At 36.6% G+C, this 72089-nt stretch overlaps 1 non-coding gene across 1 annotated transcript; it reads right to left on the minus strand.

Annotated features, from left to right (window-relative positions):
- Positions 1-36681: 36681 nt before the first annotated feature.
- On the minus strand, positions 36682-36788 carry LOC133766095 (U6 spliceosomal RNA). Its single transcript, XR_009866652.1, has one exon. It is a non-coding gene; the product is annotated as a U6 spliceosomal RNA (small nuclear RNA).
- Between the last annotated feature and the right edge of the window lie 35301 nt (positions 36789-72089).

A 72089-nucleotide genomic window follows, 5' to 3' on the forward strand; every position in this document is an offset into this window, starting at 1 on the left:
TAGGAGAGAAGTTGGCAGAACAATGTATTTTCATTTACAAAAATGTCTAGAGAACAAGCAGTTTTTTTGTTGTCTGATTTCTAACACCTCACACATTTTTTTCTCTATTTCTCTTTAATGGCTTAGTCTGGCAGGCTGAATTGGTACCTAATTGTCTTTCCAAGTGAATTTTCCTTTGTTATTTCCTTTATAATTTTCTTAAAATTTCATATTTGAAGATAGAGTTTCCATTTTCTCCACTTTTTTTTTTTTTATTTGAAAGGTAGAGTTAGACAGTGAGAGAGAGACAGAGACAGAGAGAGAAAGGTCTTCCTTCCGTTGGTTCACCCCACAAATGGCCACTATGGCCGGCATTATGCCAATCCAAAGCCAGGAACCAGGTGCTTTCTCCTGGTCTCCTACAAGGGTGCAGGGCCCAACCACTTGGGCCATCCTCCACTGCCTTCCCGGGCCACAGCAAAGAGCTGGACTGGAAGAGGAGCAGCCGGGACTAGAACTCGTGATGTGATGCAAGTGCCTCAGGTGGAGGATTAACGAAGTGAACCATGGCGCCGGTCCCCACTTTTTTTCCATATAATTCTTTGATATCTATAACCCCAGTCTGGGTAGCAGTTTGCTTGTACCTTTTGTTTTTCTCACTTAACATTCCCATTCTTGCTTGTCTACCCTGACCGTTCACATCATCCAATGTTTCTTCAACATTTCATTTCATCTGCTAAAAACACTTCATTCCAGATTTCCCTCGATTTGCTCATCTCTATTTCTGTAACTGAGCTATATGTTTCCTTTTGGGTTTATGTAGGGTTGTCGCAGCATCTTTTTTTTTTTTTTTTTCTCTCTGTCTTGGTAACATATTTATTTCATTTACTGTATCAGGTCATAAATTTAGGCCATTGATCCATTTAGAGTTGATTTTTGTTTAGTTTAAGGTAGGGTTCTTTTTTTTTTTTTTTTTTTTTTTTTTTTTTTTTTTTTGACAGGCAAAGTTAGACAGTGAGAGAGAGAGACAGAGAGCAAGGTCTTCCTTCCGTTGGTTCACCCCTCAAATGGCCACTACAGCCAGTGTACTGCGCTGATCTGAAGCCAGGAGCCAGGTGCTTCTTCCTGGTCTCCCATGCAGGTGCAGGGCCCAAGCACCTGGGCCATCCTTCACTGCCTTCCCGGGCCACAGCAGAGAGCTGGACTTAAAGCAACCAGGATAGAATTCAGCGCCCCAACTGGGACTAGAACCCAGGGTGCCAGCGCCACAGGCAGAGGATTAGCCTAGTGAGCCGCGGAGCCAGCCTAAGGTAGGGTTCTTGTTTCATGCTTCAGCACATGAAAATCCAGTTTTCTCAACACCATTTGTTGAAGATGCTGTCCTTTCTTCAGGGATCGCTTTTAGCGCTTTTGTCAAAAATTTGTTGTAGATGTTTGGATTGATTTCTGGAGTTTCTATTCTGTTCCATTAGTCCACAGTCTATTTTTGTGCCAGTACTGGGCTGTATTTATTATAATTGCCCGGTAGTATGTCTTGAAATCTGATATTGTAATGCTTTTGGCTTTGTTTTGATGTTTATGATTGCTTTAGATATTCTGGGGTCTCTTGTGTTTTTATATGAATTGTAAGATCATTTTTTCTATATCTGAGTATAATGGCCTTGGTATTTTAATTGGAATTGAATTGAATCTGTAAATTTCTCTGGGTAGTATGAACATTTAAGGATAATTCTTCCAATCCACAAACAAGGAAGATTCTTCCAGTTTTTGTGTATGCAAGTTTTCTTGTTTTGAACACTCTTGTATGCCTAAATTCAAATTTTTTTTTGCTCCAACAAATTTATCCTTCATTAACTTTCCCATGAACTTTTTGAAGTATCCGAGTGTGTTTAAATTAATAACATTTCTTTTTCTTACAAGTTCTTCTAAGGTTAAGTGAAAAGTAAATTAAAGATCCTTCATAATGTGGGATCTGATACTTTTTTCATTCTTATGCCTATGAATCTTAAGAATTTGGCATTTCTGGTATTACATTTCTCTTTACATTCTTATAAAATAATTTTGAAGTTTTTACAGACTTTAGAAGTAGTAAATGAATATTTCCAAATTTTTGTTTCTACTAACACTGCACATAATTTGACCCAAAGTATGTATACTTCTACAAATCTCATGGATACAAGTTTTGTTTCTATGTATAATTCTAATCATGGTATATTCGGCTATATTGTAACATCAAACACTAGTGTAGTATTTGGAGTTACCAAAAATATACATAAAAATACATTTTGAAAATATTGAAATTCTAACTCTTTAATGTTAAGGTAGCAGCTTAATATTTTTTCTCTAATTTTGTGATGCACATAGCTAATGGCTTCACACAGAACTACATTAAGATTGAAAAATTCTACTTTTCTTATGAATAGAAATTATTTTAAAGATTTTTAAATTTATTTTTGAAAGTCAGAATTATATATATATAGAGAGAGAGAGTCAGAGAGAGAGAAAGAGTTCGATCTGCTGGTTCACTTGCCAACTGCAAAGCCAGCACTTGGTCAGTCCAAAGCCAGGAGCCAGAAGCTTCATCCATATGTCCCACCAGGGCAGCAGAGGCCCAAACACCTGGGCTATCTTCCACTGCTTTCCCCAGGCAATTAGCAGTGCTAAATTGGAACAGAGCAGCTAGGACATGAACTGGTTTTCTTATAGAATGCCAGTGTCTCAGGCGGTGGCCTCACTGGCTTTGCCACAACACTGGCCCCTCGAAAAACTCTGTTAAACCTCATTCTTTCCTGCAATGCATTTTACAATTAAACTAGCTTATCAAAGCATTATTGCCTTATGATACAATGATAGAGTTAAAATCTGAAAGTACTTTTTCTTAACCACTCATTTGTGGAAAATCTAACTTCTTTTCAGATTTATAATAACCTTTTCAAATTCACAAAGGACAGGTGTTTATGCCTTCTAGGTTGGAAAGTTCATCTGTACCAGTTAATTAGCATTTTAAATTTTTGCCTAAAATAAAAAGCTGTCTATGTCGACAGGTATAGTGTTTGATGTAATTATCCTTTAAATATATATTTACATATAATAGTATAAAATATATATTTTCATATATGTGTATTCTAAATGACTGTGAGAAATAATGATATTTTAGACCAATAAAATGATTACAGTCTTTTTTTTTTAGTTTTTTTCAACTTCAATACACTTTACTGAAATTCTCTCTTCCTCTGTCATCATTAATTCATTAGTAAATGGAAAAAAGTAAAGTTTTTGTGTGGGTTCTCTAAAATATTGGAAAATGATCTAATTGTTTGTCAGGCTGTGCTACCATCAGAATGACTTAGCAAGTGCCGTGAATTCTGTCTTAGTGATGTAAAAAAATGTGATTTCTCTGATTCAAAACATTTCATATCTCTTAAAAGTCACATTATAAGAAAAATAGTCAAACCAGGCAAAGATGTGATATTTAGAATGTAAGTTACATAATAATAGTAGATGACTTAGTCTTTTTTTAAAAAAAACTACTTTAAATATGACAAATTTAAAACTAATTTGGAACTTTCTTATGCTTTGGAAACTTTCCCAATCACTTAAGGATTTGAGTAAAGCTAATGGGTTTGTAGAGTCAAAATCGAAATGGAGTGAGTGTGGCTAACAGCTAGTTGCAGATCTCTTGCTTCTGTACATATTAGCTTTGCTTGCTAAAGACTAAGGGTGCATCTTGTGAAACTATGTGGAACCAAAGTCCAAGAACTGAGAAAGGGCACAACCCGAGTGTTCTGCCTAAGTTGACAGAAATGTGCCCTGCACTGTTTATCTTACAACCACATCTGGGGTTTGTTATTGGTCCTGGATTTGTTATTGTTAGCTGTTATTTTACAATCATATTCTTGTTTGTCATTGTTCATTGCATACCAAGGGTTCAAAATTGTGAACCTTAGTGGACAGAATACTATAAAAAGCTGTGTAACTCGCTGTTGGGGGTCGCACTCTGGTAAGGAGTATCCATCCTGATCGGTTACCTTGCCTCTCATTTTCAATAAAATTCATGTGTGACTGTCAATGGTTTTTGTAATATTCTATTTTAGCTGATGAGTGGATGCAACAGGTTACAAACCAATTATAATATTTTTTTTTAATTTTTTAAAAATTTTTTGGCAGGCAGAGTGGACAGTGAGAGAAACAGAGAGAGAGAAAGGTCTTCCTTTTTGCCTTTGGTTCACCCTCCAATGGCCACCAGGGCTGACACTGCACCGATCCAAAGCCAGGAGCCAGGCGCTTCCTCCCGGTCTCCCATGCGTGCAGGGCCCAAGCACTTGGGCCATCCTCCACTGCACTCCCGGGCCACAGCAGAGAGCTGGCCTACAGACCAATTATAATTTGGGAAGACATAGATTTTGAATGAAATGCAGTAGGAAAAAATAGCAATTGTGTATATATCACTTCCCAAATGGGCAGTTTACAAAGATAAAGCAAAGAAAATGAAATAAGAGAGAGAAAGGAACACTTTATAAGACATAGTTTTTTCCTAAATGACACTCTACTGGCAAATAGAACTGAGAAACCTAATAATGGAAGATAAAACTTAATCTTAAAATAGACCAGGTGCTTTATAAAACATATATTTGTGTATAAAATACTAAAAATTGTTATTTATTTTGAATTGTCAAAATGTATTCAATAGTCCCATCTACATGTAAGTATTATTATCAGATAATTTCAGTGCTAACTCAAAGGGATGATATTGTATAATATTTTAGTTAACAGGTGAAAATTATGGCTTTGATATGGTGATTCAAAGAGGTGGTCTGGAAGAAGAAATGTTGATGGAAAAGTAGCAAATGAAATAGTGCTAAAATCTATTGTTAAATTTATAAATTTATATAAATTTAAATTTGGAAACATTAGTTAAGTAAGTAAGCCAACTACATTTTCCCTTTTTTCTAAATATTGCGGAATGTGTTATTTCAGTTAATTAACAATCCTAGGTTTCTAATTTTTATATTAATTTTAATCTGATATTTGTATGTCAATATTAAGGAGAGGAAAGCAGAAAAAATATGATTACTCCAGAGGAGTTCTGGCACTGAAATCCTTAATCAAGGAGTTATTTAAAAATATTTTTGTCTCAAATGGATTTGCAGTGCTCCATAATATTTCCTAAACTACAGAACAGAAGTTATTAATAGCATTGGTTTGTGCTCTTTTCCATTATAAAATTAAGCCACATTACCCAGAAAAGCCACAAATATCTACTTACTTAAGAAAGAGTTGAATAGTTAAGTATTTCAATTTGTGTATCTTGTGTTGCTTAGCAACAATATTTTAGAAAATTTTATATATTTTTATGTACCAAACTTGTAATTAAATGGAATTACTGACTCATTTTGAAAATAGTCAAATCTTGGGGCCGGCGCCTTGGCTCACATGGCTAATCCTCCACTTGTGGCACTGGCATCCCATATGGACACTGTGTTCCAGTCCCGGTTGCTCCTCTTTCAGTCCAGCTCTCTGCTGTGGCCGGGAGGGCAGTGGAGGATGGCCCAAGAGCTTGGGCCCCTGCACCTGCATGGGAGACCAGGAAGAAGCACCTGGCTCCTGGCTTTGGATCGGCATAATGCCGGCCATAGCGGCCATTTGGGGGGTGAACCAACAGAAGCAAGACATTTCTCTCTGTCTCTGTCTCTCTCTCACTGTCTATAACTCTACCTGTCAAATAAAAAAAAGAAAATAGTCAAATCTAGTAATGCAGAAAACAATGTGTTATAAATCATGCAGCATGTTAAAATGGAACTATGTTTCTTTGTTTTATTGTTACATATCAAAGAAGATCATATAGAAAACACATGCATCATATAAAAGATTCACAAGTGGTATTAATATCCATCATTAGTATATACAGCTATGGCTAAATATAGGTAAACTGGTTCAGGAAAATCTCAAGGGCTTTGTATAATTATTATATGCATACTGCTTATATCATTAAGCATAGTCCATAAGTTAACATGCTGCTGAAACGCAGTATTAAATGAGTTAGATGACAGTATACTGAACAAAATTTTTACAGTTGAGAAAAACAAGATGACATTCCTTTTCCATCTCGCTCTATGATTGGCCCGCTAACGAACAAAAGAATTTTCCAGTTAATATTTCATTTCATTTACCATGGAATAAGTACATAATGAGTCATCAATGTGCTTAGTTCTGAAACACCATTCATTTATGTACATATTTTTATATTCAAATTTACTATTCATATCACTTGTCAATTTGCATATATTAAATCATCATGAATAATTTACCATATTTTGAATACTTCATTGTCTTTTCTAAGATTTTCTAATATGTGCTTAAATTTTTGGTGCTCAAACATGTAAAGACTTGAAACCGCATTTGAATTAAAATATTATTTTATGGAATGCATATACATATACACATGCATATTATTTATATGTATTGGGATATATAGTGCTTAGTTATGAGCTATTTTGTCAATATTATAAGTGAATTTTAAAAATAGGAAGTAAAATGTTTCTTTCAAACATCATTGTTTTAATTGGTTTAAAATTAGCATAGATCTAACTCCACTTATATGGTATTCTAGTTGTTCAACATGTACACTTTAGTTATGAACCAAAAATATGATAATTCTTAGTTTTGGAAGTCTCTCTATTAACAATTATCTTTATTCATTCTTGGAAATAGAATTAAGTTAACCAATTTTGATAACTTTCTTTCATGAAATCTATGTTCAACTTTCTATTCTTATTTACAATTCAAAAATTGAACTTCCGACTCATTAATAAATTTCTGGGTGGGTAAATGGACAACTGTTATGTGCAAATGATACACAAAATGGCAAATAGGGGGCCGGCGCAGTGGCAAACTAGGTTAATCCACCACCTTTGTTGCCAGCATCCCATATGGGTGCCGGTTCTAGTCCCGGTTGCTCCTCTTCCAGTCTAGCTTTCTGCTGTGGCCTGGGATAGCAGTGGAAGATGACTCAAGTGCTCGTGTCCCTGCACCTGCATGGGAGATCAGGAAGAAGCATCGGGCTCCTGGCTTCAAATCGGTGCAGCTCTGGCCGTTGTGGCCATTTGGGGAATGAATCAATGGAGGAAGACCTTTCTCTGTCTCTCTCTTTCTCACTGTCTGTAACTCTACCTGTCAAATAAATAAATCAAATCTTTTAAAAAAGGCAAATATATTTTTAGGAAATGACAGTGAATTTAAAAATATCTGAAGGTCATATTGGAGTAGTTCTATTTCAATATCTAACAATACTCTGTTACTTCTTTTGTAGAAAAAAATATTGACAATTGTTAAAATACTAAGAATAACTCTATTTGGGACTGTTGTGATAAGTATCAAGAGGAGAGAGATTGAGCTCATTTATGAGTCCAGAAAATTATCTGTGGAAGTTTAGCCAATGGACAGAATGAGGGGTGTCCATGGGTGGAAAATCACTAAAAGGAAACAGCCAGAGCAGCAGAGTTTTGTTGCATCAACTTAATGAAATTCTTACTGAATGCACATCAGAGAAATCAGATATTATAGACAAGGAACTTTTAAATTTACTTAGCAGGATTCCTGCAACATTTGGACTAGGCAGACTAAAGACAGGTCCCAAGAATAAGGCTTTGTCAAGAAGAGTGCCCAGTGGAGACTGAAGATTGGCCAAGGGCAGAGTCTATGCCAGCTCAGTCATGTTCTGTACCTAAGCATCCCAATCATTGTTTTCTATGAAGGAATGAACTCTGAAGCATGTATGCTATGGAAGAGAAGAGATTATGAAACACTACTTATAGCAGATTGAAAATAAGTAAGAATCTGACCGTATGATGAAATCAAACAGAACTCTTGTGGTTATGAGTGATTTGTAAAAAGAATTCTTATATTCCATGTTATGTAATTTTAGGTATATGTTAAATTTACACTGCTTGTTTTTCAGAAAAGGAAAAGTGAAGTACATGGTAAAGCAACTTAATGTAGTTCTTATAAGAAATCGGTCTTATGTACTAGGTTACATGATCCTATGCTCTAGTTTGAATCTTTTTGAATGCTTTTGACTTAATTGATGATATTCAGTCTAGAGTACATATACTACTGTGTATGCATTATCCTTTCTATATGGATGCAGGCATCAGACATTGATATAAACACAGACATTTAGATCTTCATGAATGAGATAAAATTTCTGACTACAGAGTCTTTCTGAAACCTGACCCATATCAATTGAGAGTATTCCAAATAATTTTTAAACTGATTCATTAAACAATTAAACTGATTTCACTACAACAAATATAGAAAATGTTATCTGAAGCATGTTTATCTATTTTATCACATCCTTAGAAATTAGAGAGGACATTTGCCTCTTTTGATTGAACATGAGTCTTTGGCTTAGCAAAAAAAAAAAAAATAGTGAATCAGTGAAATGAATATCTCTAGCAGGGATAGAATATATTTTAAATTATTTAAGTCATATTTTATTGCAAGTAACATTTGCCTGTGTTTCTCCACCTATCACATCTATATTAAGGGCACAATAAATGGGATCAGGAAGGCTAGCTAGGACATTTATGCTTTTTCACAGAGCACTACAGAGTGGCCACCTTTATTTCAATTATAGGAAGTAGTTCACAGAAGACTTTAAAATAGAGAAAAATACCCTTGCATAAGCACATGAGGGCAAATACGACTCTGGGCTCAGATTCATGACCAAATTGAGGTTTTAAAAGTAAAGGATTAAGAAAAAAATGGTAATAGGTACGCAAAATCCATGTCAATATACCTTTATTTCTATAACTAAGGAGGCATTGCCAATCATGATAACATCAAAAATGGATCTCATGCTTTAGAAAAACACTCCAAAATGTATTCAGCCAACTGTGCATATTGATATACCTTGAAATATTTGAATAAAACTTTTAGCAATAGTAGAGGTAGATGGAAAATCTAAAACTTTAGAAAAATTAAGTAAAAATAAAAATCAATGAATATTCAAATAAAAATATTGATAGCAAATTTTTCACTCCTATATTAAATTTCAGGAAACATTAGCACATACATCAATAATTATTTGAGTATTATAAACCATAATTGGTAATACAGTTAAACAAGAGCTGGTGAAACATGATTCTTCACATAAATAATAAAATATGTAAAAATACAATGTCCATAGGAATCATCACACCCAGAAACATAACAGTCTGCATCTGAAATTCCAGGCATCCAAATTAAAGCTGGAAGATCATAGAGGTCCTTGAAAATAATTCACTGGGATAATTAAGCAATGAAGCCAGATAGTATGATGTCAGTTTTTGGTGCCACTCTATAACAACTTTTTAATCTTATTCATGTCACTATTGGCTTCATTTGAACTGGCTTAACTCTAAGTCAGAGACATTCCTGTGCCAATTCCTTCATTACTCATCCCTGTGAGAAACATTTTTAGAAGACTGCTCATATTTTATCCCTTTTTTTAAAAAAAAGAATGTTTATTTATTTGAAAGTCAGTGACAGAAAGAGAGGGAAGGAAGGAGGCAAAGAGAAAGGGAGAGAGATCTTCTGAAAGATATCTTCCTTCTCTTGATTCACTATCTAAATAGCTGCAAAGCCCAAGGCTGCACCAGGCTGAAGCCAAGAGCCTAGAACCTTATCTGGGTCTCCCACGTGGGTGAAAGAGACACAAGCATTTGAGACATTTATTTGCTGTCATCTCAGGAACATTAACAGGAAGTTGAATTCCAGCTGGCACTCTGATTCCACATGCGGGAGTTCCCAGCAGTGGTTTAACCCTGTCTGTCCTATCCTTCATTTTTGGACATAAACATTTTGGCGGTCATGTCTCTCTTTATTTTATTCCTATTTTACCTCAAGGACTCTCAAAGCAACCAGTTTCTTTCCCATGCCACATAATCCATGAGCACTTACCTTACCAGCCGCATCCAGACAGCTAGGATCAATGGGGCAGCTTCATAAATAATCCTTCTGTGACTCCTTCTATTACTTAGAGGACATTTCCCACTCAGTAGTCAGAATAATCTTAATCATAAATCAAAAAGCATTGTATATTTGCTCACAGCTTTTTAATTCATATTGTTCTTTGAGTCAATCCTAAAGCTGTCACTGCCTGTGGAGGCCACAGTTGTGGAATGCCCTGCGATTCTGACCCCACCCCCACACATACATACAGACACACACTTGTTATGTCACCACAGCTCATGATTCTTGAGTAATTCTATCCTCAACAGTCTCCTGATCTCTGAAAACATCGTGCTTCTCTGATCTGGTAAATCTTGCTGCAGAGGAGCCAAATGCTGAAGACACAAGCAGAACCTTGTGCCTCACTCACCTCTGGACTTGCTCAACTGACTCCTTTTCAGAGGGAGTCTCTCCAACCATCTGTTTGCCAATCATTCTTAAGCTGCATTTAACTTTCCTTTTGAACTTATTAGCATCTTAAATACTGCTTTTTATTTCTATTTTTGAATGCTACTTTTCTTCCCCTAGAAAAAGAATGTAAGCTCATTTAAGCATGATTTTTAAAAATTTTCCTTTTTTTTTTTTTCCTGTGTCTCACTCTAACACAAAGGCACCATTTCTGGTCTAAATGATTAATAAACATTTCTTGAATATTTTTACACAAATCAACCTTTCAGTTGCCATTGGCTGATTTGTTTTGCTCCAAAATCAATGACAGTGAAGAGAGCTGAGAAAAAAATGATGGTGCTCTCGTGAAATCCAGTGATCTGAACCAGCAAGGCATCATCCTCTCCCTAAGGACAGGATGGGCAGTGAGAGGGCTTAGAGTGCCAGAGCCCCAGAGTGGAGCTATTTCATGGTAGAAAGATGTTTCAGTACGAGGGGGACCAGGCAGAAATGTTATTTCTGACAGTGCCATGAGATGCAAATAAACAGTGGGAAAAAAATAAATTGTTCACCATCTAGTCTGTACCAGTCCTCTTGTTTTTGCCTCCTTTAACCTGAACCTACTAATAGACCAGATGACACAGAAGCAAAGTACAAACTTCTATAGACTGTGAAAAAAAAAGTGGGGCAGGTGTTTGACCAATAGCTAAGATACCTGAGTCTCACATAGGAGTCCCTAAGTTTGATCCTTCACTCCCAGTTCCAGCCTCCCATTGATGCAGGTAGCAGTGATGATGCAAATAGTTAGCTCCCTGTCACTCACACGAGCAAACTCTATTGCTCTCCCTGATCCTGGCTTCCAGTTGGTCCAGCCCAATGTTGCTTATTGCATTCATATGGGGAGTGAATCAGTGGATCAGTTTCTCTCTATCTCTATCTCTATCTCTCTCTCTCTCAAATAAACATTGTTAGAATTAGAACAGTTGAGGAAATCAATCTGAGAGGAAAGTTATTTTATAGATATCAGAAAAATCACATCATCTTATAGATTAGCAAATTTGAGTCCAAAGAAATGAAGAAACTTCTAAGAATACTGCAACTCATTAGGACTAAATTAGAATTGGAAATAAAGGTGATCCCAATAACAGTTATTGAAACTAATGTAATTTTAAAATAATACTGCCATTGTTATTAAGTACATTAGTCAGGTCTGTCAAAATGTTCATGTGTTTGTGGTATGAATATATGTGTTCATTTGTGTGTGTAAAATAACTTCATGGTAAATGAAACATTTAGCTCAAATTTTGTGAGAGAAAGAAAGGGAACATTTTTCCTGTAAGGGCTCCTAGTAGTTTCCCATAAAGGTACATTTTCAAGCAGTGAAATGATAATACCTGTAAAGACACAGTCTAGCAGACCATATGTAGCACATAGTAGGGCAAACAGTAGGCCCTCAACAAATGCTTTATGATGGTTTTTATTCTTTCTAGAGGATTACAACTCTAAAACCGATTAACCATGTTCTAGGTGGTTGTGATTACCCCCATGACTCATGGACACATGCTGAAGTCTCTGTGTGGGTAACCCAGGCATTTTACTCCCTTTCATCAGTTGTAACATTTACTCTATACACACCTTGTGCTCTTGCTGAACTTTCCTGTTGCAGTTTTGAAAGCTTTATTTGCCCTATGGGTTCACTGTGGAAATAGTGCTCAACATTATATAAAATCATGTTTTCCATTCTACTATTTCAATACAAATATTTATTACACATACATGGATTATTTAAGTACCTATGTGTCTGATGATTTACAAAAGTATTTGAGAAAAATTTAAAGTTATATACACACAAGTCACGCCATTTAACTAACTTATAAAATCCATAAAATAGGAAATTAACTTAAAGGTCACTTAGCTCTCAGAAGAATAAATGACCTTTGATGGTGGAAATCGCTAAAGTTTTCTTTTTCAGGTTCTGTATAATATATTATATATCATTTCTTAAGGTATTTGTTATAAAAATTAAAACAAAATTCAGAATGTAATGGTATAAAATATGTAACATTTTAAAACTTTTCACAATTAGATCAATAGCTAAAATATTGACCAGGAAATAAAATTAGAAGATAAAAGGACATTTATGTTAAAATATTTGAAGTTTTTTGTTTATGTAAACTAGGAACTGGATTCTGAAAAAAAAATAATAAAATAAAATCAGGGTAGAAAACCTTTATTGATCAAAGAATGGATAAAGCAGGATGAAAAATCTTTTTAATGCCATACTTGTTTCGGATTTGAAAAGACCATCGTCCTGTATAAAGGGCCAATTTCATGTGAAGAGCTATTCTGGCCTTGATCTGAGTTGAAATTCTGAGTGGGGATTTTTTGGAGTGTTTTTGCTGTGGTAATATGCTGCATTAAACTTTTCCAAGCACATCGAATGCAAATTTAGGAAATAAAGTGTGCTTTCAGGTGTTTCTACCTGCCCTGTCTCCAAGGCCTTATATTCTTATGTGTCTGCTCTGTGCTCTCCACTAAATCCCAGATAAGAACTAGAGATCATTACCTGGTAAAGGTTTGCCTCTTCTTCACCCTCAAATCATTTCTGCATAGTAAGGTAATTTTGACGACTATATACTTTATAGCCAAGCAGTTAAAAGACAAATGTGTGCTGGATATGTTAAATTTGTAGTCATCTAAAAACTAATCCAGCATACACTTATAGGATACACATAGTATATTGGGTACTCTTCCAGGCCCTGGGGACAGAGCAGAACCTGAAACAGATGAGACATTCCCTCAGGAAGCAGGCAACAAATAGATCCCATGCCAAATGCTAAAATATGCTTTGGGGAAATTAAAAGCAGAGAGGTAGCTGGGACTGTCCTGGAAGTGCAGACAAAATGTAAGGGAGCCAGAGAAGTCCCTGGATAGGATTCTTATTTCAGTGGATATCAGAAGGATATTTGTATCTGAAAAGAGTGAACAAAGTAGAGGATACATCAAATGTGCATGCTCAGGGGAGAGATAATATTTTTGTATTTAAACTAGAGAATGGTAATTGCAAAATGAACAAGGATTGTATTAACAGATAAATTTCCTGAGAGCAGAATACCTGATAATTCAGGAACTTAATATTCCTATTTGATATTATTTTGTGTGAGTATTAAAAGCAAAAAAAAAAAAAATTAGCTCAGAGCTGTGATTTAACTTATGTGGTGAAAATATCACTCCTAAAGTTGAGAAATGCATTTAGCCTGAACTATATGTATGAGAACAGGAAGGAGGACAATGAAAATATCTCATTAGGAATGATGGTATTACAGTTTAGACATTGGTTAAACTATCCATGTACCATAGAAATGTACAAAGGTTGAATATCCTGCTCTGGATTCTTACTGTAGCTTCCTAATGAAGACTCTGCTAATGAAGACCCTGAAAAGCACCCTACGTGGCTCTAATAATTGAGTTCCTGACACTAAGGTAAGAGGCCTGGATTGTGTTCCTGGCACCTCCTTGCAGGCATTGGGGAATCAAGCGCTCTTTGTCTCTCTGGTTGTCTCTTGTTCGACTCTCACTCTCATTCTATCTCCCTCCTCACCCAGATAATGTAACAAAATAAGAAACAGCAATTCTGAAATGGACCAGTGGTAAAACTGGCATAGTGTTAGAGATGCGAATGCCCAGTAAGTTAGACCTATTTTGTGTGGTCTTTATATAAAAGTAAGACAGATTATTTTTTAATTTAATGGGAGAGAGAGAGAGAGAGAGAGATTCTTTATCTTTGGTTCACTCAAGAAAACCCACAACATCTAGAGACAAGAGCCCAGAATTCAAGCTGTGACTTCCACATGAATAGCAGAGACTCAACTATTTAAATCATGAACAACTGCCTCCCAAAGTGCACATTACTAGGAAGCAGGAATCGGATGTGGAGCAGCGAATCAAACCCAGGCAATCTAATATGAGATTCAGGCATCCAAAATGCTGTCTTAACCTCTGCACCAAATGTCCATCCTTCATTTGACATATTTTGAAGATTAGCTTAACCACACAAACTAATGGATTGCTATGCATTATGAGAAAATGAGAGAAAAGATGGACGCCATGCATATTAATAAAGCAACATGAAGAATAAGGTTTCTATTTATTGTGATAGGGAGAAATTCCAGGCTGTGAGAAGATAATCTTTGGAGAGTTACAAGGGATCATGAGTGGAGTTTTGAATTTGTGGCATTGGATATGTATTTAGGCATCCAAATGGAAATGTAACTACTTAGCTGTAGGTGGTTGATTATAATAATTACTTTGTTGATCAGGATAGATATCCAGGGTAGAAATAATTTTCTGGTTATTCAGTGTTGAGGAAGTTTTCATAAAACATGTAATTGAGTGAGACCTGCCCTTGAATGCACACAGAAGAATGAAATGTGACTAACCCTCAAACACTTTATGGAAAATGCAAACGATGAAAAAACTATGCATGTATTTCAAGTGTCTTATACAAAATTATTCTATGTTAACTTGTTATAACATGTCTAAATGAGGTCAGATTGAGGCATTAGTAAGGCTACAACACCAATTTAAAAAAGAGACCCTATAAAAGCAAAATGAATTCTGCTAAAGCTTAAAAAAAAGACTTAAAATGAAAATTTTGGCAAAATTTGGGTTGAAAAATAACAAAATCATGGATGTCTTCCAGGAAAGTTTATGACAACAATCCTTCAAAGAAACCTATAGTTTGCAAATGGATAACTCATTTTAAGAAGAGATAAGATGATGTTGAAGATAAACCCTGAGAGGCTGGCACTATGACGTAGTCAGTAAAGCTGCCGCCTGCAGTGCCAGCATCCCATGTGGAAGCTGGCTGGAGACCCGGCTGCTCCACTTCTGATCCAGCTCTCTGTTGTGGCTTGGGAAAGCAGTAGAAGATTGCCAGAGTCTTTGGGTCCCTGCATCCTCCTGGGAGACCCAGAAGAAGCACCTGGCTCCTGGCTTTGGATAGGCATAGCTCCAGCCGTTGCAGCTATTTGGGGAGTCAATCAGAGGAAGACCTCTCTCTCTCTCTCTCTCTCTCTCTGTCTCTCTCTCTTTTTCTCTCTGCCTCTCCTTCTCTCACTGTGTAACTCATTCAAATAAATAAATAAATCTTTAAAAAAAAAAAGAGGAAAAAACCCTGCAACAGCATGCTACCTTTCATTTGCAAATAAAAAATAATCTCAGGTGTGTCCTAACTGAAGAGAATTGATGACTAATATCCAAAGCAATGGTCAACACCATAAGCTTCGCAACTGGTTCTGACTGTACAATGCTGAATGAAAAACTAAAGTGGAGTACCACTTCTGTTTGGTGGGTACCTAAACTCTTGCATTCAGAACAGCTGCAAACAACAGCAGAGTTTTCCATGGAAATTTTAATCAAATGGGATCAAATCCTGAAGCATATCTTCTAAGAATTTTAATGGGAAATGAAATATGTCTTTACTAAAATGGGTCTGAAGAAAAAGCACAATGAAAACAGTGGATACCAAGAAGTGGAAATAGACCAAGAAAGTAAAACACTTTCAAGGGCAACACTCACAGAAACTGTTTGGGGATGCTCCAGGCAATTTTTGTGTTGTCTGTCAAGAGGGTCAAAATGATAACATTTGAGAAAATTAACCAGAGTTTTAGTTGAAAAATTCCCAGGAAAATATCATTAGGCTTCTTCAGCCTAATCAATGTTCCTGCTCATCTTTTTTTCCCCCAACTTTTATTTAATAAATATAAATTTCCAAAGTACAACTTTTGGATTATAGTGGCTCTTCCCCCTATAACCTTCCTCCCACCTGCAACCATCTCATCTCCCACTCACTCTCCCATCCCATTCTTCACCAAGATTCATTTTCAATTATCTTTATTTACAGAAGGTCAACTTAGTATATATTAAGTAAAGATTTCAACAGTTTGCACCCACACAGATACACAAAGTATAAAGTACTGTTTGAGTACTAGTTATATCATTAATTCACATAGTGCAACACATTAAGGACAGAGATCCTACATGGGGGGTAAATGTACAGTGGCTCTCATTGTTGATTTAACAATTGACATTCTTATTTTTGATGTCAGTAATTACCCGAGGCTCTTGTCATGAGCTGCCAAGGCTATGGAAGCCTCTTGAGTTCATAAACTCCAACCTTATTTAGACAAGGCCATAATCAAAGTGCAAGTTCTCTGCTCCCTTCAGAGTAAAGTACCTCCTTCTTTGGTGGCCCGTTCTTTCCACTGGGATCTCACTCAAGAGATCTTTCATTTAGGTCATTTTTTTGGTTTTTTTGCCCATTCTTCTTATCAAACAAAGGCATTTATCCAAGAGTTTTGGTGCAAAATCACTAGGTTCCACCTTATAGTACTAATTTGACTCCCTGTAACTTCTTTTTTCCTTTAGTTAATATTATTAACTAGTGCAAAAAGGAATACGTTGACATGATTAAATTATCATGACCCCCAATTCTTTGTAGGTGGACTAAATGGCTGCTTTCATAACTAACTAAAGTTTTTTTTTTTTTTTTGAAAGTTACGGAGCTTTTGTTGAAAAAGGGTTACTTTTAATTCTATACTTTTTTTCTTTTTATATGTTAACCTGATTTTCCAAAAAAATTTGAAGCCCTCTCATATCTAAATATTGCATACAGCATAATCTAACACTTAAAAGTGAAGGAACAGGGTGTCAGCATTTAGTCTATCAGTTATGACATCCATGTCCCTCATCAGATTGCCTGAGTTCTGTTCTTACCTCTGGATCCTGACCTTAGCTTCTTGCCAATGCAGATGTTGGGAGGCAGCAGAAAGAAGTCAAATAGTTGGTTTCAAGCTCCCCAGGTCAGCAAAGTGGACTGAATTCCTGGTTCCCAACTTTAGCTCTTGTCCAAGCATTGTTGTTGTTGGCATTCAGGGAGTAAATTAGTGAATAAGGGGTCCCTCTGTCTCTATCTCTTTCTTCTTCCTCTTCCCCTCCTTTTCCTTCTCTTCTCTCTCCTTCTCCTTTTTCTCCTTCTTCTGTCTTCTGCTTTACAAAGGAATATCATTTAAATAGTAGTGCAGGAATTTATGAAGTAACAGAGAAAACTATTATTTCAGAAGAAAACTGAATAGAATGCTTCAAGAAATATTTAAAGATCATCATTAAAAAATTTAGCATGCTAGGTTGATTTAGATAGGGCCTGAAAATTCAGTATTGATTTTGATAAAAGAGGTATATAAACATATATTATAAAAAGATTATATAAAGATTAATTCTTGACTCAAATGTGTTAAAAATATGAAATAAATGTAGTAGTAACAAAAGAAACAGAAGAATGAGTCTATAGCTGGAAAGGACTGAACTCTGACAGAATTTTTAAAGTTTATGCTTTGTTTGTCTTGTAAAATGGAAACTATCTTGACAGTATCTAAGCAAAAGAGAATATCCCTACGAATATTTTTCAAAATTCAAATTATGATCTGGTTAAAAAGTAAAATCCATGGGGAAATTTAGCTCAATGCTTGAGACATCTATTTTGAATCTTGACTTTCCTTCCAATTATAGATTCCTGCTAATGAACATTGTGGGAGACAGCAGATTATTGCTTAAGTACTTGGGTTGCTGCCACCTCAATGGTGCATCTGAATGGAGTTCAAATCTCTTGGCTTTGACCTAGCCCATCACCAGCTGTTGTGGGTTTTTGGGGAGTGAACCAGTGAAGAATGTCTGTCTGTACCATTAGAATAAAAATAGAAAAATTTAAACAAAGTGAAATACCGAGTTTTAAGCTCTTCAAATTGAAAGATTAAAATGAGGGCCCAGCACTGTGGTGTATCTGGTAAAGCTGCAAACTGCGATGCCAGCATCCCATATGAACACTAAGCTACCTACAAATGGTCTGGAAAAGCAGTGGAAGATGACCAAAGTTCTTGGGTCTTTGCACCCATGTGGGAGAACTAGATGAAGCTCCCGGCTATTGGCACCTGATTTTAGCCTGTTCCAAGCCAGGTACTTTCAGTCACTTGGAGAGTGAACCAGTGGATAGAAGTTTCTCTTTCTCTGTGTCTCTTCCTCTCTCTGTGACTCCAGCTTTCAAATAAATAAATACATCTTTTAAAGAAAAGATTAAGGGCACGGCTCAATAGGCTAATCCTCCCCCTGCGGCGCCGGCACCCCAGGTTCTAGTCTCCATCGGGGTGCCGGTTCTGTCCCAGTTGCTCCTCTTCCAGTCCAGCTCTCTGCTGTGGTCCAGGAGTACAGTGGAGGGTGGCCCAAGTGCTTGGGCCCTGCACCTGTATGGGAGACCAGGAGAAGTACCTGGCTCCTGGCTTCGGATCAGCGCGGTGCACCAGCCGCAGCGGCCATTGGGGGGTGATCCAATGGAAAAGGAAGACCTTTCTGTCTGTCTCTCTCTCTCTCTCTCTCTCTCTCTCTCATTGTCCACTCTGCCTGTCAAAAATAAAAAATAAAGTAAAATAAAATAAAAGATTAAAAACAAAATTGTTATAGAAAACTGGCTACTGACATGTTAAAAGTATAGCAGACATTAACTTTATTTCTAAATAAATATAAAAGAGCTATTCTGTGCATTTTAAACTTCAAAATATAGTATATTCAATTATCAAGTTACTCTTGAGTGTTACATAAGCATTTTCACTAGCATCCTAAAAATGGAAAGATATTCCTTGCTCATGGATTAGAAAATTCAATATCATTAAAATGTCTGTACTATCTAAATCTGCAAATTCAATGAAATTCCCAATAAAATATCAATGGCATTCTTTACAGAACTCGAAAAAATAATAGTAACATTCATATGAAATCACAAAAGACCCAGAATGGCCAAAATGATCCTGATTAAGAAAATTCAAGCTAGAAGCATCACAATATCTGATCTCAAAGCATACTGAAAAGCTATAGTAATTAAAACAGCATAGTACTTGAATATTGCATAAAACTGATACATAAATCAAGGGAACAGAATGGAGAGTCCAGAAGTTAATCCACATACATATGGCCACCTGATTTTTGACAAAAAGGCTCAGACTATACAGTGTAGAATAGTCAGTTCAAAAAATGTGCTAGCAAAACATAATATGTATATGTAGAAGAATAAAATTCAATTCATACCTCTAACCATACACAAAAATCAACTTAAGATGGACAAAAGACCTACATTTAAGACTTGAGATGATGAATCTGCTGGAGAAAAACAAGGGACACATTCTAAGACATTGAGGTAGAGGATGACATCTTGGACAAGACCGGCAAAGCACAGACAACAAAAGCAAAGCTAAACAAATGGAAATATATCAAGCTCAGAAGCTTTTGCACAGCAGAGAAAATGATCAATGGAGTGAAGAGATATCCAACAGAATGGGAAAAACATTTGGCAGCCACCTATTTGACAAAGTATTAATATATCTGAATATTTAGCAACTTAAAAAAAACTCAACACCAAAATTCAACCAGTCTAGCTGAGAAAGAGGCAAAGGGCTTCAATAAATAGTTCTCAAGAGAGGAAATACAAAGGGTCAATAAATATATGAAAATAAAAATTCAGCAGTACTATCCATCAGGGAAATGGCAAATCAAAACCACAATGAGGGCACAGCGCCATGGCTCACATGGCCATGGCTCACATGGCCAGTGCAGCGCTGGCATCCCATATGGGCACTGGGTTCTAGTCCTGGTTGCTCCTCTTCCAGTCCAGCTCTCTGCTGTGGCCCGGGAGTGCAGTGGAGGATGGCCCAAGAGCTTGGGCCCTGCACCCGCATGGGAGACCAGGAAGAAGCCCCTGGCTCCTGGCTTCGGATTGGCAGAGTGCCGGCCATGGCGGCCATTTGGGGAGTGAACCAATGGAAGGAAGACCTTTCTCTCTGTCTCTCTCTCACATTGTCTATAACTATGTCTAATAAATAAAAAAATATTAAAAATTAAATGAGATCTAACCTCACCCCTGTCAGAACATGCATAGAATTTCTACTGCAGTTTTCTCTCTAACTCTTCTCTGAGAATGTACTTCCTATACTTTTTTTGTTGTTATTTAACTACTTATCCCTAGCCTAGCACACTATGCTGTTCCCTACTCCACTATTTTGAAATTCTCTTATTTCAGCTAAAATACAAAACAAAATGTAACAAATATTAGCAATGATGTGAACAAAGGGAAACACATATATACTATTGGTGGAAATGTAAGTTAGTGCAGCCACTTTTTTAAAATAAAGTGGAAATTTCTTTGAAAAGCTAGAACTAGACTTGCCATAAGATACAGAAATCCCACTACTGCCTATATACTGGAAAGATTGGAAGACAATATATCAAAGAGATAGCTGCACCACCATCTTTATAGCAGCATGGTTCATGATAGACAACATTTGAAAAAAACTAAGATGTCCTTATCAAATGAATGTGTAAAGAAAACATGGTGGCTGGCGCCGCGGCTAAATAGGCTAATACTCCGCCTGTGGCTCCGGCACCCCAGGTTCTAATCCCAGTTGGGGTGCCAGATTCTGTCCTGGTTGCTCCTCTTCCAGCCCAGCTCTCTGCTGTGGCCCAGGAGTGCAGTGGAGGATGGCCCAGGTGCTTGGGCCCTGCACACACATGGGGGACCAGGAAGAAGCACCTGGCTCCTGGCTTCGGATCAGTGCAGCCACGCTGGCTGTAGCAGCCATTTGAGGGGTGAACCAAAGGAAGGAAGACCTTTCTGTCTGTCTGTCTCTCTCTCTGTCTAACTCTGCCTGTAAAAAAAAAAAAATTTTTTTTTGATGAAGTGTTAAGGTTTTTTTTACTACAACATTTATTTAAATTTATTTTCTTAGAATTGTATCTGCAAAACACATTGAATCAGTTAAAAGCTAATTAAAATTTTTAAAAAAGAAAGAGGAAGAATTAATTCCTTTGGGATATTCCACAGTTTGGGTCAATTTAGTGATTTCTTATAGAAGTGGCTGGCTGATTTATATCTATTCACTGACATGTATGTAATAATGTGCTTCTCAAGAGGAAGTTAGTTTGACCTGCTGTGCAGGCATCCCATATGGGCACCGGGTTCTAGTCCTGGTTGCTCCTCTTCCAGTCCAGCTCTCTGTTGTGGCCCGGGAAGGTAGTGGAGGATGGCCCAAGTGCTTGGGCCCCTGCACCCGCATGGGAGACCAGGAAGAAGCACCTGGCTCCTGCCTTCGGATAGGCGCAACACTGGCTGTGGCGGCCATTTGGGGGGGTGAAACAACTAAAGGAAGACCTTTGTCTCTCTTTCTCTCTCACTGTCTATAGTTCTGTCTGTCAAATAAAAAAAAAAAAAAAAGAGGAATTTAGTTTAACAAACAGACTTGCCTACACAAAATCTATAAGTATTGTGTGAGATAAAGCAGTAATTGGGTCTTTCAGTTATGCAAACTAAAATTAAACTTCACAGAGGAGTTTTGTACCTTTTGCAGCATTTGTCAGATTAACATCACTCAATGGAAGGTTTGAAGTCTAAAAAAAATTATAATACTTTCAACTCGAAATTTTGAAGGAACTTAGTTCTTCATTGCACAACTTTTTGGAATTAATTTTTAAAAAACATACTGAAGATTCTTGGAAACAGCTAGAAAGACTTCAGAGACATCTTAAAAATTAATTTATTGTCATTCTTCTACCCAGAAACATTGAAATAAAGAAAAATTTAATATTATGGAACTGTTGAAAATTAAGTAAATCCAAACATATATTTCTCAGACAATTCATTTAATGATGAAGGTACATGACTAACTTCATGTAAATATCTCAGTGAAGTTCTGAGTGTCTAAAATATTTATAACTTCAACTTACACAATTGTTTATTCCATTTGGGGAATCATGATACTTGTGCAAGTTTCCTTTGTCTTTTAGATTTATAAAATACATATAAATGAAAAACAAATTAGCTTTAGTCAAAGCAGGGAAAATAATAAAATACAACTTCTGAGTCAGAGAATGTAGCAAAGATGTATAATTCACTTCCACTGAACATTTTTGCCTTCATCATCAGTCAATGACAACTCTAATTAAGAATATGATTTTATGCAAAGGTACTTTCATTTTTCTTAAATACCTGCTTTTGGTTTGTCTAAATCTCACTTTTTTTTCCTGCTTTTACTGTTGGTTTGTATATCTATGACCTTACATAATTAACAATTACTCAAATTCAGAATTTTGATGTGCTATTTAAGCATAGGTTAAATTGCCTTCATATTTCTCCCCATAGCTTGAACTGTTACGGGATTATAACAATTTTTGTACAAAAATTATGCTGGTATCAGTATGGAAATGTCTTTGATATTTATTATTCATTTTGAAACTGGTAGATAAAATCCTTTATAATTATAATGTACAACATGATATTTTGAAGTTGATGTACATTGTTAATGGTTATATGTAGATAATTAACTAAGACAATTCTTTATATTGCTGTCATTCTGTGATGTGAACACTTAAGACCATATATAAACATATTTAAAACTTAATTACTAGTATTTATTTATTTAAAATTTCCTTTCTAAGTTTTGTCTTCTACCTGCTAGATATCCTTCTAACTTTAAAGTCTGTTCTACAGCTTTTTTTTAATACTATTTGTTAAACATTTTACTTAATATGGGTTTAATCTTATATATATATATATATATATATATATAAAGTTAATCGAAAATAGATCTTAGTAAATGGTAAAAATAGCAATAGGAGAGGGAGGTGGAAGAATGATAGGAATGTGGATGGGAAGGAGGGTGGGGTGGGAAGAATCATTATATTCCCAAATTTGTATTTATGAAATGGCCTGAGTTTGTATACCTTAAGTAAAAGGGTTTTAGATAAAGAAGGAGGAGCAAGAGGAGGAGAAAGAAAGATACGGAGAAAGGAGAAGGAGGAGGAGGAAGAAGAAAAAGAAGAAAAGGAGGAGGAGAAGGAGGAAAAGGAGGAAGAAGGGGAAGCAGCAGCAAAAATGATCAAGCAACAACTGAACTTTACAGCATACAGATTTATCTGAAAGAAAACATTTTTGTTTTAGTTTGTTTTTCTATACATTTCAATAAATGAACTTCTAACTGCAACAAAAAATAAAGTCTGCTCTTTGTTCTAATTTGTATCATGCTATTTAATTATCTCTATTTTGATTTCTCCTAATGTTCACAAATTATTGTATTAACATGCATAATGAATTAATCACATTTAGACTCTTATTTTTCTAGATATGGAAATGGCTTAAGATGTCAATCTATTTACTTACACTTCAATTTTATTATTGTCATATTTTACTTGTTTTATTAGAAATTATTATGTTTTAAAATCAAGATAATATTTTCCTTGTTCAGAAATCTCTTCTTCTTGTTAGAATTATTACATATTAGTTTTTTTCTCTCCCAATATATATACACATATATAAATTTATCCTTTAGGGTTTTCATTGGTGAGTGTCAGTTGTTCATAAGTTCATGTTATAGATGTTGAATTTATAAGTCAGCATTAATATTTGCTTCATTTCATCACATTGAAGATATCATATAAATATTATCATGCATTTTCTTATATACAGCATTTGTCTTAAGAATATAGGAATGTTGACTAGTGATACTAGGGGAAAAACGAATAAAAATATGAGATTAGCACTGATCGAATAGAGCTATCTGATACTGAGTAATGGATGTTAGTTTTATGTTAATCACTGTCCTAACAAAATTAAAAATTCCTAACATAGATGAAATGCATGGTCATTTTGCTGTATTTCTAGCTATCGGTAAATAGGTTGTTCTCCCAATACCAGTTCCAATTTCTAATACTGAGCAGGCAGGTCCAAGTTAAAATAATGGTGAAAGGTGTTAGAAGCATTAAAGTGAATATATAAGAATATATAAATGAGGCTGTCATTGGCCGGTGCCGCAGCTCACTAGGCTAATCCTCCACCTGTGGTGCCAGCCTCACCCCCCACCCCAGTTCTAGTCCTGGTTGGGGCGCCGGTTCTGTCCCGGTTGCTCCTCTTCCAGTCCAGCTCTCTGCTGTGGCCTGGGAAGGCAGTGGAGGATGGCCCAAGTGCTTGGGCCTTGTACCTGCATGGGAAACCAGGAGGAAGCACCTGTCTCCTGGCTTTGGATTGGTGCAGCACGCCGGCCGTGGCTGCCATTTAGGGGGTGAACCAACAGAAGGAAGACCTTTCTCTCTCTCTCTCTCTCTCTCTCGCTAATTCTGTCCAATAAAAAAAAAAAAATGAGGCTGGCACTGTGGCAAAGCAGGTAAAGCCACAGCACAAAGGGCTGTCATCCCAGGTGGACACCAGTTCGGGACCCTGATGCTCCTCTTCTGATCAAGCTCCCTACTATGGCTTGGAAAAGCATTGAAGGGTGTCCCCTGTGGCCATATGGGAGACCCAGAAGAGGCTCCTGGCTCCTGCTTGGGACCAGCCCAGTTCTGGTCATTGGGGCCACTAGGGGAGTAGAATAGCAGATGGAGTATCTTTCTTTCTGTCTCTCCCTCTCTCCCTATAACTCCACTTCTCAAATCAATAAAAAATAAACCTTAAAAAAAGAACATATAAATGATATCTTCAGAGTGGCAATAGGAATTAAATTGTAAACTTACAAATACAAATTATCAACTGACAGATTATAACATTTTATTTTCCAGTTTCCATGTTGCTTTTAAGGTAATGTCTCCACATTTGGAAAAGCCTTTCCTTTGCTCTTTTAAGGACTGATCATGTTTACTTTCACTGACCTCAATTCTGTGATTAAGTCTGGCTCAACATCTATTTTTTTGTCCTAAATGCACGCTCCTAATGATTTGTTGTATTTAATAATAGTATTATTGTTTATAATATGTAATTTATTTCTTGTTAGAACTAGTGAATCACATTGCATTGTTTTTGTTATGTAGAAAATATTTCTAGTCTTTAAAAAATCCTTAAAGCATAACACAAACACTTGCTTTTCAGTCTGTCTGTAATAATGCTAGATTTTCAGCTTTTGTAGTTTTTGCCATTTTTCCTGTTACTGATGGTTCATTGCACTTGTTTCCTCATTATTTGCTTTGTAAGTATTTTTTTTTCATTTTCAATTCTCTTTATATACACAAGATCAGTTTAGTATATATTAAGTAAAGATTTCAACAGTTTGCACCCACATAGCAACACAAAGTGAAAAAATACTGTTGGAGTACTAGTTATAGCATTAAGTAACAGTATACAGCACATTAAGGACAGAGATCCTACATGATATTTTTTTTATATATAGAAAATCAGTTTAGTATATATATATATAGATTTCAACAGTTTGCTCTCCCATAGCAATGCAAAGTGAAAAAAATACTGTTGGAGTACTAGTTATAGCATTAAATAACAGTGTACATCAAATTAATGACCGAGATTCTGCAAAATAATTTTTTTTAAAAAAAAGATTGATTATTTTTCTATGTAATTTCCAATTTAAAAAAAAAAAACACTCTTGTTTATGGCGTCAGTAATCTCCCTAGGCTCTAGCCATGAGTTCCCGAAGCTATGGAAGCCTTTAGGGTTCCTTGTCTTCGATCCCATTCCGACAAGGCCATAGTCAAAGTGGAAGTTCTCTCCTCCCTTCAGAGAAAGGCACCTCCTACTTTGATGGCCCCGTTCTTTCCACTGGGATCACACTCGCTGAGATCCTTCATTTAGGTCTTCTTCTTCTTCTGCATATTTTTTTTCCCCAGCGTGTCTTGGCTTTCCATGCCTAAAATACTCTCATAGGTTCTTCAGCCATATCCAATTGCCTTAAGGGCTGATTCTGAGGCCAGAGTGATATTTAGGACATCTGTCATTCTATGAGTCTGCTGTGTCTCCCCCTTCCCATGTTGGATCCTTCTCTCCCTTTTTTTTTTTTTTTAATCAGTTAGTATTAGCAGACATTAATCTTGCTTGTGTGATCCCTTTGACTCTTAGACCTATCAGTGTGATCAGTTGTGAGCTGAAATTGATCACCTGGGCTGGTGAGATGGCATTGGTACATGCCACCTTGATGGGATTGTATTGGAATCCCCTGGCACTTTTCTAACTCCATCATTTGGGGAAAATCCAATTGAGCATGTCCCCTATTATACATCTCCTCCCTCTATGATATTTTTTTAAATGATTAATTTTCTTTACAGTTTGCAATTTAAAACCAAGTTTTTCTTTTCATTTTCAATTATCTTTATATACAGAAGATAGATTCAGTATATACTAAGTAAAGATTTCATCAGTTGCACCCACGCAGAAACACAAAGTGTTAAAATACTTGATCAGCTCTTGTCCCAACTGTTGATGTACAATGTAATACTTTATCCATTATAGTATTTTTTTGTTGTTGTTCTAGTAGTATTGTTTGAACTCTGTAATTAACCCACAATTATTCTTAGGTGTTTAAATTTTAACTGAAAAGTGATCCCTGTTAAATATAAGAGTGGGAAAAAGAGAGGGAGGAGATGTACAATTTGGGACATGCTCAATCAGACTTGCCCCAAATGGTGGAGTTAGAAACGTGCCAGGGATTCCAATACAATCCCATCAAGGTGGCGTGTACCAATGCCATCTCACTAGTCCAAGTGATCAAATTCAGTTCACAATTTATCACACTGATAGGTCTAAGAGTCAAAGGGATCACACAAAAAAGACTAGTGTCTGCTAATACTAACTGATAGAATCAAAAAGGGATAGAATGATCCAACATGGGAAGCGGGGTACATAGCAGACTCATGGAATGGCAGATGTCCTAAACAACACTCTGGCTGAAGAGCCCATGAGAGTATTGTAGGCATGGAAAGCCAAGACACTCTGGAAAAAAAAAACAAAAAACAAAAAAAAACAAAAACAAACAAACAAACCCTAACTGAAAGATCTCTGCGAGTGAGATCCCAGTGGAAAGAATGAGGCCATCAAAGAAGTCGGTATCTTTCTCTGAAGGGAGGAGAGAACTTCCACTTTGTCTATGACCCTACCGGAATAAGATCAAAGTTGGCGAACCCTAAAGGCTTCCATAGCCCTGGCAACTCATGACTAGAGCCTAGGGAGATTACTGACGCCATAAACAAGAGTGTCAAATTGTTTAGTCAACAACAGGAGTCACTGTGTAGTTACTTCTCATGTGGGATCTGTCCTTAATGTGTTGTCTAAAGTGCAGTGATGCTATAACTAGTACTGAAAGAGTATTTTTACACTTTGTGCTTTGTAAGTATCATGCACATCTTCTCTGACAGAAATTTGGGGGAAATGCCACAAGTCCTGGAAGGAGAACCTCTCACAAAGAATTGTTTAATCACTTCCTTCTCAGCCTCTCTGGACATCATCAACTAGACAATCTAAATTAAATGACTAACTTCCTACTGGGATAAGACAGTTTAAGGTTTTCTTCTCAAAATCTCGGCATTTGTTTCTTTCTGTTTTCAGATTTGCTTTATGCATTTTCACAGTAACCCTCCAGAATTAATCTGGAAGTGGAGAGCAAATGACCACTGAACTTTTAGTTCAAACATACTCTGACACTGTAGCCCATTAAAATATCAACATAGTTTGTACACAGTAGGTGAACTTTTTTCTTTATCTCCTGAGGTTATGGATCTCTTGTCATATCATGTAATGTTTATTGTCTTATAGATTATATTATTTCCTCCATTATTATCTTTCTGTTACTATCTAAGGATGAGTCATGTCTACTTGTAAGGAAAAAGCAAATAATAGTGGTAAATACATAAACATTTAAAAAGTCTTTTTATAAAAATATTGACTGTGTGCAAGGAATTATAGGGTCAAAAATCTAAAGGAAATGTATGAAAAAAAACTATGGCACTAGGACCCAGTATTTCCTGCAGATATTGCTTGATTGAGACATACTGGACAATACATATGGTGAGAAGATAGAGGATCTGAGAGTAAAGAACAGGAATGGTTAATTTTCATATGAATTAAAATTACAGTAAGGAAATGTGAGTAGTACCTCAACAGGACATTGTCAAATCAAATTGAGTGCTAAAAATCAGAATTTTAGTATTCTTAGTTGTCTGTAAACAAGCATATATTTAATGATTAGCTTAAAATATGAAATACTTGCTAAAAACATTTCAAAAGGGAAGCAAAGATGTTTTGATCATCCAAAAACTTTTAAAAATATGAAACTCATTTAATTAATGTTGCTTTTGTATGTGCATTCACACAATCCAAAAAATCAAATTTTACACGGATTAAGGTAGAAAAAAGAAGTCCTTTGCTCTGTTTCCCACCAGTTCTGCTCCCTACAGACAGTAATTTTTTCAGTTAATTTAAATTTTTATTTTTGGAATTTACTCTCATATTTCTAAGCATGATGTTTACAGTACTTTCTACATATTTCACTTGCAGATGTATTAAGTTCCATACGTTAAAACTCAAGATTTAGTCTTCACTCAAAGTTGAGAAATTAGAAGAAAGCCAGGGTGTCTTTTCTTTCATAATGCTTTCTTTAGTTTTTGTTTTATTATTTGATTTCTAATGGGTAATCGTTTGCTTAGTTTTTAATTGTTATTCCCAAACATTCCTATAATAAAACAAATATAATATAATAGTACTGCCTTTTTATTTTTTAAATTTTATTTAAGTTGTACAATTTTCATGTATTTCATATATACAGATTTAGAGTGATACTTCTACCCTACCCTTCTTATGCCCATGCTTCCACCTTTCTTCCTCCATTCTCTTGTTCCCACTCTTAATTTTTACAATAATCTATTTCCAGTTTACTTTAAACTCAGGAGATTAACCCTACACTAAAAAAGAATTCAAGTAATATGAAGAAAAAAACAATGTTCCCCAATAGCAAGACAAGGGCTGTAAACAATCATTGAATATCAAAATGACAATTTCATTCCAGTACATTACAGTTTAGATACTCTAATAATTACCACAGATCAGGGGAAACATATATTATCTGTGTTTTGGGGACTGGCTTATTTCACTAAGTATAATGGTTTCCAGTTGCATCCATTTTGTTTCAAGATGGGATTTCTTTAAAAAAAAAAAACTCTGATTAATATTCCATGGTATATATATATGCCATAATTTCTTTATCCAGTCATCAGTTGATGGACATCTGAGTTGATTCCATATCTTAGCTATTATGAAGTTAGCTGCAATGAACTTGGGGTACAGATAACTCTTTCATATGCTCATTTCATTTTGTTTGGGTAAATTCCCAGGAAGGGGTTGGCTGGGCCTATGGTAGATCTATTTTCAGCTTTCTGAGCAATCTCTGTACTGTCTTTCACCACAGTTGTACTAGTTTGCATTTCTACCAACAGTGGATTAGGGTACCCTTCCTCCTAAATTCTCACCTGCATTTTTTTTTTTTTGATTTCTGTTTGAGAGCCACCCAAACTGGAGTGAGGTAAAACCTCATTGTGCTCTTGAATTACAAAAACAATCAAATACCTTGGAATAAACTTAACCAAAGACGTTAAAGATCTCTACGATGAAAACTACAAAACCTTACAGAAAGAAATAGAAGAGGATACCAAAAAATGGAGAAATCTTCCATGCTCATGGATCGGAAGAATCAATATCATTAAATGTCTATTCTCCCAAAAGCAATTTATACATTCAATGCAATACCCATCAAGATCCCGAAGACCTTCTTCTCAGATCTGGAAAAAATGATGCTGAAATTCATATGGAGACACAGAAGACCTCGAATAGCCAAAGCAATCCTGTACAACAAAAACAAAGCCGGAGGCATCACAATACCTGATTTTAGGACATACTACAGGGCAGTTGTTATCAAAACAGCATGGTACTGGTACAGAAACAGATGGATAGACCAATGGAACAGAATAGAAACACCAGAAATCAATCCAAACATCTACAGCCAACTTATATTTGACCAAAGATCCAAATCTAATCCCTGGAATGAGGACAATCTATTCAATAAATGGTGCTGGGAAAATTGGATTTCCACATGCAGAAGCTTGAAGCAAGACCCATACCTATCACCTTACACAAAAATTCACTCAACATGGATTAAAGACTTAAATCTACGACCTGAAACCATCAAATTATTAGAGAGCATTGGAGAAATCCTGCAAGATATAGGCACAGGCAAAGACTTCCTGGAAAATACTCCAACAGCACAGGCAGTCAAAACCAAAATTAACATTTGGGATCGCATCAAATTGAGAAGTTTCTGTACTTCAAAAGAAACAGTCAGGAAAGTGAAGAGGCAACCAACAGAATGGGAAAAAATATTCGCAAACTATACTACAGACAAAGGATTGATAACCAGAATCTACAAAGAAATCAAGAAAATCCACAACAACAAAACAAACAACCCACTTAAGAGATGGGCCAAGGACCTCAATAGACATTTTTCAAAAGAGGAAATCCAAATGGCCAACAGACACATGAAAAAATGTTCAACATCACTAGCAATTAGAGAAATGCAAATCAAAACCACAATGAGGTTCCATCTCACCCCGGTGAGAATGGCTCACATTCAGAAATCTACCAACAACAGATGCTGGAGAGGATGTGGGGAAAAAGGGACACTAACCCACTGTTGGTGGGAATGCAAACTGGTTAAGCCACTATGGAAGTCTGTCTGGAGATTCCTCAGAAACCTGAACATAACCCTACCATACAACCCAGCCATCCCACTCCTTGGAATTTACCCAAAGGAAATTAATTTGGCAAATAAAAAAGCCATCTGCACATTAATGTTTATTGCAGCTCAATTCACAATAGCTAAGACCTGGAACCAACCCAAATGCCCATCAACAGTAGACTGGATAAAGAAATTATGGGACATGTACTCCATAGAATACTATACAGCAGTAAGAAACAACGAAACCCAGTCATTTGCAACAAGATGGAGCAATCTGGAAAACATCATGCTGAGTGAATTAAGCCAGTCCCAAAGAGAAAAATATCATTTGTTTTCCCTGATCGGTGACAACTGAGCGCCAAAGGGGAAACCTGTTAAGTGAAATGGACACTATAAGCAACAATGAACTGATCAGCTCCTGTCCTGACATTAGATGTACAATGTAATACTTTATCCTTTTTAGTATTTGTTGCTATTGTTGTTGTTCTAGTACTATTGGTTGAACTCAGTAATTAACACACAATTATTCTTAGGTGTTTAAATTTTAACTGAAAAGTGATCCCTGTTAAATCTAAGAGTGGAAAAAGAGAAGGAGGAGATGAACAATTTGGAACATGCTCAATCGGACTGGCCGCAAAGGGTGGAGTTAGAAATGTGCCAGGGGATTCCAACACAATTCCATCAAGATGGCATGTACCAATGCCATCGCACTAGTCCAAGTGATCAATTTCAGCTCACAATTGATAGCTCTGATAGGTCTAAGAGTCAAAGAGATCACACAAACAAGACAAGTATCTGCTAATACTAACTGATAGAATCAAAAAGGGAGAGAAAGATCCAACATGGGAAGTGGGATACACAGCAGACTCATAGAATGACAGATGTCCTAAACAACACTCTGGCCTCAGAATCAGCCCTCAAGGCATTCAGATCTGGCTGAAGAGCCCATGAGAGTATAGCAGGCATGGAAAGCCAAGATATCATGGAAAAAAAAAAAAAAAGACCTAAATGAATGATCTCTGTGAGTGAGATCCCAGTGGAAAGAACGGGGCCATCAAAGAAGGAGGTACCCTTCTCCGAAGGGAGGAGAGAACCTCCACTTTGACTATGACCCTATCGGAATAAGATTAAAGTCAGCGAACTCTAAAGGCTTCCATAGCCCTGGCAACTCATGACTAGAGCCTAGGGAGATTACTGACGCCATGAACAGGAGTGTCAAATTGTTAAGTCAGCAACAGGAGTCACTGTGTACTTACACCCCATGTGGGATCTGTCCCTAATGTGTCGTCTAAAGCCAAGTGATACTATGACTGGTACTGAAACAGTATTTTTATACCTTGCGTTTCTGTGTGGGCGCAGACTGATGAGGTCTTTGCTAATTATATACTGAAGTGATCTTCTGTATATAAAGAGAATTGGAAATGAAAAAAAAAAAAAACAACCTGGTGTTAAAATGGAAATGGCATAGAAAATTAATTAATTTGAAAAAAAATTATGTAGGATCTCTGTCTTTAATGTGCTGTACATTGCTATTTAATGCTATAATTAGTAATCCAATGGTAGTTTTTTCACTTGAAGTTGCTATATGGGCAAAATGTTGAAATCTTTACCTAATATATACTAAACTGATCTTCTGTATACAAAGAGAATTGAAAATGAATCTTTACATGAATGGAAGGGGAAAGGGAGCGGGAAAGGGGAGGGTTGCGGGCGGGAGGGAAGTTATGGGAGGGGGGAAGCCATTGTAACCCATAAGCTATACTTTGGAAATTTATATTCATTAAATAAAAGTTTAATTAAAAAAAAAAGAAATTTATAGATGGCATTTCTGGTCTTCTGGAACAAGTATGAGGTTAATATAGTTTCTAAATCTGTCCTCTTTGGCTGAGAGTTACAAGTGCTTGTATCAACAAAAATAGTTTTAGAAAATTTGATTAGTGGAACATACCATGTATTATAAATAACATAGTAAGCCACTACAACTTTATGAAGGATTATGAAACATAAATGTTTATATAATTAAGTGACAAAAAGCAAGCTTATCTAGTTTTAAAAATATACTAATTGTGCCTATCTTTATAATTATATAAATAAATATAAAATTTAAAAGTAACATACATTAATAAATATGTATTAGTATTAAAATCAAATTTATTATGCATTGATATGACTCTCTTTTGTCAAAATTCTGAATATTGCAATGTATATAAATTATTTACAAATTAAGCAAATATTTTACAGATTATCTGCTGAAAAGTTTGAAATATTCTTTCTCTGAGTCTTTTTAAAAAAAATATTTATTTATTTGAAAGAAAGAGTTAGAGAAGCAGAGGTAGAGAGATAGAGAGAGAGGTCTTCCATCCTCTGGCTCACTCACAAAATGGTCACAATGGCTGGAGCTGGGCAAATCTGAAGCCAGGAGCCAGGAGCATCTTTTAGGTCTCTCACATGGGTGCAGGGGCCCAAGGACTTGGGCCATCTTCCACTGCTTTCCCAGTCCATAGCAGAAAGCTGGACTTGAACTGGTGCCCATATGGGATATCGGCACTGCAGGTGGTGGATTTACCCACTATACCACAGTGCTGGCCCCTCTGAATCTTGATTTACTCCAGTTTGAACAGCTATTGGAATTACTAACTCTGCTCCTAAACTAATCGAATTATTAACTCTGCACCTGATTAAAAAAGATGAACCTATTTGCATGAATGTGTAAATGTTATTTTTAAAAGCAACAAAAATTAATGAAGATATTTAATTAAGCCAAATAATCCACTTACTTGATAATTCATTAATTAGAAAAGTCATTATAATGCTGAGAACATTTCCTGTTTTTTAAAAGGTCCAGGAAAAAGCTCAAATTTTTAACATCACTCTACTATAAAATTTGATAATTATATTTATAAAGTTAGTATTAAAGAGGCAATAAGATAAAAATGAAAGACAATCACTTCATGAATTGGAAGTAAAAAGATTTGGTATAATTAATCATTCTTCCATACTTATAAAAAATTGAGATCACATATTTCATATTTTTGCCTATTGCACAGCAAGGCTTAACACTGAGCCATAAGAAAGTCCTACAACAGAGAGACAGATAAATAAAATTATAATAAAATGCAATATATTTAAATAAATATAAAATTATGGAGCAGTTTAGTCAGTAAACTTTCTGTGTAAATTGTCAGACAGTTAATAAAGCTTTTGTTTTGATAGTTGCATGACTGCAGCTACTCTAGTTGTGGCATGAAAGCATATATAAACAATACATAAGTGAAGTATCATAGCTGGATCCCCAATATATTTATAGATGCATCAAAATTTGTATTTTATTTATTTTTACTTTTAGTCACAAAATATTTTTGAAAATGCAAACATTTAGGATGCGGCATTGTGGCAGCGGCTTTACTAGCCACAACTTGGGAATCCCATATGGGAACTAGTTTGAGTCCCAACAGCTCCTCTTCCAGTCTAGCCCCTTCCTAGCCCACATGGGAAAGCAGCTGAAGATGGTACAAGTGCTTAGGACACTGCCACCCACAAGGGAGACCTGGAAGCAGCTCATGGCTCCTGTTTTTGGACTGGCCCAGCCCCAGCCACTGTAGCCATCTAGGGAGTGAACTAGCTGACGTACCATCTCTCTCTGTGTCTCTCCCTCTCATTCTGTAACCCTGAATTTCAAATAAATAAATAAATATCCTAAATAAATATTATTTTAAAAATCAAACATTTATCAATATAAATACCATTATAACTTTGCAGCCTGCATCAAAACTGTGGGACACAATACTAATACTTGTGGAATAATGAACTTTCTCACATAGGAGACAAAACTTGAAATAAAAGTATCAATTATGACCAGGGAGTTAAATGAAAAGTATTTCTATTTAGAAGGAGCATATTTGCAAGACACTCTGGTGAGAAAGGGTACAGATTTTGAGGAATTTAAAGTAATTACCTAAGCTTCAAAACATACTGTGAGTAGAAGAGGTAGATGCCAAGTGATAACACATGGAGATGAGTTTGAGAAAAATTGCACATGTGTTGGGGCCACCCCCGTAAGGCTCAACTCTGTAGGACATATCATGGAGGAACAAAACTGTGGTCAGAAATCTCATAAACTGGCCAAATAATCAAACCCATAAAACGAAATTTAAGGTGATCTTACCTGCAGTTATGATAACAGAGCCCCTTATAAGGATTATTTACACATGCCAGCTAATCAAACGATGAAATATGTTACCATCATGGGTTGAAAATTGAATCCTTTTTAATCAAAAAGTATAACCTATATAGCAAAAGCAGGAAGAGTTTCTGGGACTGAAAATACTTTTTGAATATTGTCAAGTACTGATGTGAAGAGAGTTCACTGCCAGGCGTCGAGGTAGACACTTAAAAGAACAAGTGAAACAAAAGCAGCAGTTGCCACCAAGATAGGAAAAGCAGGAGGTTCAATAGGAAGGTTGTCTCTCCAGGTTCCATATCCCCCTTGGAATCACAGCAGACAGAAGTCAGTGGAACAGCTCAAAGGCAGGTGTGGGAATCTTCACACTACCAAGGAGCTGAGCACAGAAGTGCCGTGGACCCCAGGGCTTGGGAAAGATAAAGGAAGAAGGACTAGAAGTGAGGAAGTGTTGAATATTGAAAGGGGGAAAATGTCATGTCTTTCTTTTTATTTTAAAGTTTTTATTGAATGAATACAATTTTCATAGGTAAATCTCTAGGAAAATAGTGGGTTTTTTCTCCCCCATTACCACCCTTCCACCCTCACTCCCATCCTACCACCTATTTCCTCTTCCATCCCATTTTTCAATAAGATTCATTTTTAATTAATTTTATATAATGAAGACCAAATCTATACTAAGTAAAGTTTTCAACAGTTTGCATGCACACACACAAATACACACAATATAAAAAGTACTATTTGAAAACAAATTTTGCAGTTAATTCTTATAGTACAACTCATTAAGGATAGAGGTCCTACTTGAGGAGTAAGTGCATAGTGACTTCTGTTGTTAATTTAACAATTAACACTCATGTATAACATCAATGATTACCCAAACTCTTGACATGAGCTACCAATGCTATAGAAGCCTTTTAAACTCACACTCTAATCATATTTAGACAAGGCCATAAGCAAAGTAAAAGTTCTCTCCTCCCTTCAGAGAAAAGTACATCCTTCTTTGATGGTCACTTCTTTCCACTGAGGTCTCTCACACAGAGATCCTTTATGTAGGATTTTTTCTTTTCTTTTCTTTTCTTTTTTTTTTCCCCACAGTGTCCTGGCTTTCCATGTCTCAATTGCTCTCAGGGGCTTTACAGACACATCCAAATACCTTAAGGGCTGAGGTCAGTGTTTTACTTAAAGTGATTGTCATTCTATGATTCTGCTGTATGGACTGCTTCCCATGTTGGACATTCCCTCCTTTTTAATTCTATTATTATTAGCAGGCACTTGATACTATATATAGGGTCTCTTTAACTCTTATCCTATCTATATGTTAACTTTAACACTTAATATAATCATTTTGACAATTAAGATTGCATTTTACAGCTTTACAATTGCAAACTTCCTTCTCTCTTATCCCTCCTCTTATTTTTTTACTGAGATCTATTTTCAATCGACTTTATATCTATATCTATATCTATATCTATATCTATATCTATGTCTATATCTCTATGATTAACTCTGTTAAGTAAAGACTTCAACATACAGTATGAAGAAGAGAAAAGGAAAACAAATACGGAATGCTTCACAATTTTGTATGTCATCCTTGCACAGGGGCTATGCTAATCTTCTCCATATCTTTCCAATTTTAGTATAAGTGCTCCTGAAGTGAGCACTTTTATGTCTTTCTTTCTCCTTACCACCCATAGCCACTGCAAGAGGTATAATCAGAAGTAGTTTGAAATGTCCTCAGTCCAAGGTCCTCAGTGATGGGGCTCCATGGAGAGACCTAAGCCAGTATGCAGATGTATTGGAAGATGGCCACTCAGGACACATGAGTCCTTGACTGTGGTTCCTTCCACAGACCAAGGTGCACTGTTTTGCAAGTCTGTGAGGCTGTCACCTAAAACCTTTGGAAATGCCTATGGCTATGGTTGCATAATCTTGGAGATGATTTTGACCTGGACCTATACCCCTCACTTGCCTCCTGGATTTTCTGGCAAATAGTAAAGATTGATGAAGGATTATATAATTATATATTTTGACAAGACAGCTAAGGGTTCAGTTCATAAGTGAAATCTTATTCTGGAAACTCAGATAACAGGATAGGACAGAGAAATAAGGGATAAGTAGAGAAAATGTTATAAACACTCTCCACAACTCCATGACCTGTTATAAAATCAAATATATACTATATCCTTGCGTTATTTCTCTCCTGTGATGTCACATATTAAATTATTTGCCTTGTCTTTCCCCTAATTTTCCTCCAAGGTTTTTAGTATAAGTTGATTTGGATAATTTTAGAATTATTACCGAATTTCAGATGTTAAGACAATGTTAAGATCAAATAAACGAGGAGTAGGGGCCGGCGCATAGCGCGTAAAACTGCCCTCTGCAGTACCAGCACCCCATATGGGTGCCATTTCGAGACCCAGTTGCTCCACTTCCTATAAAGCTCTCTGCTGTGGCCTGGGAAAGCAGTAGAAGATGGCCCAAATGCTTGGGCCTCTGCACCCGTGTGGGAGACCCAGAGGAGGCTCCTGGCTCCTGGCTCCTAGCTTTGGCTCCTAGCTCTGGCTGTTGTGGCCATTTGGGGAGAGAACCAGCAGATGGGACATCTCTCTCTCTCTCTCTCTCTCTCTCTCTCTCTCTCTCTCTCTCTGCCTCTCTGTAACTCTGGCTTTCAAATAAATAAATCTTAAAGAAAGGATTAAACCTCATGGATACCTATTTTGGAGAGGTACATTCGAATTTTTATAATATATATTCAAATTATGTTAGGCAGCATAGCATTCTTGTTAATGATTTTCTTTTGAAGTCTAAAATTTAGAAAAGGCAAGTTCATGGGTACTGAATCGTCTCATGAGTGGACTTCAGTGACTTTACTCAGGTGCATTCCAATCCTCTGGCAGCTTCACCAAGTACCTGCTCTGTTGGGAAAAGCTAAAAACTATTCCCAATTTACTTTACAACTTTACAATTTTACTTTACAACTTCTTTGCTTTCTTGTCAAGCAAAGTAACAGGACCTGTTACCTTCCTACAGCAACAGTAACTGAATAACAAGTTTCTAATTCCTAGCTCTGTGACTAATGACATTCTGTGTTCATCAAACGTGGATCATGGCTGAGTTTTTATGATCCTAGGGCCAGCAATTGTAATAGAGCATCCGAGAGCTTAAAAGAAACTAAGAACAACAACAAAACCAAGGTGTTGACTCAGTGTTAAATTTGAGAGGAGTCTGTGGATGACTGGATGGAGTTGACCCAGATAGCCATGTAATCCATAGATGACTGGAGCAAATTCATCTGTATTTACCCTCCCTGTTTAAATAATAGACTGCAGAAGATGGAGATGAATTCTGTAAATAGAACTTAAACCTTGAAAATTCTACAGCTAAAATGATCCCAGATGCATGTTTGGTAGTGGTACTTAACACGCACTTTAGAAAATGGAACTGTGACTCATGATACAGTGCACACTTGGGATCTAGATCAATCAAGATGTCATACCGTCTCTTCTCATTTCTGTCATATAAAAAAAACAATGATGTATGGAAGAGGAATGATACATAAATTGAAATGAAATACCCACAAAATAGAGTGTGCTGAGCAGAGCCTTCAGCAAGTACTGGGAAGAGAATTGAGAAAAAGAAGTGACCATTTGTGAGAAGTGAATATGTGGTTTTCCTGTGGGAAACAAGAATGGAGGCTTCCAGATTGAGCCGACATGCCACCTGGCAGAGAAACAGAAGAAATTATTCTTTGGATCATTAAATTGATATGTGAATATTTGAACTTCCAAGCTTTAACATTAAAGTAAGGGAAGAAAGAAGAAAACTCTTTATTAGAAATTTGTATCTCTCTTTTATGACATACAAACAAAAATATATATTGCCTTTCAATGGTGTTTTTCTGGAAGTACATTTTTTAAATGGAGAGTGTTCCAAAATTATTTTCTTATTTTCTATATAAATATGTGTTTCACATAAATCAGTTTAATAATTTTCAAATATCAATTTTGTTTAAAGTTAATGAGATAAATTTGAAACTGAGGAAAGTAAGTAGTATAGTGAACATAGTTGGAGAGCCAGCATTTGTGCCCACAGTATCTGGATTCTCCAAAATTTCAGTCATGACTAAAGGAGACACCTGTGATCTGTTTAAATTTTGTATTGGGTGTCAGGACTTATTTAGTAGCTCAACCCAGAACCGGACACAACACCTCTCCCAATAAACAGAGAGAACAAAATTCTACATGTGAAATTCTTGTTTGCTTGTATTATCTGATGATTTGTTATCATCAGCTACAGATTTAAACTTGATAAATTAAGTTGATGGAAAAGTTTGACTTAAATGTAAGCTCACTCTCAAAATATTTTTCTTCATAATTTGACTTATTAGAAAGGCTGAATGACACAGAGAGAGGAAGAGAAATAGAGAGAGAGATTGAGAGACACACAGATATTTACCATCCACAGGTTCACTACCTAAATGGCCACAACAACCAAGGATGGATCATGCTGAAACCAAAAGTCAGGAACTCATTCTTTGTGTCTTATGTGGATGGCAGGAGTCCAAATATGGGGATCATCCTTTGCTGTCTTTCTGGGAGTATTAACTGAACCTGGACCGCAAGTGGATTAGCCACGACTCCAACCACCCAGTAATATGCAATGCCAGAACCACTATACCACAAACAAATTCCAACATCTGAATTCCTGAAGTGCATTTATTTAGGCACAAATGAGAAAGGTAAAAATTTAACATAATTGAGAAATACAAATAATTCTGTATGCATTCCAATTTTACAGAGTGAAAGCATATATGAAATTTAATTTATTAACACACAAGTATTTATAATGCATAACTGAAGAATTATTATGTTAAAAACCCAATTTTGAGCATACTGAAGGATAATTGAATTTTATAATCTCATTAACTAGGTAAATATAGTGAATATCTTCTTGGGAATTAATTTAAAATAAGACATGTCTGAAATTTTGTAATAATGGTAGTGTTCTATAGCATGGCTTTTGTCAATCAATATAAGGTTGGCTGGCGCCGTGGCTCACTAGGCTAATCCTCTGCCTAGTGGCGCCAGCACACCGGGGTCTAGTCCTGGTCGGGGCGCCGGATTCTGTCCCAGTTGCCCCCCTTCCAGGCCAGCTCTCTGCTGTGGCCCGGGAGTACAGTGGAAGATGGTCCAAGTGCTTGGGCCCTGCATCCCATGGGAAACCAGGAGAAGCACCTGGCTCCTGCCTTCAGATCAGCGCAGTGCGCAGGCCGCAGCAGGCCAGCCGCGGCAGCCATTGAAGGGTGAACCAATGGCAAAGGAAGACCTTTTTCTCTGTCTCTCTCTCTCACTGTCCACTCTGCCTGTCAAAAATAAATAAATAAAAAAATTAAATATAAAGCTACACATTTTCCAGACTCACTAATTTATCTTGGAAATTAATAATTTTAAATAATTTATTGGGACCGGCACTGTGGCGCAGCTGGTTAACACCCTGGCCTGAAGTGCTGGCATCCCACATCGGCGCCGGTTCAAGACCCCACAGCTCCACTTCCTGTCCAGCTCTCTCTCTGCTGTGGCCTGGGAAAGCAGTAGAAGATGACCCAAGTCCTTGGGACCCTGATCCTGCATGGGAGACCTGGAGGAAGCTCCTGGCTCCTGGCTTCGGATCGACAAAGCTCTGGCCGTTGAGGCCAATTTGGAAGTGAACCATCTGATGGAAGATCTCTCTCTCTACCTCTCCTTTCTCTATTTCACTTTTTCAAGTAAAATAAGCAAATCTTAAAAAAGTATTTCTTTATGTGTTTGAGAGGCAGAGACAGAGACAGAGACAAACAGACAGAAACAGAGACATAGAGCTCTGCTTTTTCAGTCTCCAAATATGTACAACAGCCAGGATTTAGACATGGCTGGACTGAAGCTGGGATCTAGGAATTCATTACAGGTCACTTCCAATGTAGGTAGCAAAAATACAATTACTTGAGCCTTCACTACTGCCTCCCAGTGTGTGCTTAGCAAGAAGCTAAAGTCAAAAGGCAGAGGGCTGGATATTGAACCTAATATTCTGATATGAGATGCAAGTGTCTTAACCAGCATCTAACTACTATGCAAAATATCTGCCTCAAAATTAGTAAATTTTGTATTGGTCATTATACCTCAATAAATTTGATTAAGTACAATGTATATCACCATTATTAAAAAGATCTACGACTGGCTGGTGCTGCAGCTCACTAGGCTAATCCTCGCCTGTGGCGCTGGCACTCCAGGTTTAGTCCCAGTTGGGGTGCTGGTTCTTTCCCAGTTGCTCCTCTTCCAGGCCAGCTCTCTGCTATGGCCCAGGAAGGCAGTGGAGGGTGGCCCAAGTGCTTGGGCCCTGCACCCACATGGGAGACGAGGAGGAAATGCCTGGCTCCTGGCTTCAGATCAGCATAGAGCACTGGCCTTAGTGGCCATTTGGGGGGTGACCCAATGGAAGGAAGGCCTTTCTCTCTGTCTCTCTCTCATTGTCTAACTCTGCCTGTCAAAAAAAAAAAAAGATCTATGATATTTTACTATTATGTATCTTACTATATCTTATCCCAGTTATGGATACTTGATGGATATTTGATGGGAATTAAACTATATTGGAATCCCTATCTAGACATGTAGGCCAGTGTGGAACTGTTCTCTGTGAGGCCTTGGGCAGTTCAAGCTATTTCTTCTTTCTGGTCTGAGGCTCTTAACAATTAACTGTTGAACGTGCTGGGAGTGCATTATCTTGTGATATGAAAAACCTATTGGAAATATTTTGGACCTTGGTGCTCTCTCTTATAGAAGCAGGATATCCTTTGAAGTTTTAGTTCTGTGGTTCATGTTGCTCATTTCTTAAAATATTTACTTATTTATTTATTTCAGTGTGTTACAGTGAGAGAGAGGGAAAGATGGAGAAAGGTCTTTAATTCACTGTTTCACTCCCCAGTTGGCTGCCATGGCCAGGGTTGGGTCAGATTGTAACCAAGAGCCAGGAGCCTCATCCTGATCTACCATGCATATGTTAGGGGCCTAAGCACTTGAGCCATCTTCTGCTGCTTTTCCCAGTCCCAGGTCATTAGGAAGGAATGGATGGGAAGTGAAGTACTTGAACCAACATCCATATTAGATACCGGCATTTACAGTAGCAACTTTACTCGCTATCCCACAATGTTGACCCTCAGCTTCCTCTAAAGTTTTTAAACTAGGATGTATTCTCTTTCAGGGCCTCACAGCTATGGTGCTAATGGGGTTCACACATGGTTGCCAATATTCCAGGTTTCTGTTGTTCTTTACTGCTTGTCTATAAGTAACAAATCTATTCATGTAGCTTATTGCATTTGGGCTCATTCTGTTATTGGACTCAGACAAGTTGGTATGTGTTCCACAAACCTGTTGTAAGTCTGTAAGATCCAATTTAAAGTAACTTTGTCTTATTAATGAATTTGGAGTAGTATAAGTCTTATTTCCCAGCTTGGGGCACAGACACCATTCCAGGGTACAAGGATTTGATATATTATGGATATATTATGGGGAAGAGAGGGTGATAAGTCGGACATAGGTCTTCTCCCCAGTTTCTCCCATAAGGGGGAACTGATGTCATAGATCAATGCAGAAATAAAACAATTTGGAAATATCATATTTTGGGGTGAGCATGTAAACATTCATTGCCAGGACTAGAGAACTGAGTAGTAGAACAGAATATGTTGCAAAAGAAAGGATTTCATTTTTTTACAGCTGAGTAGTACTCCATAATTTCTTTAACCAGTGAGCAGTTGATAGACACCAGGGTTAATTCCATATTTTATCTATTATGAATTGTGCTGCAATGAACATGGGGGCATAGGTCACTCTTTCATATACTGATTTCTTTTGGTTTGGGTAAATTTCCAGGAGTGAGACAGATAGGGCATATGGTAGGTCTATATTCAGATTTTGGAGATATCTCCATACTGTCTTCCACAGTGGCTGCACAAGTTTATATTCCCACAAACAGTGGACAAAGTTTCCTTTTTCCCTACATCCTATGCAGCATTGGTCATTTGTTGATTTCTCTATGCAAGCCATTCTAACTAGAGTGAGGAGAAAACTAGCTGTGGTTCTGATTTGCATATCCCTGATGGCTAGTGATCCTGAGCATTTTTTCAAGTACCTGTTGGTCATTTGAATTTCTTTTCTTGAAAAATACATGTTCAAGTCTTTTGCCCATTTCTTAGTTGTATTTCTTGTATTGTTGTTGAGTTCTTTATATATTCTTGATATTAACCCTTTATCAGTTGCACAGTTTGCAAATATTTTCTCCCATTCTGCCAGTTGCTTCTATACTTTGTTGAGTGTTTATTTTTCATTGCAGAAGCTTCTCAGCTTGATGTGATCCTATTTGTCAATCTTGGCTTTGATTGCCTATGTTTCTCGGTTCTTTTTTAAGAAGTCTTTGCCTATGCAAATGTCTTGCAGAGTTTCCTCAATATTCTCTAATGGTTTGATGGCATTAGATCATAGGTTTAAGTCTGATACATTTTGAGATGATATTTGTGTAAGGTATAAGGTAGAGGGCTTGATTCAAACTTTTGCGATTGGAAATCCAGTTTTCCCAGGATCATTTGTTAAGGAGACTGTCCTTGCTCCACCGATTGATTTTAGCTCCTATATCAAAGATAAGTTGGTTGTAGATGCTTGGATTGATTTCTGGAGTTTCTATTCAGTTCCATTGGCCTATAAGTCTGTTCTCGTGCCTGTGCCAGGTTATTTTGGTTATAGCTGCCCTGTAGTTGTGTCTTGAAATCAGCTATTGTGATGCCTCTAGCTTTGTTTTTGTTATAATATTGCTTTCATTTTTCAGGCTCTCTTGTGTTTACATATGAATTTCAGCATGATTTTCTCTAGATCTGTGAAGAATGTTGCTGGTATTTTGGTTGGGATGGTTTTGAATCTGTAAATTCTTTTTTGTAGTATGGACATTTAGAGGATGTTGATTCTTCAACTGTGAACATGGAATGATTTTCCATCTTCTAATCATTTCTTCTAATCTTTAGTGTGTATAATTTTCATTGAAGAGATTCTACATCCTTGGTTAAATTTACTCTAATGAATTTGATTCTTTTCATAGCTATTGTGAAAGTGACTGATCTTAAAAGTTCTTTCTGCCATGACATTATCGGTGTATACTAAAGCTACTGATTTGTCTGTGTTGATTTTATGTCTTTCCATTTTAACAAACTTTTTTATGAGTTCCAATAGTCTCTCAGTGGAGTCCTTTGTATCCCCTATATATAGGATCATGTCATCTGCAAATAGGGATAGTTTGATTTCCTCCTTTCCAATTTGTATCCCTTTGATTTCTTTTTCTCAACTAATAGCTGTGGCTAAAACTTCTAGGACTATATTAAATAGCAGTGCTGAGAGTGGGGATCCTTGTCTGGTTCAGGATCTTGGTGGGAGTGCTTCCAACTTTTCACCATTCAACAGGATATTGGCTGTGTGTTTGTCATTAATTGCCTTGATTGTGTTGATGAATGCCCCTTCTATACCCATTTTGCTTAAGGTTTTCATCATGAAGGATGGTGTATTTTATCAAATTTTTCTCTTCATCTATTGAGATAATCATTTGGCTTTTGTTCTTCAATTTCTTAATTGATTTGCAAATGTTTAGCCATCCTTGAGTACCAGGGATATATTCCATTTGGTCCAGGTGAATGATCTTTTTGATGCCTTGGATTTGATTTGTTAATATTTTGTGGAGGATTTTCACATCTATGGTCATCAGAGATATTGGTCTATAGTTCTTTTTCTCTGTTGCATATACTTCATAGATGAGTTAGCTGGGATTCTGTCTGTTTCCATTGTTTTGAATAGCTTGAGAATTATTAGAGTCAGTTCTTTTTTAAATGTCTGGTAGAATTCAGCAGTGAAGCTGTTCAGGACTTGGTTTTTCTTTACTGGGATGATCTTTTCTACAGTTTCAGTTTCTGTCTTGGTTATTGGTCTGTTTTGGTTTTATGTATTTTCATGACTCAATTTGGTAGATTGTATGATTCTAGGAATCCATCCATATACAGCTCTTTGTAGTAATTTCTGATGATTCTTTTTATTTTTGAGGTATCTGTTGTTACATTTCCTTTTTCATTTCTGATTTTATTGGTTTGGATCTTTTTCCCTCTTTTTATGGTTAGTTGGTCCAATGGTGTTTCAATTTTGTCTACTATTTTGTTTAAACAAAAGCTCTTTATTTTCCCTGAATTTTGTATTTTTCATTTCAATATTTTATGTCTTCTCTAATTTTATTTTATTTCTTATAATTTATTTTGACAGGTAGAGTTATAGAGAGTGAGAGAGAGAGAGACAGAGGGAATGGTCTTCCTTCTGATGATTCACTTCCAAAATGGCTGCTATGGCTAGCACTTCACGGATCCGATGCCAGGAGCCAGGTGCATCTTCCTGTGGGTGCAGGGGCCCAAACACATGGGCCATCCTCCACTGCCTTCCCGGGCCACAGCAGAGAGCTGGACTGGAAGAGGAGCAACTGGGACTAGAACCCGGCACCCATATGGGATGCTGGCACCGGCCCTCTAATTTTAATTATTTCTTTCTTCCTATCACTTTTGGTTTTTGCTTTTTGTTATGTTTCTAGGTCCTTCAGATTCATTGATACTCATTATCTGTTACCTTTCCAGTTCCTCATGTAGGCACCAATTACTATAAACTTCCCTCTTTTTTTTTTTTTTTTTGACAGGCAGAGTGAATAGTGAGAGAGAGAGAGAGAGAGAGAGAAAGAGAAAGGTCTTCCTTTTTGCCGTTGGTTCACCCTCCAATGGCCGCTGCGGCCAGCGCATCTTGCTGATCCGAAGCCAGGAGCCAGGTGCTTCTCTTGGTCTCCCATGCGGGTGCAGGACCCAAAGACTTGGGCCATCCCCCACTGCCTTCCCGGGCCATAGCAGAGAGCTGGCCTGGAAGAGGGCAACTGGGATAGAATCCGGTGCCCCAACCGGGACTAGAACCTGGTGTGCCGGTGCCGCAAGGTGGAGGATTAGCCTGTTGAGCCACGGCGCCAGCCAATAAACTTCCCTCTTAATTCTGCTATTGCTGTATTGCACAAATTTTCATATGATGTGTTGTCATCTTCATTTGTTTCCAGAAATTTTTTGTTTTCTCCCTTAATTTTTCTAGATGGTCACAACTGGGAAGCATTATACACAATGAAATAAGCCAGTCCCCAAAAGACAGATATCATATGTTTTCACTGATACAGTGTAACTAATAGAACATCTGAAATGTATTGCATTGGAGTGAAATAAACATTTTGAGAGTCAATGATTGTTTATAGCCTTTGTCTCTTCCGTTGAGGAGCAGTGTTTTATATTGCTTTGTTTCTCCTCATACTATTTGTTGAACTCCTTTACTCAGAGTTGGGTTAACTATATTATCATTATGTATAATAAATAGGTCATTGTAAACATTAAGAATGGGAATCTGAGAGGGAGGGGGGAGGAAGGTTTGAAGTGTAGACTGGAGGGGAGATGGGGGCTCATTATGTTCCTAAATCTGTATATATGAAATATATGGAACTTGCATAACTTAAATAAAATTTAAAAATACAAGATCCTGATGCATCTGAAGAATAACTGACCTACCAAGTGATGGGCCTTCACAGAAATGAGACTTACTATCTAAAGGACAATATGCAAGGGCCAGTGCTATGGTTCATAGGTTTAAACTGCTTCCTGAAACATGAACATCTCATATGGGCTCCAGTTCAAGTTCTGGCTGCTGCACTTCCAGTCCTTCTCCCTGTTGGACAGCCTGAAAAACTAGCAGAAGATGGCCCAAGTGCTTACACCCTGCAGCTACTTGGGAGATCTGGCATTCACTCTTGGCTCCTGGATTCAGCCTAGCCTAGCCCCAGCCATTGCTACCATTTGGGGACTGAGCCAGCAGATGGAAGACATCTCTGTGTGTGTCTGTCCCTCTTTCTCTGTAAATCTGCTTTTAAATAAATCATTAAATGTAATAAATAATAAAAAATAAAGGGCCATATGGAGAGAGGCCAGGGAAGTCTCAATGCTGTGTGCTTGTTGTGTGTATTGGACTGTGGGTATCGCAGCAGCTATACATGTCTGAGAATGAATGACATTTGGAACTAGAGCCAAGATCTCTGAGTTTTCAACTAAAGGTGAATGACCCTGCCCTTCTCTTGATATAAGAGAGAAATTTAAGGAAATTCTGATTTCTCTGGGGTTCTTGCATACTTGATCCCAGGTGACAATATTTCTAATTTCTCTTCAGGGGAAAATTAAACTGATTATATTAGTATATTAGTAGATTTTTTTTACATGTTTGGTTACCTGTAGTTCTTACCTGCTTTTAGAGCTTATCCAAACCTTTTATATGCTAGTGACTATGCTTGCTACCATGGAGTACTTTGGAAGCATTGAAATCTTAGAGGCTTATGGCACAGAACTCTATTGCTCTCTGACAGATAAGAGTACATTCCATGAAAGTGCAAAAATCCACCTCCATCAGCTACCTAAACTAAACTAGGCCGAATAGATTATTCAGCCAAAGAAGTACATTACTTTGTCAATTCAAGACTTGCTACAAAGTATACTATCACAATGTGACAGTCAGTTGGACCAGTCAAAAAGGACATCAGGGCATGGAAACTAGCAATTGAGCTATCAATATGTACATATTGTAGGCTGAATGTCAAGGCTACATTGAGTGGGAAGCTGAAGAAGCAAACAAATTATAATCAGACAAATTTGCTGGTGTTGGTAGCATTCACTAATTTAAAAATGCCCACAGCTGATGGACCTCTTTTAGGTACTAGAGGTAGCATATACTCTACCTGTGGATGTTCTTTAGTCCCCTATGCTCAAAATTACAAAGAAAGCAGGCAGTTTTTCATGGAGCCCTATGGGGAGTCATAGCCAGGCTTCACTTTTACAATCTTTAGATCCTGGAAATTGGATGGAATTATCATTCCTGCAGACTATAGTCTGTGTCAGCAAAAACTGTCAGTAGTGTGCACTAACATCTCTGATTTTGGGTATGAAAGTTGCCTTAGAGAGTCATGAAATATAAATTCTTTTGAATGTCAACTTTCTTTTTGCTATAGGGCATCAATGTGGACCAAGTGTTTCATGGCCAGAGTGCCATATGCAGTGTTATAAAATGAATTGCCAGTTCTTACTCAGTAACTTACAAACCACACAGGTGTACTTGAACAGGTTCATCAGACTTCAATTGTCAACCAAAATGCTACTTTCATTATTGGTTCCAGAAGAAGCCAAAGAACAGGTTGAAGCAATAAGACAATGAGGGACAACAGAGAGAACTTTGGAGCTGTGATAGAAAGCCTGGGTTACTATACTATCTCAACTCAATCCATATTCAATAAGTAGAGACCATCTGAGGTCCTGGTATGGGGGGAAGAGTAGGATGCTAACTGTTCTGTCTGCTTTTTACACAAGGGTGTTTATTAGGCTTTATTAGGTTCTTACAACATATGATCATCATGGGTAAATAGAAAAAGTACTGGATCTGCTATTCGGATCTCATTATCTCATCAACTAGAATGACTCTCCCTTCCTGGTAAACTACTACAGCATCCCTAATGTCTCAGAGTATGCCAACAAAATCTGAGTCCTGGCTTACCTAATGAGGATCTGGCACCCACTACTAGGGAACTTATGTTACCCTAATTTAACTTAACTGATTTTGTGGTAAAATGTCATGATCCCAGCTAATAAAAATCTGGTAAGTAGGTACTTTGATGTACCAGGCTCCTTTGATTACATGGACAAAATAGGTTACAGTGATGATGAAGAGAAGATGGATTAGAGGTACACCTTTATGATGGACTACATGAAAAGCAGTGTGTGAGGAAACTAATTTCTTATAACTCTGCCATTAATGAGACTTGGCTGGTGAATGTCAATGAACCCTTACCTGTAAAAGGACATTGAACAATAAAACAATGGAATGGATGCTACATGTATACAAAGGCTACATCATTGTGGATGAATTAGAGGTGACTCAAATATGATAAAGACAGTGTAATGCTTTGAAAGCTAGTGAATGATGGGATCTTTCACATTGGCTGTGCTGGAAGTGCCCCTGGACATCATCTCAGGTGTGTGGTACTCAAATGGACCAATATCCAAAGGTTGTCCATTAAGAACATCCCAGTCAGCACAACTCTAGGTGTATGTCTTATGAAGTTTTTGGTTCCATACTCAGGAACCGTTGCAACTATTCCTTTCTCCATCACCACGGTCTTGGGAGCCCTGTAAACATCCCATAAATACCCTGAGAAAATTGTTTTAAGCAAAATAATGGATTTTGACTGTCTTTTAACTCGTCTGGGAGAAGTGTGTATAGTTGCCAACACCTCCTACTGTACCAGGATGACTATCTTGTGTATTATAGAAGCCTATATTGAGGAGATCCAGAAGCAGATACACTGACTGCAGACAGTGAATTATCAAAATCTGTCTCTGTATCCTCACTGTGATATTATACTACAGTATTCAGAGTTCTAATTATCAGAAGAATCTGGAAAAAATGAACAATGTACAAGGGAAATCTCAATATTATTTCTTGAATTGTGTGAGTACACAATTTCAATTATGATAAATATCTTAATATTTTCAAATAAGATAAATAGATCAGAAATAATATTGTACCTGTCATAAATAAATGCTCGCCTTTTAGACTTTCCATAAGTGTTCTATATATATATATATATATGTATATATATAATATATATATTATAATAGTTGGAACAATGTAACATTTCTTATTGCTATCAATAAAGCCAAAAGCAGAGAAAAATAGCAAAATTAAGACAAAGTATATTTAATAGCAACAGAAATAACCTGGTCAAGGTCAGGAAAGAAGACAACAATTAATGTATTACTCAGTTATCCTCAGGATTTAGATAGTATCTGGCTACATAAGAACAAAATAGTAGTTTCAAAACAACCAACAATTAAATACATTGAAAATTTTTTGGACTGTATATACAAAGTATCACAAAAGGCTTCCATATGCTAAACCACTAGTTTTAAGAAATCTGTATCCCAGATTAAGAGAATGCACATTGAAGATACAGAAATACAAAAGAGAGAATATATGATCAAGGATCATGAGATATAGAAGAAAAAAAATCTCAGTAGTTCTTAATAAGTGGCAATAATATATGTGATAAATATATACTTCATCTGAAAAGTCTATACAAAATGAAAAGTTTATTTGTCCCCTCTGGATTAAACATGAAATTGATAGAGGTCAACTAGTGAGAACCTCTGATGAAATGTTTGTAGGGAATATTGGAAACAACATTACTGTACCCTAGGAGATTAAAAAAATAATAAGTATGAGTTTTTGAAACAAAGTAACAAAAGAAGCATTTTGAAGTAATTGACTATTTATTATCAAAACAAACTGAGAGATGATCCAGAACATTATGAATTCAGCCTGCATGCTTTCTCCTGAGCATTCTTGAAGATTCAAGACTTAAAATTGTGTAAATATAATTATGCTGTTATTTCCCATGCCAATATGAATCAAATAGACAATTTCAAGCACAAAATTGTCTATTAACTCTGTATTTTCATGAGGATAATTTCAAATATATTCAAATTTTAAAGTGTTTGTAACTTTAAATATAAGAATATTTCATCACTGATTGAATCCATACCTAACAACATTTTTTTTTTTTTTTTTGCCTGTGCTGAACTTGAGTATGAGCAGCAAATAGCATTGCAGTATCGTACTTGGTCAACAGAATCCCTATTATATTATCCTCTTAACCTTCAAATAATTGCCACTATGACTTCCTTTCTTTGCATCTCCTTTGAAGTAAACAGTAAATAAGTCAAACTTTCACAGAGGCTAAAGGATTTTCTCAGGAAACAGGCACCATTAGAAATAGAATCTTGAAACATGAAAGAGTTTTGTTGTTTTGTTTTTTTTTAACCACACAGATTGTCTCTACCATATTTCCTTCCACTTACATATTATACTTAAATATCAATGTCATACAACAGTCTGGTTATAGTTTTAACCTACACTGGTTTATTTTTTAAATATTAGCCTTGAGTTTTAAATGTTTCACAAATTCATTCAATAATTTTGATACCTGCTATGTATTTAAAATTACCTGATTCTATTCTAAGTCATTTTAATGAATCTTAGCATTAACATCTCAAAAACCCTTTTTTATCCTCAATACAGTTCGACTAATTTAATTATAGAAAGATTAATTAACAATGAAGATGTTTAAATCTGGACTCCAATCCAGTACTTTTAACATAGGTCTGACATTTCACTTATGTTTAATGTTTACTAAATATCAGGTAATTTCAACATGCACACATCATTATGTATAAAGGTTACAGGGAAATTGATAAATAACCATGTTTAAAATTATGTCTTAGGAAAAATTAGGGCTGCTGAGCACAGGAACACAGCTAAACTCTGAATTCGAAATGGTGGGTAAGGAATGAAATTTCGGAAAAGATAATTATCACATATCAGCTACATCTCAACTGCAAAATCTCAATTCCAGTATGAGAAAATGTAACACTGTGCTGAAAAATTTGTAGCTAGAGTACAGAATTATCAGTACAGAAGGAAATGATGGTTGTATCTTTTAACAAGAAAATATCATGATGGTCCTTATCTTTTATAATAAAAATGCATATTTTCTTATGGACGATTTTATTAAACAATAGTGATGGAGTGATAACATTGGATTTTATATCACCCACTTTGACTCTCCATGAGACTAGATAAGGAAGGCATAAGATGATACCATAGAATCACTAAGATCATTATTATAATCTAAGTTAATGACTTACTTTACTCCTGGGTAAAATAATTATAATTGGGAGATGGACAAATAAGTATATATGTGTACACAATCTGGATTCACATCCTGTTAATATATCACCAATGATGCCACTCTTCTCTATTATGGGAAAACTTTTAAAACAATGTGATGTCACTGACAGCAAGAAAAGAGATGAGGAAAAGAAAAATATGTATCTGTCATTGCAGTGATGATATTTAAGTTAGTGAATTAAATATTCACATTGGAATCAGCAGTCATGGTGTCATCAGTGACCTAAAAAAGAAGAGTCAATTGGAATTCAGGTATCAATTTAGGAATATTTGGGGATGAGGAAAACTAGCTGTTGGATGCATATTTTTTTGTGGGGGAGAGGGCAACATTTTAATAGTACAGATTTGAGGATAATTGAAATGATCATAGAGGAAGGGTCTTGGAAAAGAGAGATCTGAAGATGGATGAATGAGTTAAATGACAGGTATTTTTGGTACAAATAATTTTGAAATTCCTGCATAGAAGGGATCTTCATATTATGAAAAAAAATGTACATAAGTTTCAAATGTTTTACACAACATCTTATCTTTCAATTCCATTTCCCATGAACTTCAGAAAGTATCTTTGTATTTATGAACTTCAGGAAGGTGGAAATGATAGTAGTGAAATAAAGTTGGAAAGATTAACCTTACAAAGAATGTAGAACATAAACATTGCCTACCGGGATATAGTTAGATGTTGGCTATAAACATCAGATACAGATACTTCACAACAATTCAAGAAAAAAAATACTATGTACATTATTTTAAAAGTAATAAATTACTGAATTAGTAAAAATAACATTATTTTATAGCTTAACAGGATGTTGCAACTTTCCTAATTAAAGTCACAACTTTTCCTCATTAAAAACATTGCATTTTTATTCTCAAACACAATTAAAATGCATAACGGATACTGAAAATTGTCACTTTGTATGAGTTATATGTATTGAATGTGTATGTGTATGTTATTACAGTACAGATTTGAGTAAATTTTAAATGATGGTATGAAGGGACCTCTGAAAAGGCAGAATTTGACATATTTCATAAAAGCCAAAAAAATTTTCTTCAAGTCAAAAAAATCAGTTTTCCCAAAAAGAGGATATGTTAAAACATCAAAAATTTATTGATGAAAAACAAACATGTAAATAATAAAATATGCTAAAAGCTTTATGAGAATTTATTTAATTTTAAATGAAATTGTACTGAGATTATATATCATAGTTACAGTAATAACCAATTTTCATGAATTATTAATTAGCTTATTTTTTGTTTCACAAGTAGGAGAATCAAGGATATACTCTCTCTAATGAGTGATTTGCACAATTTTCCATATTACTTGCTATGAAATAGCCCAGATGGGGAAATTGATGCTAAATTGAAAATATATTGTGTATATTATATTATATATTAATGATATCATATATTATATTATATGAATTGAAATTGAACATGTACACACACACACACACACACATATATATATATATATATATATACCGAATGCACATAAATAGAAGAAATATAGTTAACTTATGTTACTAAATGGGAGAGTGGTTGATTGTGCTATTGAAAGAAACCTATCAATATAAGAGCTTCAAATAATCTTAGCAGTAAACTATGCAAGATTTTGATTTATAAGATAAGAAAACTGGTCTTCAGCAACATTTCTGTTACAACAAATTTGCTTAAATTACAGAAATTAAATTGAGACTAACTTGTGTTGCAGTAATTAGCCTAATGGAATTTCTATATTCGTGCTTTTTTAAAATAAAGTCTGCAATAGTAACTATATATTCTGATTTGATTACTGATTTTGAAGAATGACCTAAAGCATTCTAGGTGATAATGAAAACTACTCAGCTTACTTAAAAAATATATTTCCTTATGAAATTTTCATTAGTAGCAAATGGGATAATGGTAGCTGTCTTTAGGATAATGTATATCTCAAAATTTTGCTATTGAAAATATGACAGACTCCTTATATTCTAGAGCTTCTACAAATTCATAGATTTTCATTCATTAGAGTCTATTATAAAATCATTTTTGATATTTTATTTAAAATAATAAATATTAGGTAAACCTAACCTTAAAGCAACATAGCGTGGCTTTTTATGTCGTATCAAATTTTTATTTTGTCATGCATATCCCAGCTCATATTTTCATACAGATCATGATATGTCATGGAGCAGCAAAGAAACATTTTAATACATGTTTTGAAGGCAACTTTTCAAAGATTACTGCCATTAGACAAGAAATAAATAAACATAGGGTCTAATTTGTGATTTTATTTTCTTTTTCCTCCCAGTAACTTAAGAATTGCTTATGACAGCTTCAATTTGAAAAATTTTAAAAATCATCCTGAAAGAAGCAGTAGCCTGGTCTGAATGGAGGGCAGAATTTCACTCCTTTCTACTAGCCTAGTCATTTCCTTTAAGAAGTTATAGAAGAATATTATGAGCTTTGTGATGATTCAAACTTAGAGAAGCTGTGTAATAGCAAGACATTGTTCTGGTGAGATCTAGATAAATAAAGGATAAATAAATAATTGAAGAGTTTTGGACAGCTGAGTGTCTACAAAAATTGAAGCAAAGGAAGTCACGCTGTGAAGCTTTGAAGAGCTAAAGTGCCTGTTCACATATTCTGACAGAGTAATAGAGAGGCTAGAATAAGATAATGCACACATCATCATGAGTGCTTGTCTGTGACACATGATTCATTAAACTGGAATTTATTATTTATATTATTTATGTGGATTATTGGTAAGTGCCTTTTGATTCTATTACCAATGGTTGAAAAAGATTCAAGACAGGACTGGAAGACAAAATACACTGTCATATACATCATTTTGAAAATTTTTGCCAATTATTGAGTATTAAGCTTTCAAATACCCTTTCTGTGTGCATTCTTCTTCCTCCAAAGAACCGGGAAATAGAAAGAGTAATTTAAATGATTTGTCCTTCAATCATATCATACTATTGCAATTCTCATCCTGCAATAGTCTTAATGTGGCATCATTGAGAGAATGTTCTTGATTAGTCATATGTTATCATGTCAAATATTCTTTTACCTCACAAAAATAGTATAAGTGCATTTCTAATGCACCTGTAAAACTGAGTTATTTATACAAATCATTGTATCATTCTGCTAAATTAGATAATCACATAATACTTCTTATTTTACTTCTAATATAGAATGTCAGATATAGAACCATTCTATGACTCAGAAGCCTGTGAGAAAGATAGGTTGCAAAATACATTTACATACTTTTATTCTGTAAACACCTTTTAACAATTTTTATGTATGAATACTCATATATTCTGTAACATATATACATGCTTCCATTTTTCTTCTTTACATCTATTTATATAAACATATAGATGACATATACACACATTATATATCCTCTTTATATGTTGTATATAAATACCTCTTTACTTAAAATATATAACATCTTTTTTTTTTTTATTGACACTCTAGTTTATGGTGCCAGTAACCACCCTAGGCTGTCGTCATGAGTTGCCAAGGCTATGGAAGCCTTCCAAGTTTGCCAACTCTGATCATATTTAGACAAGGTCAAAAAAGACAGGGTGAGGATAGTAACCAATGATCCTAAGAGAGGCATTAACCAGGTCTGAACAATTATACAGCATTAAGTGGGGAAGAGGACCATCAGTACACACAGGTTGGGAGTAGAGCCATTGGTGGTAGAGTAGAGGTTATGATTACAAAGAAATGAGGCCCAAGTGCACTAGACAGGGTCTAGAACAAAGGACAGAGTCATTATTAGATGTGCTAAGAAAGGTGCTGTCTAAGCTACAATTAAGTTTTCTGATTGAGAGGCAAATAGAACCTGATAGAAGGGGCTTGATAATAATCTGGTGGGCTTTAGGCTTTGTAAGTTAAGAGGCCCAGACCTACCTATCTCTTCACTTGGGGTATATCCTAAGGGAGGTGTGAACCTCCTAGGGGAAGGCACTCTGTTGACTTTCATTACTTGGCTGGCCTGGGAGGAGAGCTGGCCAGGTAAAGGCAAGTGGCATCTCTAACAGAAAATTTACAGTTCTGCCTTCAATGTTGCTGACCCTACTTGGCTGTCCCCTCAGCTGCAGTGGTCACTTTGGAAGTTGGGCTGAGTGAAGGGCTTTTCAGCTTAGAGCCAATAAGATCTGTGGCTCTGACCTGGGCATCCTTCGACTCCAGGGCAGGTCCATTTCCAGTGATCCAACTCTTGGCAGAGCTGCCAGGGCTCTTCACAAGCTGACTTCTGCTGAAGCCCAGGCTTACCACATTGAAAGCCACTGCAGTGGACTGGCCTGTTGGGTCTCCTTGAGGGCAGATCACTGTACAGATCAGCCATTTATAGGCCTGCCACCCATTGCTTCTGATGCCGAGCTTTCTTTTCCTCCTGGTTTGTGTTAAAGCAGACCAGAGGATGCAAGTCAAGGGAGTACCCGTGTCCCATCTCTAATCTTCAGTGGCCTGAACTACAAGTCTATAGTCACAGGCATGTTCTGTAGTAGTTTTTGTAAGGTAGACAATGCCCATGAGGAAAATTATATTCTCACTTTCAAACTTTCTTTCCCTTTGGTCTGAAAGGGAGGTTTTTTTTCTACTTACTGTATACTTCACTGATGGCGAAGCAAATCTAGCTATGAGATTATTATTTAAGTTCTTATTTTGGCTATGCTATTACAGAAAATTGTTAGCCATCTCTTTTATAAGGTCTAAAGATTAAATTGTGCGTCTTACAGATTCCTTCATAATAGAATTAGTTTCCTACCTTGAGAATAGAGAAATGAAAGAACAAGTTGGGCTTAGAATAGAGAAATGAGGGAGCAAGTCCTAGATCGCTTGCTGACAATAGCAATATTACATGAATACTTAGCAAACAGTTTCAACCATTAGATAACAATGCCTTCTATAAATTTTAAGAATCATGTATTTGGAAACACCTCTTAAATATCTAACATGGTGTAGTTAGTTTAACCAGTAAACTTAAGCACAACCATATAAAATGATTTTAGTTTCTTTCTACTAACAAGTTTAAAACATATGATACAGAGATTCAGGTCACACAAATTAAAATGTATCTTTGATTAAATTTAGCAGCTTAAATTTATGGGCAATCTAATCATAAGCCAATTAAAATAAAACTCAATAAAATTTTCCCATGTGGACATACAATATATACACACATATAACATAGCATAATAGTCCAATATAGCAATTTTAATAATAGCTTTTAAAATCTTTAACTCTTTTTGTAGATTGCCAATTGATTTGAATTGCTTTTTGTTTTTAGTAACCTCAGTTAACCATACTTTCTCTCAGTTGGTACTGTCAATACATTATTGGCTTCATCTGTTTACAGAGCCATCCCAAAGTACTGACTACAATAGAAGTGGCTGGAAAAAGTCCATAGGAACCTATAGGAGGACAGCTAAACACAGAACCAACAACGCTTTAGTTTTATGAGCAGCAAATCATATATAACTATGGATGACAAAAGACTTTCAGTTGCCATGTTGAAAATAATAAACTCATCAACCAACAAGATGCACTTGCTTACTTCACAGTATTTTTGAAAGCACCTGTAGGATTTTACAAGTATTTAACCCTTTAGGCCTCTGGGGCTTTCTCATTAAGATAACTATCATGTCTAGTAACACAAGATCATTAGACTTTTTAATTCTCAATCATTTGTATTAATGGCATTTTCCATTATAGAAACTTAAAATTTGGTACCATGTCACATCTTGACAGTACTTCTAATATAATCCAAATAGCCTGATTAGTTGGTGTCTCTATAAGATGAGAGACAGGTCCTTCGATTTTTTCAGTTGGGCCCAAACTGGAAAAACCAAAGTCCAGGATTTACTGGAAATTTTAGAGTCCAGATTGTTTGAAACTTTGATTTTTTGAATGCCTGTCAAGAATGCCAATTAGGCTCAAAATCCAAAATATCTGGTTGAAATAAGATTCCTTAAAATCATGAAATAACATAGACCAAATTTGATCATTGTTACAAGGTGATTATTCAAATCTTTGAAAATAAGCACATTTTTAAATAACCCATAGCTCTTAATAAAAATTCAGCTGTTTTTGAACAATTAGAATTTAACAGACATCAAGAGAACATAATAGATTACTATAACACATTGCTGTAACAGAGCATCAGAGTTTAATTCTATGTCAAAGAGAAATTGAGCTTCCTGTGATTTTTGCTGTGAGGTTTCCTTCCTTTACCTTCTTTCATATTGATGACCATGTTTCTGTGTTTCTGTGTGTAACACATCTTTAAGCATCTTTTGCAGGGCAGGACGAGTGGCAACAAATTCTTTCAGTTTCTGTTTGCTATGAAAAGTCTTAATTTCACCTTCATTCACAAATGAGAGCTTTGCAGGATATAATATTCTGGGCTGGCAGTTTTTCTCTCTTAGTACCTGGGCTATGTCTCGCCATTCCCTTCTAGCTTGTAGGGTTTCTGATGAGAAGTCTGCTGTGAGTCTAATTGGAGATCCTCTAAGAGTAATCTGACGTTTCTCTCTTGCACATTTTAGGATCTTTTCTTTATGTTTCACTGTGGTGGTGAGTTTGATTACGACGTGTGGTGGTGAGGATCTCTTTTGGTCATGTTTATTAGGGGTTCTATAAGCTTCCTGTACTAAGATGCCTCTGTCCTTCTTCAAACCTGGGAAATTTTCTGCTAGTATCTCACTGAAAATGCCTTCTAATCCTTTCTCCTTCTCCATGCCTTCAGGAACTCCTAGAATCCGGATGTTAGGTTTTTTAATAGTATCCTGTAGATTCCCGACAATATTTTTTAGATTTCTAATTTCCTCTTCTTTTCTTTGGTTTGCCTGTTTCCTTTCCTGTTCTCTGTCTTCTAAGTCTGATATTCTCTCTTCTGCTTCACCCATTCTGTTTTTAAGGCTCTCTAATGTGTTTGTCATTTGATCTATTGAATTCTTCATTTCATTATGATTTCTTGTCACTATCAGAGTTTCTTGTTCTACTAGTTGTTTCATTTCATTTTGATTCCTCCTTAATATTTCATTTTCATGAGAGAGATTTTCTATCTTGTCCATTAAGGATTTCTGCAGTTCAAGAATTTGTTTTTGAGAACTTCTTAATGTTCTTATCAATTTTTTGAGATCTGCTTCTTGCATTTCTTCGATCTCATCATCTTCGTAATCTTGAATTGGGGTGTCTTTTTCATTTGGGAGCGTCATAGTGTCTTCCTTGTTCTTGTTTCCTTGGTTTTTGCGTTTGTTGTTTGGCATTTTGGAGATATTTGGTTTCTTCACTGTGTTGTTTTTTCTTGTTACACTATGGCTCTATATTAAGTGGACTGCCCTCGCTCCTGCCCTCCCTGAGACCGTCAGGTGATTTACGAGTACCCAGGACAAACAGTGTTAATTATTCAGCCACGGCCTGAGGGAGCAAAAGGCCTTGTGCAGTGGCCATTGAGCATGGCTGCTCCCCCACCCTGAGGCCTGAGCCTAGGAAAAGCCCAGGCTGCCCCACACCCTCGTCCACTGCCCTGCCCAGCATCCTGGTCCCGAGGCCACTTTTCTCCTTCCCTTTTACTCCCAGGCAGTCCCCCCCCCCATCATACAGTGGCACTGGAGGGTTCCCGCCCATGCAGCAAAAAGGGTGCTCCCAGGGCCAGCTCCTTGGGGCAAGTGAGGACGCTGGGTCCCAGCAAAGGAACCACCCATAGGGCAAGGCCACCAGGTCACCCCACAGCTGGCTGGAGCAGCCCGAGCGGCAGGGTCGCCCATGTCAGGCCCTGGAGGTGACGGCCTGAGCGCACCCTGATGGCCGTAAAAAAATAAAATAAAATAAAATAAAATAACATCTTGATAAATGCATTATTAGTTGAAAATATATTTAATGCACCAAATTTGCTGAACATTACCCTTAGAATATATATATATATATGATATTTATTCCTCATTTTTTTCAAAAAACACACACTCCGTTTTATTCTTTTTTTGAGATAGTGATAGAGAGAGAGATAGAGATACAAAGAGAGAATATTATATTTCCCTCAAATAAAAACCACTGTAAATATCAAGGAATATCAGAAATATTTTATAGTAATGAATACTACATTTTAAAGAAAATATATTACAAGCAGAATTCATAAAATTTCAGTAAATATGTGGTTCTATGTATTTCCACATAGTTAGTGCACTAGTAAAAACTAGGTCCCAAATCAAAATGTTGTCAAAATGAATAAAAATACTTTGTACAGATTTCCAGTAACTAATGTCCTAGCATCAACTTCCTAAAAACAAAATCATTTTTTCCTGTTTCTGGGACATTGTGTATGGATTTTTTATCTCAATATTATGCTAGTGAAATTTATCCATACTATAACAAGTATTTATAGCTGTACTTCAACAGAATGTATTTAATCATATTGCTATTAAAGAGCAATGGATTGCATTATAAATATAATCTTGCAAATGTGTGTGCATGAACATGTGTGTACACAATTTTTATGCATTTCTATTAATTATTGTGACAGGGAGTAGTTGTACCAACCCAGCCACAGAAAGAATTTTCTGCCATCTATTGAGGTCTTTGTTCACCAGACTACAAGCTATCACCTCCTTCAGAATCTGCCCAGGTACCCAGAGCTGCATTGTTTTATTTATTTATTTAAGGAGAGTATTTTGCCTCCTTTTTTTTTTTTTTTTTTTTTTTGGCAGGTAGAGTTATAGACAGTGAGAGAGAGAGACAGAGAGAAAGATCTTCCTTCTGTTGGTTCACTCCCCAAATGGCTGCTACAACTGGTGCTGCGCCGATCCTAAGCCTGGAGCCAGGTATTTCTTCCTGGTCTCACATGCGGGTGCAGAGGCCCAAGCATTTGGGCCATCCTCCACTGTCTTCCAGGGCCACAGCAGAGAGCTGGACTGGAAGAGGAGCAACAGGGACTAGAACCCGGTGCCCATATGGGATGCCTGCACCGCAGGTGGAGGATTAACCTAGTGTGCCATTGCCCCAGAGCTGCATTGTTTGAGTTCACACTCTTCCTAGAGGGTATATATCAAGGAGAAGGGAGGATATGGGAGCCTGGACTACTTCAAACTGTCCTGAGATAATTTTGGCAGAAATTTCTCAATCAAGAGCTTTGCATAGGATAGGATGAAGCTCTATCAGATTTACTATACATTTCAACATCTGCCTGTATCCAAGTGCTGCCTTCTGCTTTCTTTTATTGATATCGATTAACTTCTTTCATCCCAAACTCTATTTCTAACTTAAACCTCATCTCATTGATGGCTTCTGGAGGACCCAAAATGGAACATTTACTTATCTGGACAAAGAAATATTTTTAGTCACATGTATGTGCATGTTTTTTTTTTTTTTTAATAGAAAGCTTTTATTTAATAAATGCAAATTTCTTAAGTACAATTTCATAAGTACAACTTTTGGATTATAGCAGTTCTTCCCCCCAGATACCCACCCTCCCACTCCCAAACCATCCCACCTCCTACTCCCTGTTGGCTTTTAACACACTATCAATACATGAAATATCTTTTTCGTGCCCTCTCTCTGTCTATAACTATACATTTCAAATGAATAAAATCCTACAAAAAATAACATAAAGACTATGAATTCACTTTCCAAAGTGTGTGCAGCAGTTCATTCCTATGACATGGGGATAATATTTCTGGTTAACTATTCTTCATATTGTATCCTTAGTTTTTCCTTTTAGTCTTTTAGCTATAGATATAAGGGTATAATTATGCTATTTTAGTTTATACTAACTTAATAATAATATTGAACTTATTCTCTGAAAATTCATATATCTCATATTGAACAGATTCTCTGAAACTCATATCTCCTATTTTTTTTTTATATTTTTGACATGGTTATAAATTTAGATTGGCAACTTTTTTTCCTTTTTCCTTTGACAGGTAGATTTTTTCATATATTTTTTGCTTTTTATATATTATCTAGTTGTATATTACCATTATCTTTTCCTTCCTTATGGAATCTGATTGATTTTTACATATTGTTTGAAATAAAAATATCTTCATTTTAATATGCCAAATTATTTTTTGGTATGATCATCATGTGTTTTATAATGAAACTTTATAATTCAATAAATCTTTCACATGAATATCTTCAATCTGTAACTTAGTTTTCCACATTGTCATAAAATGATATTATATACTCAAAATAGAAAATCAAATTAAGACAATTCATTTCTTAAAATGTCTGTCTTACCACTTTGTACGCACGGTCACATTTTTCATGAATCCAATTACCTGATCTCTGTTTCACTGACCTGTTTCTTTATTTTTCTTTATTTTCTTTATTTTTTTTTTTGACAGGCAGAGTGGACAGTGAGAGAGAGAGAGACAGAGAGAAAGGTCTTCCTTTGCCATTGGCTCACCCTACAATGGCTGCCGCGGCTGGCGCACTATGGCTGGTGCACCGTGCTGATCCTAAGGAAGGAGCCAGGTGCTTATCCTGGTCTCCCATGGGGTGCAGGGCCCAAGGACTTGGGCGATCCTCCACTGCACTCCGGGACCACAGCAGAGAGCTGGCCTGGAAGAGGGGCAACCTGGACAGAATCCGGCGCCCCGACCAGGACTAGAACCTGGTGTGCCGGTGCCACTAGGCGGAGGATTAGCCTAGTGAGCCGTGGCGCTGGGCTGTTTCTTTATTAGAAATTTCACATTGATACCACATTCTGCTAATTACTATAGCTTTGAAGTAAGTCTTGATAGTCTCTAGTTTAACATAACTAGGTTTTCTTTTCTTTTCCAAGAGGGTGTTATGATTTTGTTATCTTGGATCCTTCATAATTTCATAAAAATCTTAGAAATATGTTTATCAATTTCCCCACACATATACCTACCTTATCTGTGAAAAATACTGAAACTCATAATCAGTAAATCTGGCATCCCATGCATGTTTTAGAATTTATCTGCTTAGCTCAATATTTTTGTGATTTTTCTTTTCTTCTTACTAAGCCAATGTCAACAAATTGATCCAATGTAATCCTTTTCATACTGTTCTTACTGAATTTTTAACAAAATTTATATTATACTTAAATAAATAAGTTTAACTGTACCATATGTTAGTAAGCATACTGTCTGCCCTTTTTCCTAGATTGACAATATTTCTAGCAAATTTAATTCTTGATGGACTTTGTATTGGAATAGCAGATGCCAGATCCCATATCTGAGTGCCTGGCTCCAATTCTAATTCTAGCTTCCTGCTAATTTGCAACTTAGGAGGCAGCAATGACAGCTCGGGTATATGAATCCCTAACACCCACATGGGAGCCTTTGGATTGAATTCTGTATACTGGGTGCAGCCTGAACCAACTTAGGTCTAGCCTTGTCTATTGTGGGCATTTGGGGAATGAACCAGTGGATGAGAGAGAAAGATGGTCAGAGAGAGTAGGATGCATATACACCACTTTACTTCTAGCAGACCACACCATAATCTGGGGCCACTATAAAAGCAGATGGGAGTGAGGGAAATTGATTGATGAACTGCTAAAAGCCAGATGGGAGCTGGGAAGGATAAAGTACTGTGGAGTCATAGACAAAAGATGACTTTATACAGACTTAGAGACTCTTGTTAAATAATATTGAATCGTGAGAAAGCCTTGCGGGTAGACAAGGGCCTCTGCTTCCAGTGGTAGTGCAGGCTTGGGAGAAGGAAGATGCCACTACTTAGGAAAAGACATGAAACATCACCCATCTCCCCTGGTTCCTCTAAGGAAAAAAGAAACAGCACAGCAAAGAGCCAACCATGACATACACCTTATTCTTTTAATTTAAAGGACACATCATTTCATAAAACTAAATCCCTTGGAAAATATCTTCATAAAAATTTTGATAACGGGAACCCAGCCTCCCCAACTCCCAAAAGGCAGTGAGGAGGAAAGCAGTAAGAGGGAAAGAGGGCTCAGGCCTTGCCTGGGCAGCCCAGACCACCTCGGAAGTTTGCCCTAGTGAAAGATCAGACTCATATTGTGAGGGGAGAGTATTTGTTGGCAATATGTAGAGAATGGAGGCAAACAAACAAGATCACAGAAAGTTACCAGAGACCAGATGTGAGCAAAAAGGACCACACTTCCCAAAAGGGGAGAAGGTTGGATCCCAGGATGACAAACTGGAAAAAAAGAAGCAGCACGTTGACCATTGTAAGAACCCTGTGAAACAAGTACAGAAAATGGACTGTCACCGTTTTTAGAATGAACAGACTGAGCAAGAACTGGAGTTACACAAAATTACTGGCTTGTAAATGTCAAAGGCAGGACTTTTGATTACAGAGCCTATGCTCTATTACACATTATGACCTTTTTAAATGAACATATATGTCTTCTGATGTCTTGGGCATTAGAGTGGTATTCATAATGAGACAATCGAGGTTGAAAAAATTCATGCCAGATTAGGCCTATCACTCCAACCTTCTTTGAAAATCTACTATATACTATGTGCCTAGGATGTTCTGTGCTAGGCTCTGATAAACCAAATCAAGTAAGATACAGTCTTCCTCTTTAAGAGTTACCGAAGTCATAAGGGAGATGCCAAAAGATAAAGCCAATCATCCCTCAGGACCAAATTTGACAAAGTTTGCTATTACATTCTTGTGAACTGCATATAAAAAAATAATACTAAGGTGCTACTGCTAGGTGATTCAGTACCCTTTGATTAGTTGTAATCCAAATGTTAATAAAACTGGGTTTGAGTCCTTGAACAATTTCCAGAGGGTATTGATATATGTCAGAATACTCTTTACTGCCCTCCTTTTGGACTCCATCTTAAGCTTCTTTATGCAAAAACTTCGTGTACTGCCAGGATGAAGAAGTAAACCCCCACAGTAGATTCAGCAGACTTTGCAGTGTGCTGCAAAACCAGTCAGGATAGATAATGCAATAAATGACAGCTGAGGATCGGTGAACCTCCATCTGCTGGAAAAATAGACAACGCCAACAAACTTATTATGGGCAAATGTTAAGCTTTTGAATCTGAATTAAACTGAGAGAAACAGGACACACACACTTTGCTGCATCATGGATGATGCAGTCTTCTCCCTCCCCCGCAAAAGAGGCTGCCACTGTTTTTTCAAAGGCTTTATTATGTTCATTCCCTTTCAACTGTTACTATTTCACTTGGCAAGTAAATCCCAAGAAAGTAGTTGTCTTAAGTTTCATAACCAATTTACTTATTTCAGTAACTTAAGAGAGTAAAAAAGAAAAGGTAGCAAATAAATTAGATTCAAACTATAGGAATGGCTAAATAAAGTAGACTTGGAACATTAGGCAACTATTAAAAATAATAGTCATTAAAACTTTCAGCAGTGTTTATGACACAGTGTGTCTTTTATATTTAATAGGATACAAAATTGTGCTGTATTATTACATGGGTGTACCAAAAGAGTACTGAAAATAAAGGTTAAAGTAGCTGCACCAAAATATTGATTATAGTTTTAGTAAGGAGATAACAGGTTTTTCCTGTTCTTTCCTCCATTTCCCAAACTTATTACATGACTATATATTCCTTCTATTACAGACAAAAAGTATTAAAATGTATGTAAATTAATCTTCTAATTTTGAGGAGCAGTGTGTGGGATTAATTAAATTGTTCTCTGCATATTTTGCTTTATTTTCAAATAAATTATTTTCTAAAGTAATTTTCAATTACTAAAATGCAATTTATTCAGATCTCATCAATGAGTTTGTAATGTGGAATTTTACCTTTTTATTTGTTTATTTATTTGAGAAAGTGATACACATTGAGCTAGAGAGAAATATCTTCCATCCTCTGTTTCACTCTTCAAATGCCACAACGGCTGCAGCTCAGTCAACTGAAAGCCAAGAGCCTGGGACTCCAACCTGGTCTCCTACATCTGCGGCAGGGACACAAGTACCCAAGGTATTTATCATTTACTGCTTTCTAATGTGCATCAGCAGGGATTTGGATCAGAAGAAGAGCAGCCTGAATTTGAACCAGCACTCTGCTATGTGATGCTGGCTCTTCAAATGGCAACTTAACCCGATGTGCCACAACATGGGCCTCAAGCATAGGAAATTTAACCTGAAATCATTCAACTCTCCTGAGCAAAAAATAATCTTAGTATTGCTCCTGAAGAACAACGAATTTGCTATTTCTTTAGCGTTGAAAACATTTCTTCTCAGCAAACGAATTAATGGACCTGCTGGAATGATTTATTTTTGTACTGTTGTCTTAGAGAAGCTATGTGTCACAGATTGTTTATTTGTGCAACTGTCATTCAGTTATTCGTAATTACACTAAACAGTTGAAACATTAAGTTACTTCTATATTTACTGATTTTTAATGGTAAAATCATAGCAACTGCATGAGTTAAAATGTGTTCGGCTTCACATAATATAATGTGTAAGTAAACATGAGCTGTGTTATCATACAATATAAGCATATTAATTGATTTATTGTTTTACCAAATTTTATGTTTTATTCTAAGTGATTGTTATGGCTTCTCCCTAATATTTTCACAATGATTTCTACAGCATGATCTTACATGATTTTTACCAAAGACAGTAAAACGTTAGCTCTCAAACCATGTCCTATTTGGAATGCTTTTCCTGACACCTCAGAGAACTTACTTTGAAGTGTTATATTGGCCATCAAAATGACATCCTCATGCTAATCCAGTAATTGCCAAGGGAATAGAACTGACATTTTATCTTACACTAAGCAGCATCTACCAACTGTCAAATATAGAAAATAATAAGATTTTCAGTAAAGAAGTAGTAGAAAAGAAATGCTTGTTTTCTTAGCTGCCATGCAAAAATATTGCTTATTTTTAAAAAATATTGTTTTAAGTATCTATTTATGTTTAAGTATCAAAATAATATATTTATCTTAAAAGAATGAACTCATTTTGTTTTCTTTGTAAAGTCAAGTTGTTGCTAGTGTAGAACTGATGCCAAGCTCATGAGATTACCCAAGAGTTTAAGCCAGCATCCTACTGGAAGTTGAGTTGACAGGTAGAAAATACACATGAAGGTTCATATGATTTGAGGGTTTAAAAGATAACTCATTGAAGAAGGCTCTGCTTTCTGTCAATGACATTGCCAAATCTACATCTTGCATGGAATTTGAGGGCACTTTTAAATATGAAGTGGTTCATAAAATTAGTTAAGTCTTTTCTCTGTTTCTCAGATCACTTAATTTGGATATTATGGGAATTAAACTTGATGGTTAAGACAAAGACTGGAGCAAATTGCTTATAACAGATCACAAAAAAATCCAATTCATTAATAAGCATATTCAAAAGAAGAGTTGATTGTTTGGGGTTTGCAAGATAAAGGAGAACATGGGAGCTCTTCCTCTGAAAAGTGCTGCTGGACAATCCCAGGGTGCTTTTTTATTGACAAGGGTTACAGCAGCCAGTTATACCGTGCATGCATGTTCTTAGATAGGCATGTCTGAAAAAGCAGCTGCATATCTTCATGAATAGTCCCACAACTACTCAATGCTCTTCTTGTTAGTGGATCATTTATTGTCCTTAATCAGTTCCAGTGGTCACACCCTGTGACCAGGAGGATGTGTCATCACTGAGACTGCTTTGACAGAGGTATGTTCCCTACATTTCCACCTCTTCTTGTTTTATAAGTGCTTCTTAGTAATGTAATTTTTTGAAGCAGGGATTTCAATCTTTAGAAGTATTAATTAAATTCATATGCAATGAAAGAAGCAGCATATCAGGATCAATGAGGCCACAGCAAGGTATCAATAGAAAAATAATTATTTTAGCCAGGTGAAATTTGGCAGCCATCTGATAATAAGGCAACACAGTAACAGCAACAAGTTCTTTGTCAATTGAGCCACTATAGCTGTCAAGAGTCTCGGGGATTTCCTCTTGATGTTCTCTTTGAACCAATCACTGAGCTGAGGCAACTAATGACTTGATGTCTCCCCAACTAACTGATGGTCTCTCAGGGTGAGGAAGTCTGACACCGAGATGTCACCTCTCTTTCCACCAAGCTGAGACCTAACGGAGGAATCGGATTCCGAGGGCCTTGAAGTCAACTCATGATGTCATGCAGTATGAACACAATGAGCAGGAATCCACACAGGTCCTGTGGGAGAGAGATCAGAGGCATACCCTCTCCTCTACCTTAGTAATGGTTCTGGTCCTTTTCAGGTTGGATCAGGGTGTCTTTTATGAAGAACTAATGGATGTGGTGCATCCTGTCGGGGGGAAAAATGATTCCTCACTGGAGCCTAAGCTGCCTCAAAATTGCCAAAGAATAAGATAAATGATTAAGTGTAAATAAAAGGATAGACATTGCTTGATTAATGTGCTCTGCAGTGTTCCCCCCACCTTTTTAATTGTTAATGTAAAAGGATGTTAAGACAGTGGTTGGGGGAGGCGGTGCTATGGCACAGCGGGTCAAAGCCCTGGCCTGAAGCGCTAGCATCCCATATGGGTGCCGGTTCTAGTCCTAGATGCTCCTCTTCTGATCCAGCTCTCTGCTTTGGCCTGGGATAGCATAGAAGATGGCCCAAATCCTTGGGCCCCTGCACCCAGGTGGAGACCTGGAAGTAGCTCCTGGCTCCTGGCTTCAGATCTGCACAGCTCTGGTCATTGCGGTCATCTGGGGAGTGAACCAGCGGATGGAAGACCTCTCTCTCTGTCTCTACCTCTCTCTGTAACTTTGTCTTTTAAATGAATAAAATAAATCTTAAAAATAAGACAGTTGTTGGGGTTAGGTAATCTATACTGAAGGGGTCCCACATGAATATATTTATTGACCTCCCATAGGTCATGTAATAGTCTCCATTTACCAGATTTTTTCTTAATAGTGAAGACAGGAGTATTCCAAGGGCTATTAGATTGTTTCATATATTCTAATTGTGATTGTTCTTTAGGACCTCCAAAGCAGATAATTTTTGTTTTGAAAGTGGCCATTGCTCTACCCATACTGGCTCTCCAGGCAGCCAGGTTAGGGGGAGAAAGGTATGTTGAACAGGTGTGGTGGAACAGGTCTTTATCCATAGAAGTGGATAAATTTGTGTGCATTGTGGTCTGAAGTTGTTGTAGGAGATCTCATCCCCAGACAGGTAAAGGAATAGAAAGAATAAAAGGACAGATATGAGCAACAAGGCAATGATCAGTATGGCTATAACAAGCTAGCCATTTATAACTCTGTTGGGTGTGGGAGTTACTGCCTATTCCTCACAAGGAGGAACTGAGTGCCTGAGGGAGACCACCATTAAAGTAATGACAGAGAGTTCGGCCCTAGTATCAGTTAGTCCAGAAAGCTCCTGAGAATCTATTTGAATAGTCATTTGAGGATGATTATTAGAAATTTGAGTCATGGCAACCATCAGTGTAGGCCCAAAGCCTTGGTCTCCCTGCAAAACATCATTCTAGAGGTAGAGATATACAGAAGGACAAGTAGCTGAGCAACAGAAGTCCAAGAGGAAATTCTTGGGATAACTTTGACCACAATTGAATGTAATAATCCCTGTATAATCAGCATCTGTTACTCTGGGAATGACAATATGCCCTTTTTTATAGGCATGGGAACTTGGCAAAACTAGCCCCATGGACTTCAGTAAGGGACCTATTAATTGTGTGAGAGTCTTATAGGCAATGTCAGGCATTTCAAGGGAGATTGGCTCCTGAATATTCAAATATATCCTAGCACTGTGGGTGGTAGCATAAAAGGATTGTTGGAAGGTTGTGGGCAGCAACTGTGTTGGCTGGGGTTGGGTTGTGGGGCGATCAGTACCCTCTGTTGCACCAGGGCCAAGGGCTGGCCCAACTTCAAGATTCCTGAAGAGACAGAGAGACACCAATGAGCCCAGTGCTATCCTTCTTGGCACCACAGACAGTTTTGAAGGTTGAGATTCTGATTTTGGCAGTGACCAGCAGTCTCTTTTAAAATGACCTTGCTTCTCACAGTCAAAGCATTTTTTATCAGGAGTCTTCAGGGCAGCAGCCAGTAAGTTTTGTAAATTTCAGTCCCTACAGTTTGACATATTTGATCCTTTCTGCCATGATAGTTTTAGGCTTAGTGTAGATTGCTTTTAATACATTTTTGCAGTTCTGGTTAACATCTTCATAAGCCATTTGTTTTAGTAATCCTTTTGCTGCTTCTTGATTATCTACCTGACATCCAATAGCTTTTCCTAGCCTGACCATAAAGGACATATAGCCCTCAGTCATCCCATGATGGAATGCAGAAAACAAAGTGGAAGGGTTTTTAACATCAGGGATCTTTTCCAAGCCTTTTGCACAATATCAGAAATTTGCACATAGCCTCCCTTCAAGGATAAACAATTCATTGACCAAGATGAATAAGCTCCCTCCCTTAACAACTGTTCCAAATTGATAGGGACATTGTTATTTAAATTATCTATGGATTGTATGAAGCCAAACTTAGATACTCCTCTGCCAGAACAGTGCATTGAGCTTGGATAACCACCTCAAATTCTCCCCCAATTCCATCCTATATGCCCACTACATAAGAACTCTGCATCCAGTATTCTGTTAAGCTCTTTTTTAACTCCTTGTAAATATTATAGGGAAGATGTGCATTCCAGGGAAGTGCATTTTGAGATTGAACAACAGGACAAAGAGTTAACATTGGTAATTCTTGCTCCTTGTCTTCCTGAAGCTTAGCTTGTATTGCTGACACTACTAAAGGGGACTCAGACACCACCACTGCAAGAGCAGGCACAGAAGGCATGGTGATTTCATCATGAGGCAGAGGGACATGCCCATTGATCCATCATTCTGGCTAAAGAGAGCCAAGGGTCTCGCAACCTTATTAATGGCATCTGGGCAGAGATGCCACACATGCAAAACCATAATATGAGCTTCAGGCTCCTGATGTACCTTTCTCCCAATCAATCACCTGTAAGGTGCCCTCATCAGGGTACCAAGGGCAGCAGCTATCAACAGCAAATGCCCGACCACCTTTTATGATGAAGAGTGTCCTACTTTCTTAAGGAAAAAAATGAAGCAAATAGAGAAGTGCACTGCAGATTCTTTTTAAAAAGTCTTGAGTGGAGGCCGGCGCTGTGGCATAGCGGGTAAAGCCGTGCTGCCTGCAGTTCTGGCATACCACAGGGGTGCCTGTTTGAGTCCCAGCTGCTCCACTTCCTAACCAGCTCTCTGCTATGGACTGGGAAAGTTGTAGAAGATGGCCCAAGTCCTTGGGCCCCTGCACCTGCGTGGGAGACCCAGAAGAAACTCCTGGCTTCAGATCAGCACAGCTCCGGCCAATTGGGGAGTGAACAAGCAAATAGAAGACCTCTTTCTGCCTCTCCTTCTCTCTCTGTGTAACTCTGACTTTCAAATAAATAATAAAAATATTTTAAAAAACTCTTGAGTCAGAAATTATTTTTATTTCCTTTGTCTTTATGAATAATGGCTATATTTGGTGAAAAAAAAACAAAAAAGAAACCATTTAAATATTCAAAAAAGAAAATTAAATAACTTACTCTTGACCTGTACAGATAGAATGAAGGCAGCACTTAGTATTTGTAAGAGTCAGAAAGATGGTTTCAGTTAGCTTCCCTTTTATTGTAGACAAGTGTATAAATCAATTATTGGTTAGATATTATTACAAATTTGACAATGTTATATATAATTATCACCTCTTACTATTTCTAGTATTTTTAGGTTAATATGGATCCTAGCATCTTTATTGTTGAAAAATGCCCACATTTATAGGTGCTTCTGGTCTTCCTCTTAAAATAATACTACAGAATTACATCACATACAGGAATCAAGGATATAAGCTCTGTGCAAAATTTATGGCTTATAAAACCCTGGTAAGTGCTGGACTCAGTTTATAGCCACCTGGATAGTTGAACTTGCTTGCAACAAATTTTTTTTTTTTTGTAATTTCAGGCTTCAGAATTGTTAAAACACAATTGTGAATGAAATATTTTAACAAGGTCATATTTACTCCATAACATTTACTAAAAATTTATTAAAGCAATTAATTATTTACACTCCCAAATGTCTTGGAACAGAAATGCACTTTGTATTTGTGACAGGGATTTCCAAATCCATAGACAATAG

This window comes from Lepus europaeus, chromosome 8 (genome assembly GCF_033115175.1).
Source record: "Lepus europaeus isolate LE1 chromosome 8, mLepTim1.pri, whole genome shotgun sequence".
Lineage (NCBI taxonomy): Eukaryota > Metazoa > Chordata > Mammalia > Lagomorpha > Leporidae > Lepus > Lepus europaeus.